A 72,089-nucleotide genomic window follows, 5' to 3' on the forward strand; every position below is an offset into this window, starting at 1 on the left:
AACATCGCCGCAGATGACCCCGGCAATTATCGCTAATGAGATGCAGAGTAGGCTTTACTGTGAAAAAAGCCGCAACAACACCACTCACCAACATTCACATTGACCAGCCAGTTCGGCGAAAAGATCCCAAAACATGCGATAAGGTGCATTAGCAGCAGGAAACTAACACCTGCTCTGACCTGGAGTAAAGTCGGACCACAGCCTGCACCACAAAAGGGAGGCCAGCCCAGAGTCACACTTGAAGAACAAAAGATACCATGGAGCCACTGAACATGCGGCCCAGACACCCAAGAGGGCCACAACACCCACCGCCACCACCCCCAGGACCACCCCCTCCCCAGACCCCTACCGCCCCCCCCTGGACCAACACAGAGGCAGCGCAGATAAAGACAGCGACCCTCTGAAAATGCACCAACCTCACAGACCCAACACCGGAGAATGTCATAGCCCACCACAGGCACAAGAGGACAACCATCCACCGCATCCTGACCACCAGTGTACACAGGCTGACGGTGCCAACACAGCGGACAACCAACATCCCACCTCAGACCAAGCTGCTAGCCGTGATGGACCTGATGGCCACTGGTACCCTCCAACCAACATCCGCATGAGTCGGAGGAGTCACACAGCCAGCCCAATCCAAGTCCCTCAAAACCATCATGGAAGACACCATCAGCTTGCTACCCCACTATCTATACTTCCCACACACTGCTCAGGAACAGCCGGAGACCAAGCAAGGCATCTACTCCACAGCTGTCTTCCCGCACAAGTCAGGGGGCAATTGACTGCACACATGTTCTACGTGTGCCCCCTGGCAACACTGCACACAATAAGCGCAACAGAAAGAGCACGTATCCCACCAAAGTCCAGGCAATATTGGAGCACCAAGGAATCACCGCCAACGTCTCCGCCAACCCCCCAGGCAGTCTGCATGAGCCCTACACTTTCCGACAGTCCATCATCAACCTGCGCTACCAGGATGGCACCCACGGAAATGCACTGCTCATTGGCAAATACAGAATTTACACACCCCATACCTCAACTCCACAATCATGCAACTCACAACAAAGGAAATGCACGAGTCACAAGCACACATACAACATGCATACCCACCAGACACGACAGAACAACTTACTGTGGGAACCGGGGCCAGCCATTTACATTAGCCATCAACGGCATGGTACCTCAGCCACACAATAGCAGGATATGGGAAGTGGTGGGGACTCGGCATGTGCGAAGGAGGCAAGTGACCCATGAATGAGAATGTACACAATGCCAAGTGTGGCGTGGATGTGCTGGACAGACTGCAGTACGCAGACCACACACATATCCATGTCGACACACACCACTGGTGTTTGGAGTGTAGTGGACAGTGGATGCAACCATGTCACCCCAGCCAGTGGGGAGGAACGCGGAAATGTAGCTTGTTACATCCCCTGTGAGAGGAGTGGGCTGGCCTGGCATATGCCAGGCCAGCGTAGGGGTGTGAATAAGAGGCACATAGCTCTGGATGTTGTTCTCTGCCAGGAGGGCACCTCTCACCCCGCACGAGGCCGACGCCGTTGCCGTGAACGGGATTGCCAGCGATCCTGTGCACCTGCTGCACCCTGGAACTCTTGTCCCTGAACCAGTCTTACCCACCCCTGAGCACCCAGGCCTCGATGCCCACCTGCCGACACCGGTGTATGTTGAAGAGGGCCCACCAAGTGCCGGTGCAAGCTCCAGGCCCGAGGCCCACGACCCTGGCAACCTGCTACGACCATCACGTCCTCCGCGAGCAAGGCCTGCAGTTCTCCTTTCTCGTTTACGTACTCTACCCGCCTACACAGAGTACTAGTAGGTCACACATTTGGAACTGAGTCTTGATCATGCAATGGCCGGGTACACATGGCAATGTAGACTTTAAATCAATATACTCCCTTCGATGTGGTGACACCAAGTCTATGTATAGTATCACAAGCACACGTTTCTGTGGCCCCTTGCTGGAAACGCCTACTGCTTACACTGTGGTCAAGTTGCTCGCACAATTCGAACTGAACATCGATTTTTCAATGGCAGAGTACATATTGCACGCATGGAGAGGTGTAAGAGGATGACGCGTTGGCGTCAGGAGCAAAAAAGGATCATTGTCACGGAGGTGATAAAACACTACCGACAATTGCCCTGGTGTCACTAACTCTGTGCATCACAAGCCAACGACACATGGCTTTGGGCCACTGCTGACCACTGCCTCCGGCCTACACTGCTGTCCAGTAGGTCACAGAGTCTTGATTTAGCAATGGCGGAGTTCATATCAAAGTACTGGCATCATCGCAGACTGCATCCCCTCTCAGCCCCGGTGCCACTAAGTCTGTTCCCCGACATTCATGGACACTCACTGGTCGTACATTGGTGGCGTCTGAGGGCCCAATTCACAGAACTAACTCCTAAACTGAGAAAAATCCTATGTTTACGACTTTAGGTATTCACAGAAGGCATTTAGGAGTCCTAAAGTTAGGAGTCCTAACTTTACTACTACTAAACTGAGAAAAATCCTAATTTTAAGACTTTCGGTATTCAAAGAAGGCATTTAGGAGTCCTAAAGTTAGGAGTCCTAACTTCTGTGAATATCGAAATGAGTAAGTGTCTTCTGTGAATACCAAAATGAGTAAGTGTCTTCTGTGAATACCAAAATGATAGTAAGTTAAGGATTTTGTCTTAAGTTAGTTCTGTGAATCGGGCCCCGAGTCTTTGGATTAGGGGGTAGTTTTCATCCTCATATAGGTGATACCGAATTGGTTCTCGCAACGAGGCTGTCGATTTTCACTCCAACATTTGCTGCTTCTGGATAACATCAGACCTTACACATCATGCCCTGGAGGACACCTTCCACTGTCCCCCGCAACCCTCCACCACATTCACCTCCTGCATCGATGAGGACCCACCCAGTCTGCGTGGCCCTACCTCAGTGCACCGCAAGTTCCGTCCCGTGGCAAGGTGCCTGTGCCGGCCGCTGTGCATCCGGGGCCACTAACTCTGTGCTGGTCAGGTCCGGCACCCCTTCTTCTGAGATATTGGATGGCCTCTGAGGCTATGGCCTTGGGGTCATCAAAACCATGTGTCTGTGGCCCTGTGCTGTTCACTGCCTCTGGCCTCAATTGGGGCCGACCAGGGCTCACACATCAAATCAATTCCTGACCAGCCTGGACGTCGCATCACCGCAGGAGACACATGACACCACCGCCTGGACCAAGTCCAACCGCCGACTGCCAGTGTCCAGACGGTTGTACTGGCAGACTGACGGAGTTGCTCACACCTGTCGTGGATGCCATCTTCTAACTGATCCCCTGCTCAGGACTCCAGGTGCTACTGACTCAGTGCACCCCAACCAATGGACACTTCTGTTTGCATGTTGGGTGACCTCAGTACTTGCTCCGGCTCCCTCAATGTTGCTCAGAAGTTGACTCTGTTATGCTGGTGTTTTCAGTTTCCGTTGCACTGGTGTCCACTGTTCAAGTTGTTTCCAGCACCAAGCACTCCATGTGGGCGGGCTTACACTCATCCCACACACATCTAGCACTGGCGTCACTGTACATGTGGCCCTGCCAATAAAGGGGCCGGTCGCACGTGCTCATAGTCAGTTCAACATAACATCTGCATGTGTCCCTGTGGTCTTGTTGTATGCATGAGGGCCCCACGGCCCGACAACATTACATTGTGCTGTATAAGGCGGGCGCAGACATGTCACCACTAGCAGCAGCTTGGAGCTTCGACATGTAGCTTTGTCGTCACCCACTCAATTTGTAAGGGGAGTGGCCTATGCAGAGCCAACGTGTGTGTGTGTCTGCTATTTGTGTGCCCCAGGGCATGGTTTTATACTGTGAATGTGCATCTGCATGTGTCTCAATGGCAGTGTGGGTCTCCATTGTGGGGTGTAGGTGGTCCCTGAAGGATAATAGACACCAATGTATGTGATCTAGTTCACCTTCCATGGGTTCAGACCCCACCCACACCTGTTCAGCCTTTTGGCGTGCTGACACCTGGCATTAGGGTGCCATGTGTGGGTGGGTGAAGTGTTGTGAGCCAGCTGTGCTTGCTGGTGCTTCCTGCTGTGTGGTCTGTTGCAGGATCTGTGGTCTCCTCTAAGTAGCTTGGCTGCCCGGGTCCTGGTGGTGGGTTGCGTGTGATGTCCATGGGCTGTTGTAGGGAGTCGGCGTTGAAGGTGTGGTGGTCTTCTACAGCATCACAGATGTTTTGTCTTCTGTGCTCTGCTAAAGGTGTTGTGTGCCCCTCTGCAATGTGAAGGGGAGATGCATGTTGACATTGTTTTGACATGTATGTTGGCGCATTGTTCTTGTTTACATGCAAACTGTATGACAATTTACATTGTGACTGTTCGGGAGGTGCTGAATATTGCTGCGGGGCAGTGTATATTTGGACTACAGGACGGATGTGAGGTCGTACGCGTACATTTTTATTTCACAGTTTCCAGCTCTGTCAGATGTGGTAGGCATGTTTCTGTGCATGTTCTGAGCCAGTTGTGTCCTCTGTTGTGCAATGTCGGCTTTGCACATTGTACCACGTTTCCGTCAATGTGGGTGTGCTATTCTGGCTATGTGTGTGTGCTGCACTGTGCCACGGGGAACAGGGACATGATCCAGGGTAATTGTGGGTGTGCTGTGTGCTACACCTCATTGTGCATGGGTGCCATTGTGCCCATCTCCCCCCATCCCCCCAGTCCCTGGTCGTTACTCACCCTGTTGATGTTGTACCAGGTCCTCTCGAGCTGTGTCTGTACTCTCTACTCCTTGCACCGTCTACACACTGATGACTGTGGCCTCGATTTCTTCCAGCTCATCCTGTGGTGCAGGACTCCCACCTCCGGTCGCTGTTGCAGCCTTCCTGTTGGCAGCAGGTTTGTGCCTAGTTTAGGTTGTCACATCATGCCAGCACCTCGTGGCCTCCTCAATTGGCCTCCTCAGCACTCCGACTGCATTGCATGTGGTCTACTTCTGGGTCAGTTGATGGTAGAGTTCTGGCATCTCCGTGACGCTGATCTGGTTTTGCTGCGGACTCCACCCCGACTTCCTCCCCGTCTTCTTCTTGGCCATCCCCATCCCCGTTGTTCCTTGCTGGTGGTCTGTGGGGGTTATGGGTTCGTGTTGGCCTCTGTGCTCGGTCAGGGTGCATCCATGTTGCTACGCGCTTTGGATTGTTTCTAGTGTGTTGTTTCTGTCGTTTTTATGGTGCATTTTCCCACCAGACGAGTGGGATTTCCAGACCTGTCGCTGTTTTTTGCTTGTTTTTGTACCACGATTGGCCTCATTTCAAGATTTTTTGCGTTTGCGTTTCGCATTTTTGCGGCATGGTGTTGATTTTAACGCATTATCTGGAGACTATTGCATTGTACCGCCGTGTTGAGAATGCTTGGTTAACACAGCGTAATTTTCCCACGATAGACTGCGATGTTGGAAGTTGCATTAAGTTACTTTTGCGATGGTTATCTCACGTTCTTGAGAATATGCCCCTAAGTGTTGGGCTCTGTATGAGATGAATGCTAATACACATTACACAACGTTACCTAGCACATGAAGGTCACTGACGGGGGCATGTGAGTGTGCTAAGGGAGTATCGACATCTATCAATAGACAGCTTGGTGTGCTACCAGGGGCGTTGCCTGGGCGGGGTCACTGCAGGCCTCAGACCCAGCAGGAATTAAAATAGAACATTGAAACGGGTCCCTTACGGGCATTGTATTCATATACTTAACTTTACGGACAAAAACATGGATCCCTTTCAGCACAATAGGTGTAAAAAACGTTAAAATAAACCACGTCCTTCCTGATTATATTGTACATGTTTTACTTAATCCTGCATTCCTAAAGAGTGTTTGCTTTTCTAGCCTGTTATATGATGGTATTTTTTTTCAGGCAGCACATTAATCTTCTACAGTGCATAATTTAAACTGAGTCTCATTGAGCGGTTTACAATCGGCCAAGACAGAGGTGTGGGTGAAGGCAGTGCGAGTTGCTCTCAACGTCTGTCAGTTGGTCTAAAAGGTATTCAGAATACATGCTCGTGTAACCCTTGGCCTCTTTGCAATGAACCAACACCAGGGTCACCTATGCCAGTTGCTGTTGTAATTCTATGCAATGTCTAGGCAGGGTGGCACTACGTGTAGTTTACGTGTAGAAACGACGCCCTTAATTATACAGACAACGCCCGTTTTACAGACCCCACATCCCACAAGCACTTTTTTCATCCCACACAGTAAGCACTGGTGCTGACCAAGAAACAGCAGCTGTTTTGCATCTTGCATCACTGGAAAATAACTATGAGGTGTCACTGGGACTTTACAACATATCTCTTGTGCCCGCTCCACCTGAGGATTAGCTAATCGCAGAAAGACATTAATGTTGTTCTGTACAGCAATATATTCCAGATTTGCACCATGGCAACACAATGAAACACTGCCATTTGAAACGCCTCTTAAAGCAAAAGCTACAGTGGCTAGAACATGTATCCGAGCATCTGAATTCCGCAATTCAAACACACATCTTGTATACATTACTAAAACATCTTCTCTAAATCATTCCGTATTTTAGACATAAGGGCTTCGGTTACATTTATATAATGTTGATAGTACAGCCAACGTTCTGTAAACCTTGTCCTTCAAATAAACCCTATTCGCAGGCTGCCACAATCTTTGCCGTCATCACTGCAGTCTCTCATGAATGTGTACATGTGGCATGTAATGTTTGTCATTTTGAGCGCGGCAGAGGTAAACAGAGCACCTTCAATTTACCCAGTTGGTTGATCCCTCGGAGCAGGGACAACACATTGCATTGCATGCAGCGCTCTTGTTCCCTTGGCTTTTAGAAACAGACTATACCTGGCTGTCTTTCCATCTGGCAAGCATCACTTTCCTGGTCAGCCATCCGCGAGCGCTGTGACACCCCGATGTTATGGCAGCTATGTGCTATACAAGCACTTTTAACATAACATAACATTGCTCCTGGCTGTTTACTTCTAACATACCTCTGGAGCTCAGGATCCAGATATGAGAGAGACAGATAGGGGGAGAAAGAGAAAGAGCGAGAGAGGAAAGAGATGGGGAAGAGGTAGGGTCAGGACAGTATGGCCTGGTCATTGGCAGTGGCTTCCTGGACTGAAAACGTAACATCCTAAATGAGTCTGAGTGCGTTCAATCTCTTTTTCTTTCAGTTTACCTTGCTTTTTCCTGCTCCTGTTGTTTCTTACTCTCTCACTCTGATTCTCTAACTTTAATTCTCTCTTTCTCTGATCTTTTTTTTCTCTCTCTCTCTCTATGTCCAACATGTCTCTCTCCAGAACCTTCTCTCCCTCTTTGACTGTACATGCATATCTCTTCCCCTCTCCCTGTCTCTATCACTCTTTCTGTTCTTATGCCTCTCAATGATTTCACTTTTTTCTTTGAGTGCCTTTTTCCCACTTTCTGTTAGACCATCTACGTGTTCTCTCCTTGTACCCTGTCATCCTCTCAACTATACCTCTCTGCCTGTGATTATGTCTTGATTTCTGTGCCCTTCTCTCTCTCTGACTCTTTCTGTTCCCCTGCTTCTCCCTCCATCTCTGCCCCTTGCCATTCTCTTGAAGTAGAATCATGTTGGCTCCATCCTTTTATGTTTTTTAAGCCATATATATATATTCCTTTGGCCTTATGTACTCGTGTGATACAATAATACTAATGACATATAGTGCACTAAAGGTATAGAGGTGTATTTATTGTGTGAGACATGTGTGTTTCCTTTTCAGAAACATCTGGATTGCAGATATACATTTTTAATGTGTTCAGATTGTAAGGTGGTGCTCTGAAACGCATTTAAAGCAGTGCCTGCACCAGGGATTAGTGAGAATGAATCATATATGTGTTCAAAGCTTTCTTTATAGATTGTGACTAGCTATCGTTTTTGGTTAATAATGCAGGTATTAGTTTATTGTGCAACATAGACGTGCATAGTACAATATAGTGTGATTCCTTCATTACAGATTTCATTTATGGGATTATATGTCGGTTGAAGAATTAACAGCATGGGGATTGGTCTTCTGCTTACAGTCTAGACATTTAATACTAACTGGAAGTTGTTTTTCTGCTTGGAAGGTGCAGACCAAAGGCATTCATTAGTTAGTAAAATGTCAACTTTATTTCAGAGAAAGTGATGCGAGGAAGAACTGGCAAGGTCAAATATTTTTAATGAAGAACAAAGGGAGGGTTACCAGTTGCTAATATTAGATGAAGGGAGGAATCCAAGGATGCTTTGGAATCGGAGACTGGAATATGGGAGTAACGTTCAAGGCATTTGGGCCCACATGCATCAAACAGAATTGCATTCGCAAACGGTGCAAATCGTAAAATTCAGCCGTTTGCGAATGCAATTCTTTGTTTTGGGATGCATTGGGATGCATTAACCTTTTTTGTTTTTTCGCAATTTAAGAAATCACAAATTTTGCGATTTCTTAAATGCAATGCATCATCTGAAAAAGTTTGCGAATTCGCAAATTAGAAGTGTTAAATTAGCAAGAAGTCAACCTTCATGCTAATTTAAGAAAAGTTTCAAAAATGCACAAAAGTGCATTTTTGACACTTTAATTTTACACTCGCACATGCCCTTGGGCATGTATGTGTGAAAAATGGACTGTAAGTTACATTTATGGGGTGCAGGAGGGGGTCCTTTGGACCCCCCTGCACCCTAGAAATTGCATTCTCATTTTGCGATTCCTTAATTGCGAATCGCAAAATGAGAATGCCTTCCCATTGATTCCTATGGGCCTAGAGGCCCACAGGAATCAATGGGAAGGCATTCCTTATTTGCGATTCGCAAAATTGGGAATCGCAAATAAGGAAAAATTAGAAATGGCTAAAAAAATTGCGAATTTTTAATGCATAGGTATTTGCGATTTCTAAATTGCGATTCCTTAATTTTCGCAATTTAGGAATCGCAAATACCAACAATGATGCATGTGGCTGTAAGTTCTTTCTTTGGAACTGGAAAAGTACTATGATGCGTATGAGGTCATGTTTCTCTAATGTTCTTTGTGCATTTTAATTTGTGAACCCACCTTGGTTTTTGTCATATTCCCTTTAGATTTAGAGAGCTGCAAACCTCTTTTGTCATCTCTGACTGCGTGGCTTCATGCTAAAGATGATTCCTTACCTATAGAATTTCGACAGAGGTTCTGATGCTGACGCCTTTTGTGCTTCCTTGATTCTATAGGGTTTCCCCTATTCTTAGTGTAGTGTAGGGTTCAGTGGATGTTGTGAATCTTTTCCATTTATATGGAGCAGGGTCAAAACCATTCATCTAGTCATCAAATCCTATTTCTTATCTTCTGCATAGATGCACTAGAAATTCTCATCAGCTCTTTGCTGTTGAAGACCAATATTGTACGCTGCTTTGGTCTTCCTTTGAGAATCCGATATTTTTATAGTATGTTTTTGATATTGATTTATATTAAACTGGCATTTCTAATAAATATTTTTACTTCCAGTTACTGACTCAGACTTTCATTGTGTGATCGTAAAGGTCACAATGTACCTTAAGATTTAAATTGTTACAAACCCCTTTTCCTCTAAGGCTACTAAAATGTTCTATTGACCAGATTTGAATTCAAAGGAACGGCCCAGAGTGTCTTACTCTCACTATCTGCCCTCTTTCGGTTTCTTAATACAGCTCTCAATGGTTCACTATCACAGTTGAGTAAGTTTGAGTAGGTAGAGAGCTGAATGGCCATGCACTGCCCAGTGACATATAAATGCGCAGCACAAGGGAAATATGTACACTATTTGGGCATTGGCGGACACTGTCAATGAAATGGACAGGTACACCATGAGGGCGTGGCCAACCAAACAACAAGAGCTTTAGCAGTCAACTCATAGGAGACATTGACAGGTGTTGCACCAGGCTAAACTATGCAGTTTGTTATGCTTGGATTGGTAATGCACAGAGTCATGGATGGACAATGCGCAGCAGCACAGGCCACACTTTGCTCCTGATGGACAGACACATCACATGGGCAAGGACAGACACTTCACAGAGAAATGGAGAAGCACTGCACCAAAACAGGGGTTGCACTGTGCTCTGAATGGGCAGGTCCCCGTGCAGGGACTGGACCGTGAGGTCACACTCAATAGGACATTGCACAACACTCTCTTGAACTCTTCACTGCTGCTCCCCATCACCAGTCTTCCCACCTTCTCCCTGCACCAGATAGGCTTAAATCCTGCTCTACATCTTACATCCACAATCATGCACTGATCTCAATCACTGAATATTTGCAATTATTTTATCAATTTGTGTAAACAGCTCTGCCAATGCAATCCACATAGAGCATTGGCAGAAGGAATGCCTGTTTAGTTGTATGTGAATAATAAGCGCCAGCTACTGTTACCTCTTCTCTGGGTTACGTGGAACCATCATTTAATACAAAAAAGACAAAATTATCAGCTTTATCATTACTTGCATAGTAGACAGATTGGTCCTGTGGGAGCATAAATTGTATCCCAATATATTAAGTTACCCCAAAATTTAGAAACCCCAGAATCTGACCTCGTAACCTTGTATGTGAATAATAAGCGCCAGCTACTGTTACCTCTTCTCTGGGTTACTTGGAACCATCACTTAATACAAAAAAGATAACATTATTAGCTTTATCATTACTTGCATAGTAGACAGATTGGTCCTGTGGGAGCATAAATTGTATCCCAATATATTAAGTTACCCCAAAATTTAGAAACCCCAGAATCTGACCTCGTAATCTGAAAATAAATGTGTAAAAAGTCACCATACCCAACATCAGTTTTGCTAACTATTGAAAAAAGTAACTGGGACCAATCAAACACTGAGTTATAGATCAGGGAAATATTAAAGAGTTTTATTACAGAAATCTCAAAATCAAGTGGTACAGAACAAATGCAATGAAGGTTCAAAGTGCAATGCTAATACAGGCTAGTAACAACTATAAAAATCATTCTAAGCCTCAAATGAGCAGAAGCGTCAAGAAAAGGTCGGACAGCATCCCTATTAGCATGGGAACGTCTGCAAGGAAAATCTGGCTCATCACAAGAACAAAAGGGTTCTTATGCACAATTCTTGCAAACAAAATTTGCCGAAACTACATTTTAGTTACCACCAACAGGGCCAGCCCTAAGACCTGAACCTGGGGCAAAGTAAAGACTGGAACCCTAACAAAGGTTCAAGCTAAATATCCAACATAAAATGCAAAATAACAATAACAAAAGATCAAACAAAAATTAATAAAAAAGGGAGAATAAAGACAATAATAAGAACAATTTTGTTAAAGCAAAATTGCAAGTAACTTTCTAACATTTGATACCTGTACTCAGATTCACAAAAATCTACACATGTTTTAATGACAATAAATATGAGAAAAACAATAATGGCACTCAATAAGTTATACAAACAATCACACAGACAAAACACTGTGTAAACAAAAGACGTGGCTGAGGAAAAATACAGATATGCAGTTTTTACAAAACAAAAACAAAACATAGCAAAGAGTGCATCCTCTATGTTCAAGGTCACATGAAGGTGTCAATGGCATTTTGCCCACAATAAAATTTGGTGGTCATCATCAGGACAGACAATAATCGATACCAGAGTGTCCAATAAACAATTCCAATAATTCTTAGGAAACTACATTTTAAGCATCACATGATCCCATGTAACAATTCTTTGGTGAATCAGAATAATTCACAGCAATGGCAGTCTACAACAGCACTATCTCATTTTCTAAGAGAGCATCCTGCTTTCTGTGTCACTGTCATTCAGAGATGTTTTAAACAAAATATGCAACGTTACAGAAAGGCAATTCATGAAAGTGCAAAACTGAAATGAGCTATAGAAAAGCACTGGAAGAAACCTTGGATGTTGCAACCAATCTAGAACACTAAAAGTTTCATTAGTAAGCCTTTACAATCAAAACTATTAGAAAAAGCATTACGTAAGCTGTCTTTCTTTTTTTCAGGGTCTGTGGGCAGAGAAAGCGTGCTAGGGGGTCCTATGGGGGGGGATAAATGCAGGAGTGGGAGAGTGAGGCAGAAACGCATCCATTTTATCCAACGTGGAGTTTTCACTAAAATTGCAGCAGAACTGAATCATGTTAATATACACATTTGTAAACCTCATATAAAACAAATTTTAACTGCATACAGAATAATTCATTACTTCTTAATACCTTATATTCTTCATCCCATAAATTATAAACTTTAAAATACTCTCACCCTATTCTCTCTCTGATTATTTGATAACCACTAAAAAACCCTAATTCATAACTTTGTTTGTCAGAAAATCAATAAGTCAACATCATTCTTTGCTTCTTTCAGTAGCCACCCTCCATCATCTTTCAGTGGTTGTCAACATATTCCTTGAGGTTCTTCATCTCCTGTTCTTCCCATCTTTTCTTATGCATACTCTTCCCTATTTTTCTACACTTTTTAAACAAACATCCAGAACATCTTAGAAAAAGAAACAGGACAATTGCACAAATCATCATGATTATTGGAGGGGTTAAGTTCAGAAGTAAAGTATTTGCTCCTACACTATCTATCCATTCACCAACTTTACTAAAACCCTTCCCTATCTCACTTCAGTTTCCCATAAACCATGCTGTTTAAACTATGGACCTTCATGCAAAAGTTTAGTTAAATTAGTAAAGAAAGAATCAATACCCTACTGTTATCAGATGAGCATGTGAAACACCTCTTTGCCTTTATTACCTTACAGACTCTACCCTCCTTTGGCAAGGAAATATTTAATGCTAAATGATTTTGCATTACCATAGCTCTAATAGCCACCATTTCTACCTTTACTTGCTTCAATGATTCTGCTGTACATACTGCAAGTTTATCTGCAAGTGTAGACAGCCGTTACATTTCCACATCATTCACTGCCATACCTACGAAGGCATTATCACACCTAGTGTATCTAAAACTACTTGTCCAAAGTTTGGCTCCACCTTTCTCATATCAATTTCACTTGTGTTGAAAACTATGAAACACTAAAGCTAACTACCGAGACCCAACCCAGTTTTGTGGCAAACTGAAGGAAGCAGTTTTTCACAAACACTATAAGTTCCTCTCAAAACTGCCTCTCTACCCTGAAAGTAGTTTCCACCTATTTCATAGGTATTGTTACACTCCTACAAATACTGTGTTTCCTCCATTCAAAGGACTATCCCTTACCATACAGAACTCATCCCTTTGTTCCTCCTCTATCGTTAAACTAGAATGCAAACTTGACAACCTAAATTCATCCTATTCCTTTTCTGATCTGCCACAGCTTGTCTTTTTTCAGAATCCCTCACAATATTTACTCCCAAAATGATGTTCTTCACTACTCAAAATGCATACATGACCTTGAATATTAATGTTATTTTCTTACCTTGATAAATGTGTTTTATTTAATTTCCCTGTTATCTTCTTTTATTGGCAGATCTTCTAAAGACACATTAAAAGCAGCCAATTAGGGAGAAAGAAATTCATCATTATAAAATATAGCAATATGTACATTACTACCAAGAGCATATGAACCTGAAATGTGTAAACCCCTCCCAAGCAGGGGTGAGAGGAAAGCGCACACAAAGCACCCTCTAATATTTATTATATCTATATACTCATTTTTTATTTTTTTGTCCTCATACCACCATTATATGCAAATAATAGCCTGCCAGACGGTCTATTCCTCCCCAGGCTTTTGCGATATTCCAATAGCTCCAGCGCTCGTGCCCTTCCAGCGTCCTGGCTACACAGACCATGCAGGTGTAATCATTGGACAGAAGGGGTTAAACACTTATGTCTCCATCCCAATTCTGGAAGGCCTTCCTTATCTTAGATTGTGTATTAGACTCCAAAACACTATCTATTTATGCCGTTCTTATTGCTGCACGTATCCAGTCCATTCCTTGAGGTGGGGAAGGTTCGATCCATTTCTTGCAAATTTGTCACCTAGCAAGAAGGATTAAGTAGAATAGTAAGGCCTGTTTATCTCAGGTAATACTGTTACATGACTGATCTACTATCCCCAGCATTACTAATAGGAGGTTAACTTTAATGTTTGTGTCAAAAATGTCAATGATTATCTTTTCGACCTCAGACCAGTACTCCTCTAACTGAGGACATTCAAAAAACATATGCTTATCATTAGCATTAGTCTCTCCACACCTACGGCATTTGGGGGGGGAGGTGTTGGTTACAAACGTTGCTAGTTTTTGTGGGGTCTGGTACAACCTATTTGCCATAAAAAAATGGTTCCTTTTCAAGTTTGATGGTTTGACTACTTTGTACAGTATCTTGAAGGAGAGCTGCCATACTTTTTGTGGATCAGAGGTCTGCATCACCTCGTTCCATATTTCATGGGGGGCTTTAATTTTTTCCTCCTCGGAAGTCAGTAATATGCGATATCAAAGCTCTACTATGGTGCCATAGGATAATCCACCAAAAAGCGCCGGCCTATATGTCGGATCTGGCATCCCTGTATGAACCGAACAGATCCCTCAGATCTAAAGGAATGGGCTTGCTCAGAACAGCTCGCCCCAAAAAAGCCAGAATGGGAGGCAGATCCTTCCGTTCCCTTGCAGCCAAGCACTGGAACCTCCTTCCTACGGACATCAGGCTAGAGACTAATGAGGCCTCTTTTAGAAAGCTGCTGAAGACCTTTCTATTCACTGCATAATGGTACTCCTTTTCTCTCCTCATAATATGCTCTCTCCACAGCGCGGGGACACGCCGGGAGGCGTCACCAGGCGCTTTATAAACCCCTTTAAACTTAAACTTAAACTATCATCCACTTGTTTCCTTCTTTATTACTGTTTTGCTCTTCACTTTTTTTCAAACTCCCAAAGGCTCTTGATCTCACGTCTATTTGCTTCCACCCAAGACTTTAACTGGAGAAATTTAAATCTAGACAGATATCCCCCTGTTTTACTCCATAATACCTCCCATGGGACCACTTCACCCATCACTATCAGATCCCCCCCAGACTTCTATGTCTGCCCTCCTAAGTGGGACACTCAGTTGATCCAACAGTCAGTCAGGCATACCTGGCGAGTCCCATATTGGAGCCTCTCCTGAATAATATCCAATTCCTAACATATTCCTGATCTTGACCCACAAAATCAGAGCTGCCTTCAATATTTGTTATTTTACTTTTTTGAAAAATTTCTTAGCACCAAACTTAAACAAAAATCCTTCCCCCACTCCTTGATCATCTCCTCGCAAAGCCCTCCCCACACCCTGTGCCCTGTTGTGTTAAACAAAAGCCTAAATTTTTTAACTGAAATGCCATGCAATTCTGCAGTGGGCTCAGCAGCCATGGACGGCTGGGATATGCATAGGGGTGGGCGGAATTTGCGTAATGGCGTTACGCAAATCTTTGTGAAATGGTACATAATCTACTCGAACACGCAGAAATTCCGCGAACATGCGGAATTGCTTGTTCGCGATGCTTTTTTTCCTGTACGTAATTGCTGTTTGCGTGCTCAGGGGGAAATATCTTGTGAACACGCATTTTGAGAACGTGAACAAGCAAAAAATTTCGCGAAGTCGCGGAATGCAGAATTTTGGTCAATTTTGTGTTCTCCGCGGAACGTGAAATTACCCAAATTCCGCAAACAAACGGAATTTACCGCCCAGGCCTAGATATGCAGAGTCACCTAGGAATGCCAAATACACATTGCAATGTTGCACAGGCAGAGGGCAGCAGGTCACACACTCAGCACTATAAACAAGAAGGGTGTGTGGGGGTCAAGGGGAAAGTTTTATGACCTGACTGCTCACTCCCCAATTACAAGATACAAAACACAAAAAGAGCAGAACAAGTCTAAAAAAGAGTGTGTGCCTACAACAGTAGCCGTGTGGTACTGGTGATGCATGCGTGAGACAAGGGTTGCCAGAACCATTGGTTGGAAGTCGAGGGAGGCTGACACGATTCCCATCAGACCACCCATGCGGTGGAGTTTGCGTCATGTGGGAAAGGTTTTGTCATGCCGTCCCACAACCGACCATATAGTGCCAGTGCAGGGATGGATGTAAAAGATATCATCACAGGCATGCATCCTAAAGTGATTAAAAATTCAACCCAGCGTGTCTTTTAATCTTTGACACCCGCACTTCTGTCGCAATGCCTCCAGGAGTCCGGACTGTTGAATTTTTAATTTTATCTTCACTATTATTTGAGCACTGCACTCTTCTCATTCTTCCATCACTTTAGGATGCATGCCTGTGATGATATCTTTTACATCCATCCCTGCACCGGCACTATATGGTCGGTTGTGGGACGGCATGACAAAACCTTTCCCACATGACGCAAACTCCACCGCATGGGTGGTCTGATGGGAATCGTGTCAGCCTCCCTTGACTTCCAACCAATGGTTCTGGCAACCCTTGTCTCACGCATGCATCACCAGTACCACACGGCTACTGTTGTAGGCACACACTCTTTTTTAGACTTGTTCTGCTCTTTTTGTGTTTTGTATCACACACTCAGCACACCATACGACTCGGCATACTTACCCACAATCCATGCACCCTCGGGAAGCAGATTAGCCATCAACCGGGGTACAATGCTGTTCCTCAGGAAGTAGGAGTCATGGGCTGAGCCAGGGAATCTGGAACACACATGCGAGATGAACATATCTGCCAGGCACACCACCTGCACATTGATGGAGTGGTAATGTTTTCGATTATGAAAAATTTGCTCACTTGCCTGTGGTAGCACAAGATTGACATGTGTGCAATCTATGGCACCAACAACATGGGGATGTGCCCAAGGAGATAGAAGTTTCCCTTCACAGCTAGCAATTCAGCACCCCTGGAGAAATGTAAATATCTGTCCTTGTAGATCATCATGGCGGACAGAACTTCATGCAGCACCATGCTGAGCATTGGTTGAGACTTCCCACCAGCACTGGCCGCGGTCTCCAGGAACGATCCAGTGGCAAAAAAATGGAGGGCTTCCATCACTTTATAAGTTGGGGTGAAAGCTGTTGGATATGTCCGGCGAGGCTGCAGGTGGGGATCCAACATATCACATAGGGACTTCATAGTGGCTCTATCTAGACGGAATATGCGAATGATCGCCACATCCTCCATGTCCTCCAGCAGTGTCAAGTGACAAATCAAATTTGGCCTCCTCCTAGTTGAGATGAAAGTGGGCACATGTCAATGATATCCATCATGAGATGGCCACAGCATATCCCGTACAGGATGACACAGAATAATCAAAGACTGACTTGACAAATGAGTGACACACTAGGTCACATGGGCGGACGTTTGAGCCACACAGATTGCACATCTCTCTATTTTCAATACACAAGTGCCTCAAACACCACATTGGTCAATGTGAATGCACATAGTTTCAGGGCCACATTTCACATGTGCACACCTGGGAGCGTGGCATCCAGCCAATGTGCGACAAATCAACACCACTGCCCCATACTTATCTGCTTTGCCTGTCACACCTCAATGCATCTTTCAAACTTGTCTCACATCCACAACACAATGAGCACAGCTGGGGGTGAACTGACAATTGCGTGTATGAGCAGACAGAAAAGCACAAGTAAGTAACTATATCATACAGTGAGACAAGCCTTGCCGAGGTTATCACTGCCCCACAAAACATTGATATGTGTACACATTGTAAAGTCCACTACAACACTGTCCTGCCTCATCAACCATCTAATGCCTTTGTGACATGTTAGGGACTACAGACCAATGTACGTCACACATACACAACCACGGCACATTTAGGCACCTGTGGAGTCAATGAAACATTGGCATTGTGTGCACGAGGATGTGCCCTTCACCGTGTGGCCACTGTGCACTGTTGAAGTGTTCCTGATGGACTTTGCCATTGTATGTGCCCCAAATTGCAGTAGTTACCGCCTGGCCACAGCAGTGTCTCACCAGCACCCCCCAGACACAGGTGCGGTAGTCATTGGCATAGAGACATGCCCAAATGGTGGTTGTCATGCTCCGCCACCGGAATCACTGTGCCTCATTCCATTGTATGTACCCCAAATTGTGGTAGCTACCGCCTGGCCATGGCGGTGTCTCACCGGCACCCCCGACACAGGTGCGGTAGTCATTGGCATGGGAACATGCCCAAATGGTGGTTGGCATGCTCCGCCACCCAAATCGCGGTGCCTCATACCATTGTATGTGCCCCAAATCACGGTAGCTACTGCCTGGCCATGGCGGTGTCTCACCGGCACCCCCCTGACACAGGTGCGGTAGTCATTGGTACGGAGACATGCCCAAATGGCGGTTGGCATGCTCCACCACCCAAATCGCGGTGCCTCATGCCACTTGTATGTGACACAAATTGCGGTACCTACCACCTGGCCACGGCCGTGTCTCTCCGCCATGAAGCATGCCCTAGAGCCAATGAGAACAATGTTTGCGGTGGCATGATGCAATTTTGAAAATCGCGGTAGGCATGCTCCACTATCGCGGAGGCAAACATCGGATGCTTTTGAAAGATGCACCATCGCGGTAGCGCACCTCGAGCCCATGCGGTGCATCACCCTTATGGAGCATGCCCTAGTGCCAATGGGAACGATGTTTGGGGTGGCATGATGCAATTTTGAAAATCGTGGTAGGCGTGCTCCACCATCGCGGAGGCAAACATCGGATGCTTTTGAAAGATGCACCATCGCGGTAGCGCACCCGGGCCCCTGCGGTGCATCACCGCCATGGAGCATGCCCTAGAGTCAATGGGAACGATGTTTGGGGTAGCATGATGCAATTTTGAAAATTGCGGTAGGCGTGCTCCGCCACCGCGGAGGTGGATATTGGATGCTTTTGAAAGATGCACCATCGAGGTAGCGCACCCCGGGCCCCTGCGGTGCATCTCTACCATGGAGCATGCCCTAGAGCCAATGGGAACGATGATTGCGGTGGCATGATGCACTTTTGAAAATCACAGAGGTGGTCATTGGATGCTTTTGAATGAGGCAGACCTGGATAACCAATTGTTGCAGCTTGGCACCTTTGAAATGACCCCGGGGGGCTATATATGTGTGGGAGTGAGCCTCACATTCCCACTGCTCCCAGAGCCTGCTGCCAGAGACCCCTCATCTGTTGCTGCCTCCATGGCCTGCTGCCTGAGACCACGCATCTGCTGCTTCCTCCAGGGACTGCTGCCAGAGGCCCCTCATCTGCTGCTGCCTCCAGGGACTGCTACCAGAGGCCCCTCATCTGCTGCTGGCTCCAGGGATTGCTGCCAGAGACCCCTCATCTGCTGCTGCTTCCACAGACTGCTGCCAGAGACCCCTCATCTGCTGCTGCCTCCAGGGACTGCTGCCAGAGACCCCTCATCTGCTGCTGCCTCCAGGGACAGCTGCAGAGACCCCTCACCACCCAATTCCACCACAAGTGTTCCATGTCCACAGGGATGGCAAGGACAGAGAAGATCTGTGCCAGTCCATTCACAAGCGAGGAGCTGGAGGGCCTGGTGGACGAGATGCTCGCACAGTACCCAAGACTGTATGGTGCCCAAATGTCGTGGTAAGTAATCAAAAACTGAGGTGTAGGGCGGTGGGCCGACGTGTAGTTGGACTGCTACCGTATATGCCTGACGGTGTGGGTTTGTGTCATGCACTGACAAACAAGCTGTCTTCAGGGGGAAGGAGTGTGTGTCCCAATGTCACAGGTTTCCCTGCCTGCAGTTGTAGGTCTGAGTGAAGTGTGTTGCATTGTCAGCCAGACAATGACACAGTATGTTGGCCATGCAGGTGCCAGGACAGTGATTGCTTGGCTGAATGGCTATGTGTGCCCCTGTTATCCAACTCAGTGGGAGCCCAGATGCTCTGCACAGTGCCCACCCAACAAGACGAGATCACATCACTGCACTTACTTTGTCCTTACTCTTGTTTTTTCACAGTGAAATCCAACTATGCACCATCTCAGCCCTGTATAATTGCACACAACCACACTTGTGTAGTTCTATATTGTGTTTGTGAGTCCATGTCCCCCAATGCCACACACATGACATACTGATATATTCACAGGGCATGCACATTGAGTGCTGCACAGTCTTGCACACAGTGAGTCTACCCACAGACACAGCTCCATATGTGATGTATGTTGGGCCCAGACATGCATAGGACTGGAGATGTGTGCTTGCCAAATAGGGGGTTCAGTGCTGTCCTGCATGTGTGTGAGATGTGCAAGGACGCTGTACGCCCTCATAAATGCATGCAATCACATCAGCTTAGCCCAGGCAGAGTGCCCATGTGTGATGCACCCCAGGTGGGATGGACAGAGATTAGATTTGGTAATGAGTCTGTGTCTTGCAACTGTAGTGATAGATGTTTGTACATGACACTGTGCCACTGATCATTTCCTCCTCTTGTCTCCCATGCCTGCAGCTCAAGGTACACTAGCGTAAGGCTGTGTGGAGGGCCATTGCAGCAAAGGTGCGAGCTTTGGGTGTATCTAACCGATGGCGCACCAACTGCCACAAGAGGTGGGGCGACATCAGCCGGCTGCAAAGAACGTGGCAGAGATGACCTTGGGGCTACGGCGCAGCATGACACCAGTGATGAGCCGCATCTTGGCAGTGACTCATCCTGAGCTGGATGCACGTCTAAAGGAGCATCAGCAGCAAGGCAGGGGTGAGTATTTGGGGAAGGTGAGTTTGGCTGGGAGCGGATGCATGTGTACAGGGCCTGTACCAGCAATGGCCTATGTGATGTTTGTGGTGTGCTGCAGTGCATTGTCATGTAAGTGGCTGATGGGATGTGTGCCAGTGTCATGCATTTTCCCAAACTGTTTTTACAAAGGTGATCCTCCCTGCTGTGAATTCCCATTGCCGTATGTGTTATGCTCTTCATGGTAATTCATCATTGGGGTAGTCTGGGGAATCGCTTCGGGAGAGAACAGCAGTGTTCCCAATCTGAGTGTGAGTACATCTATACGTACATTGCATGCACAGTGAATGTTGAGGCCTACACATCTGACAACAATGTGCACTAGTCTTTGGGCCCCAGAGTACAACATGGTGTTTGGCATGGGCTATTTGCCTTTGTGAACTGTCATGTCGTAATAGGTGTATGTGTTGCCCCCTCCTGTTCCCTCAAGGTCTGTCAGTGGCAACAAGTGGTGTGCCCAAATCATGTCGGTAGGTGTGGGCATAGCAAGTTGTGCGTCTGGCAGACTTCAGCCATGGGCAGGGTGTTGTGCTGTGTGGCCTTAACATGGCTCAGTCATGATAGATGATGAGGGTTACATGCACTGTTGTGGTCTATGTAGTGAGTTGCTGCAATGTGATTGCAGAATGTGGTGTGTAACAGGTAGATTTGGGCATGTTTTGTACAGCATTGATTGCATTGCTTTGTCCTGTTTATGTCACTAACATGACCCTGCATCTTTCTCTCATGCAGATTCACCAGTGGTCACAGAGGGACAGGAGCCGGACACCAGTGGGGGTGAGACTAGCACTACAGCTACACAGGAGCCCTGTGACACAAAGGTCACCAGCGCCTCAGAGGGGACCGGGATCGCCTGCCTGAGACACAAAGTACCACATCATCTGATGCCAGCGGGGATGCATCCATGTTGGCAGGCACAGAATATGGAGAATCTGCATCATCTTCTACCACACAGCGGCCAGTGCCCACCCTCCCATTAACTTCCTCTGGTGCTGCCCATGACCGTGTCCGTACGAGTTACATTCACACCTGGCACTGCTGCCCCTGCACCTGTCCCCCCTGCTGCCCTCAGTGCTGAGTCTGTTGAGCTTCTGCACCAGCTTTGTGTGGGCCAAACAGCCCTCCTCAATGTCTTTAGTGACTATGACAAAAAATTAGCCCAGGTGGTTGCCTACATGGAGGGCATACACTCTGACGTGGGTGGGCTGCACTGTACTCTCCAGGCTTTGTCGTCCACAGTGATGCCTACCCTTCAACAGGCATATACTCCCATTCCTGCTCCAGGGCCTTTGTCCACACCCCCAGTTAGTGGCCACATCTGATGATAGTGACCACGGTTCCCATGCGTCACTATCACAATACAGCATACAAAGCAGCCAGCAGAAACAACCCAAGCGTGCCTGCCCGCAGACACCATCCCCACAGATGAGCAAAGTCACCCCAGAATGCAAAGACAAGAGCCCATCAGGGAAAAGCAAGTCCCAAAAAGCAAAGAAGCAGACCTCAGGCTCACATGCCTCAGAGGCATCCCCCGCTAAGTCCTTTTCTGTCCTTAAGACTTCACGCAAAGAAAGGCATGCAGTTTCTGTGCCCACTGAGGAGGAGTTGTGTGGCAAGGGTACATCTAAGAAGGGCTCAGAGCCACATTCCCCCACCCAAGCCCTGTGAAGTAGGTGAAGGAGGGCACTGTAGGGGGTACCCTGGCAAACAGGGGAAGGAGGGGACTGTAGGGGGTACACCTGGCAAACAGGGGAAGGAGGGCACCGTTGGAGGTACACCTGGCAAACAGGGGAAGGAGGGCACTGTTGGGGGTACACCTGGAATACAGGGGAAGGAGGGCCAGAGGCGTAGGCAGACAAAGCGTTCCGCAGAATCCAGCAGATCACCAGCACATCACCAGTGTCTGCACCTGATGCAGCTCTGTTGGTGTGTGTGCTTGTTGTGTCAACACCAGTTCCCATTAACCCGAGTACAGGGAAGCCATTCTGAATTCCCAAGAAGTAGAAAGGCACCCCTCAAATCTCTCCCACCCACACAGTGTCTCAGGTCTGCATGACTCCACCTCCACGTGCCAGTACCCCACCTGGTCCAAGCAGCCCTCCGGCTTGCCAAGCCACTGATAGCCCTACCTCACCTGGGCCGCTCTCTTCCCAAGCATGTGCTCCCGCTGTCCCGACATACAGCCAGCTCCACCTGACAGCCAAGTGTGAGTGCTAGTCCCCCTCACACACCTGTCTCTCTCACAGGTAGGCCTGTTCTGCCCATTGTTAGCCCCCCCTGACTGTGTTGCTGCCCATGGAAGGGCACAGTCACACACACTCCCTGTGCAGATTCTCATGTACTCGCTCTGCACTTTGCCACACCCACTGTGCTTCCTGTCCTGCCCTTGCCTGTGCAGATTCTCATGGATATGCTCAGCACTTTGCCATGCCCACTGGCCTTCTTGTCCTGCCCTTACCTGTGCAGATACTCATGTACTCACTCTGCACTTTGCCATGCCCACTGGCATTCCTGTCCTGCCCTTGCCTGTGTAGATTCTCATGGATATGCTCTGAACTTTGCCATGCCCACTCGCCTTCCTGTCCTGCACTCGACTGTGCAGATTCTCATGTACTCACTCTGCACTTTGCCATGCCCACTGGCCTTCCTGTCCTGCCCTCGCCTGTGCAGATTCTCATGTACTCACTCTGCACTTTGCCATGCCCACTGGGCCTGTTGCTCTGCTGTGTTGGTCTATTCCCTGGGTAGCCTCACATGTGCTTGCTGTGAATTTTGCCCTGGACACTGACCCTGTTGCTGTGCTGTATTGGACTAGTCCCTGTGCAGCCTCTCATGTACTTGGTGTGAATTTTGCCCTGGCCACTGGCCCTGTTGCTCTGCTGTGTTGGACTATTCCCTGTGCAGGCTCTCATGTACTTACTCTGCACCCTGATCTGGCCACTGGCCCTGTTGCTCTGCTGTGTTGGACTATTCCCTGTGCAGCCTCTCATGTACTTGCTGTGCACCCTGAACTGGCCACTGGCCCTGTTGCTCTGCTGTGTTGGACTATTCCATGTGCAGCCTCTCTTGTACTTGCTTTGAATTTTGCCCTGGACACTGGCCCTGTTGCTCTGCTGTGTTGGACTATTCCCTGTGCAGCCTCTCATGTACTCACTCTGCACCCTGGACTGGCAACTGGCCCTGTTGCTCTGCTGTGTTGGACTATTCCCTGTGCAGCCTCTCATGTACTTGCAGTGAACCCTGAACTGGCCATTGGCTCTGTTGCTCTGCTGTGTTGGACTATTCCCTGTGCATCCTCTCATGTACTCACTTTGCACCCTGGACTGGCCTTGCTGTTTTGTCCTTGCCTGTGCAGCTTCTCATGGTTATGCTGTGCATTTTGTGCCTTGCTCTTCTCTACTGTTGGTGCCTATCTATGCAACATGTGAATAAAGACAGTTACTCCTGTTGTCTATTTTGTCAGTGTCCTTACTGGATAAAGTTATTTTGGTGTGTGCATATGTTTGGCTGTGCCCCATGCTCTATGTGGCACTTCAACATTATCAAGGTCTTTGCTCGCCTACTCTTTTTTCACAGGGGTGACAGGGACTTCAGTTCTTTCTGACACTGATACTTGTGGCATCTGTGGTGTCAATGTAACCTGTGTTGCAGTTCTTATTTTCCAAGGCTTTCAATTGTTGGCTACATTGTTCACATGCCAGTTTGGGGGACACTGCCAGCACACAGTGTGACTCTTTGCACAGGTTTGCATGCAGGCTGGGCAATGATATCATGTATGTGTCTTATTCCCTTATGTGTGCCCAGCTGTGTATGTCAATGGTCATCTTGTGAGGGCCTGTCATCCTGGTGTCCTGGACAACGTGATATGTGTGCTCTTGGGTTGTCAAGAGGTGTGCAGTGTGTTGGTATGTCCATGCTGTTCTGTCTGACTCCTACTTGTTGGTTTAGTCACTTGTGAGCGTGCAGAGTGTGTGACTGGCACATCAGTGTCGTGTTTGTTTGATCATCCATGTGTCTTGATTCTGTATGTGTAGACTGTGTAGACCTGCTGCTACACACTGCCATTGTGGGTGTGTTTCTCAGGCATTGCAGGCACACGCTGCCTTTTATCCTCCTGTAGGGCATGGTGTGTGTGGTGTAATGCCATCCCCTATGTGTGCTTATTGTATGTACTCTTTGTGGGCCTGGAATCCCTCTGATTGTGTTTTGTGCCTTCCTGCCATGTCCAATGATGACGTGCAGTACACATCACTTGGATGTCAGCTGTCCCCTTGCTTTGTGTGTGTGTATGTGCCCCCTCATCACTTCATTTGTGACAGTGTGATATGTGGTTACATTTGTTTGGCCCGGGGCTATGTACCACTCAGGTTATTTCCCTGATCGTTCCTTTGTGGTGTTCTTGTGCTGTTTGGCAGTCATGGTTGCTCATCTGCTGTTCAGCTGTGTGTGCTGGCCAGTGGTATGTTCAATTCCACCATTGTGTCCCAGATCTGTGCATCTGGTGTGGTTGTGTTGGATGTATGTATGTAGGCTGTGTTGTTGCTTCACTTCCAGGGTGTGCTGTTGTATTTGTGCTATGCTGATTTGTGTTGTATGGGTTGGTGTTGTGTCACTCATGTCTGTGTGTGACTGGTATGCTTGGGGTGCACACACTGCTTGTTGTGCGTACAGTGCTGTGTGTATGTAGCCTTGACATTGACTGATGTGTATTCCCTGATGTCCTGCAGTGTTTGTTCAGTTTGCTTGGCCTGTGCATCTGTAGTTGGTTTGATGTGGCTGTGTTGTTCTATGATGGTGCACTTCTTGTGTTATTTGTGGTATGTTGTGTGTGCTTTGTTACTGAGTGATGAGGTTGTGCACTCCTGTTGTGAGAGGGGTATGTGTGTTCATTCCTCCTGGTGTTTGTCAGTAATGGAGTATGTATATGAGCCCTGTGTTTTTGCAGGTGGTGTACTCCTGTGAGATGGTTGCATGCACATGTGCCTGTTCCCAGTTTGACTTCTAGGTCTTCCTTTGTTCCTTGTGCCTTTACCTGGTATGCCTTGTTGTCTCCCTGTGTTGTTGCACTGGGGTGCTTGTGGTTTGACTTCACTGACTGTACCAGCCATGTGTGGTTTAATGGTCTGAGGGTGGTGTTCTGTGTTCCTTGTCTTGCATGTGATGGGCACATGCTTGTTGTGTGTCTCAATGTCTCAATGGCCTTCCATTTGTATACATCCCACTTTGGCTTGCTGATTTGTTGTGCTTCATTGCTGTTGTCATTTTGTGTGTCTGTTTGTCAGTGTCTGGTATATATGTGTGCCTGCGCAGGCTGTGTGTCCATGTGTATGTTTGTTCCTTGTAGGTGTTCATTTAGTGCTTGTACTCATGTTTGTTTCCATGTGTGTGGTGGTGTTGTGTTGTGTGTGTGCCCCTGGCATAGTGCTGTGTGTTGTTTGTTCCTGTGCAGCCACTCCTTCAGTGTCTGTCTCCCTGGTTGTTTGTTGTGTTGTGCAGGGTGTGGATTCAGCTGGCTTGTTGTTGTGCGCAGGATGGACACATGGTCTGTGCCTTCATGGTGTGTGCTGATGTGTGGTGGGAGGAGGTGTGGCCCTGAGGTCTTGGTGCCCTGCCTATGCCTTGGACTGGCTCTGCCTTCTGCATTGTGCGCATGTATTCACCACTGCGGTGACATGACCGGGACATTGGTGCATGATCGCCGAAGATGTGTGTCCAGGATGCAGAGGGGTGACTTGGTGGCAGGTGGGTCATGTGTGGGTGCCCTTGTGGATGTGTTACTGCCCCAGCAGGGTGTCTGCTGTGGATTTGGACCCTGTGTCAGCCTGTGTGTTGTATTTGTGTAGTTGCGTACCTGCAAGGGCGTCCGCAGCGGGCCATGAGTTCAGAGTGATGTAGCAGGTACAGCACCGGGAGCACATGTAGAGTGGGGTCCATGGCGGTCATGGAGGGGACTGGGACTCTGGTTTCGTGCTACACTGTCGAGCTTCCGCCATCTCTGATTGAGCGGCGTCTCCACTGCGGTGCTTCTGATTGTTTGGGGCATCCTAATTTGTGGAGCGGGGCGGACATCATTCCGCACGGCGGTGAGTCTCCATTGGCTCACTCCGCCGCAGTGGCAGGCGCACTTTGATGGCGGTGCACGTCGCACTGCTGCGGATGGGAATTGATCTATGTTTGGCAATGCTAATATGGCGTATGTTTTTACAGGTGCTCACGGGTGGAAACATTTTTTTTAAGCACCGCCAGCACCGCGGTGGTGCCACCGCTCGACATCCAAATTGACCCCTTAATACATATATTTAAAATGAATGAAAAAAATGCAGAAAAAAGTCAAACATACATATAAAATACATACTAAAATACATAAGACTAAAAAAAGGATAATAATTACAACAATATTTTGCTTTCAATATTATTTACCTCGATATTACTTACTTAGATATTTAAAAAATCTATATTACTTACCTTGCAGTCGATATTCTTGTCAACGATATTCTTGACTTCGATATTCTGTCCCTACTATATTAAAAACTTGATATTAGGGTAGGTCGATATTAAAATGACTGCTCACCCTCTAGTTGGCAGAGGTAGGTACCTTTGTCCAAATAGGTATCCTTGCTTCTACTCAGGATAAGGGGGATACACATTCTAGATAACCCCTGCTCATCCCCTTGGTAGCTTGGCATGAGCAGACAGGCTTATCCCAAAGGCAATGTGTAAAGTATTTGTATCAACACTCACAGTAACACAGTGCAAACACCACAAAAGGACACCACACCAGTTTAGAAAAATAAAATATCTTTATCTAATTTAAACAAGACCAAAACAACAAAAATCCAACATACACAGTTAAAAAAAGGACTTTCAAAAAGTTTTAAGAACTTGTACTATAGAAAACCATGGATGCGTGACTTTTCACCAAAGTACCTGTAAATGCGTCAACGTTCACAAGCCAAATAGCAGCAGCGTCTGAAAACAAAGAGATGCAACACTTCTGAGACCTTGGGGAGGAGTTGCGACAGTCCTGCTCCATACACAGAAAGGGTTACGTCGAATCCGGTCGGTACGGGGAGTGATGCCTTGATTCTTCGTGACGGTTCCGGTCCGTAGGTGATGCTTCAAAAGAATTAGCCACACAGGTACGATGCGTGGAAATCTGGGATGCGTTGGCGATCGATGTGGTGGCGTCGAGCGGCGATACGTCTGTCCTCTTCAGCCGCAATCCTTCAATGCGTCAATTCATGCAGCGGCGATAGGCGCTGCGGCGGTTTCCGCAGCGGTGCATAGGTGTGTTGGGAAAACAGCTGCGAGAAGAGACATGCGTCGATTTCTGTAGTTCTTTTAGTTCCTTCTTTCTTTCAGCTCCCAAACACCAGTAACAACCTCCAGAGGCCCAAAACTGAGGCACCTCTTGGTAGGTCAGAACTCACAGCAACAGAGTACAGGGGAGCTGAGGGTCAAGTCTTTTTGTCCCTGAGACTTCAGGACAGGAGGCCAGCATACTTCAGGCCCTTGGAGATCTCATTCAAGCAGGGGACACAGCACACAGCAAAGTTATGTTACTCCATGGAGTGTCCGGGCACTAGGCAGAACATAAACTACGTAACATCAGGCCAAGCGCAACCACAACTCTGAAGTTCACAACTGGAAGAGCCACGTTTTCAGACTCTTCCTAAAAGTGAGGAGGCCTGGGCTATATCTGATAGAGAAAGGTAGGCTATTCCACAGCCGAGAGGCCACAGCATGAAAAGATCTGCCCCCTACCCAGGAGAATTGAACCTAAGGGACAGTGATCAAAAGTTGGGAAGAAGATCTCAGAGTACGCTGAGGAAGATAAGGTTGGAATTTATCCCTAAGGTAGGGGGCTCCAATCTTGTGGAAAGCTTTAAAGACCAGGACCAGGGCCTTAAAATGTATTCTTTTCCGCACCTGGAGCCAGTGCAGTATAGACAAAAGCTGGGTGGTGTGGGTTCTGGGCCCTATCAAAACGATGGCCCTAGCCGCCGCTTTCTGAATCACTTGTAGTCGGCCCAAGAAGTAGTCCAGGAGGCCGAGATACAAGGAGTTAACATCGTCCGGTCTAGAGACTGCCAAGGCTTGAACCACAGTTTTCCTGTAGGGGATGGAAAGCGAGGGGAGGAAATTACGCAGCATTCTCAGCAGTCCGAAACAGACCCCAGCCACAGTATGGACTTGGGCCTTCATAGAAAGGGCTGAATCCAAATTGACTCCAAGGTTTTTCATGGTGGAGACGGAAGACACAGGGGGGACATGTTCTGTGGTCACCATATAAGCCAGACTACATATGACCGTGGACCGACAAAAAAATGATCTTGAACTTATCAGAGTTTTATTTTGCATGGCTATGACTTAGCCAAGAGAAGACTTTAGAGAAACAGGTATTAATTAAGTTGCCATTAAAATCAACACACTTCTCGCATGTGAACAGCAGTTGGGTGTAATCAGCATAAGACACTATTTTAGCCCCAAATATCTCGGTGAGAAGGGCGAGAGGGGCCATATACAAATTAAATAATGTTGAGCTCAATATAGAGCCCTGGGAGACGCCCACAGTCATAGGAGGGATCTCTGCAGCAAAAGGAGGAGACCAAATGGTTTGGGAACGGTCAACAAGGAAAGACGCGAACCACCTCAATACCGTGCCGTCAATACCGCTCAACCTGAGTCTTTGCAGTAATCTATTATGGGGCATGGTATTGAAGGCTGCAGAGAGGTCTAATAAAACCAAGTCCGCATTACCACTTTTATCCAGCGTAGCTTTAGTAGTTTCCGCCACTTCTAGCAGAGCTGTTTCAGTGCTAAAGTTAGCTCTTAAACCTGACTGGCTAGAGTGCAACAGATGATTGGTTTCCACATAGTTCGTTAAAACCCCATTAGCATATTTCTCTACAACCTTAGAGGAGAAAAGCAGGAGTGATATAGGCCTATAGTTACCGGTGATCTTGGGGTCTGCCGTAGGTTTCTTTAGTAACAAAAGGATTTTAGCATGTTTCCACGCTTGTGGCATGGACACTTCCCACAAAGCGGTGTTCAGAATTGGGTTAACTATAGGGTTGATCACTTCCGCTATAGCAGACAGGACTTTAACTGGGCAAGGATCAGAGGGGGAGCCCGATTTCAGGGATTTCATAAGCACCAAAGAATGCTCCAGGGAGATCACAGGGTACTCCGAAATTGAGGTGATGGAACAGGGAGACACGTCTAAAAGAGGTCCCCCAACATCCTCCTGGTCCAGCGGCGGGACAGTAAAGGAATCCTGGATGATTTAAATGTTTTCGTAAAAGAAACGGGCCATACAATCAGTCCAGTCACTTGTGTGAGCAAACGGATGGCAGGTAGTCGTAGGGGAGGAGAAACTTTTTACAATATTGAAGAGGGATTTACTTTTGTTGGCTGCAAAGTCAATTTTTGTTACAAGAAAGAGTTTCTTTTCCTCATGTACTTTTTTATAATGTTTTTTCAAAGCAAGTTTATAGAGTGATTTATCAGAGGAGCTATAATTTCTCCGCCACTCTCTTTCAAGATGTTTGCAGGCCCTCTTACTGTCCCTTAGAGCTTCCATGAACAAAGGAGCTGAATCACGGCCAAAGTCCTTCTCCTTTTCTTGGCAGAAACAGTAACTGCAGGCCAACCCCAGACACTCAGCAAGGGCAGTACTTATCCTCAGTCTCTCCAGCCCGTCTCCTTGGCAAAGGTTCCTCTTGAATTCCAGGATTCATCTAAAGTCTGGAGTTTTGGGCCTGATACTTATATGCAACAACAACTGAAGAGTGACTCAAAGGGGCTATAGTAATATAGATATCCAAAGCAACCAGAAAAGCTCAACCCATAAGTGGAGAGACGTTATATATGAACCAAAAAGTGCTGCACACACAGTGACAAATATATCGTGCTTTTAAAAAGAGCCCTCACTCATCCTAGTGGTGACATGCTTCATCATAGGGCTCTCACTGGAAGAACCGAGTGTGCTACAACGCCTGATACAGCGGAGCTGGTTGTTGTAAACAAGAATTTTCTGTGTGTGTTTGTGTAAGGTGATAGTGAGGTTAAAAGAAAATAACTGTACCCTAAGCAATTTTATTCAAAGGTCAGTTAGTATCAATAAAAACTGTGAATAGGATACCTCAGAGGTTATATTTTAAGCCCCTGTATCCTACAAAGGTGTAGGTCAACATGTTTCAGCTGTCAGTGGATTCGCGCAGCTTTCTTCAGGTCCAAAAAAGTGAGTATCCCCGGTGGGCCACACTCGCTAAGGCGTGTCCTCTCCGTGAGGATATGATGTGTGAAAAATATCAAAAATTAAGAATTCCCAGGGGCCACAACCTATGGAATAAGAAATCACAACATTAAGGGCATACATATAGTTCTGGCCTTACTCGTGTTATCTTTGTGATGACTTAGTTTCCAAAGAAAACAGGCACACTAAGTTACAGCCCCTAGGTTCACCATTAAGTGGTATATCATATGGGATCTGGTTACTGATCCCCCCGTCCATTATTAAGGACAGTGTTTCTTAGTATCATTCGATAATGATTATGCCCGCTCGTTTCTTGCCAACAAAATACTAATTACAGTCAATGCGGCAAAGATCCCCTTTCGAGCGTCAGCAGAGTGGTCAATTCCTGACCCTTTAGTGCAAATACCCACACTTTAAGATAAACAACATAAAACGTAAACTTCTCCGACAAGAGAAGGATTAAAAATCCGCTTAAGTTTAAAATCGGAAACGGAAAGTGTATTGGCTTACTTACAACACGTATTTACCGTGCTTTCGTCATGGGCTGGCGGAGGGGGTAATTTTCACATTACTTGTCCTCTAAGGAGTGATTAAAGAGATAACGTTAGGAAAACTCCCACCTCAAAGCCACAATATTCCCTTATATCCCCCCAATTTTTTTTCTATATGTGCAAGGGGCTCTGAGTCCAGTTCAAACCAGTTCTCGGGCCACTCTGCAAGTGCACAACAACATCCATTGTCAGTGTGAGCCTTGGCTCCAGACGCACCATGGAGGGGCGGATCCAGCATTGTGAAAGGCAGGCACAGCCCTATTCAGGTACAGATATTACTCCTTCCACCACTCCAAATGCATATCAGGCCTATTCAGCCTAGTGCTGACTCATCCAGTCTCCTGGAGCCACTGCACCTCCCCAGCCCCTGTCACTCAAATGCCAGACGGTCAATCTAAAACCATGCAGAGGCACACAGGATGGGTGAACAAGAAAATAGCCACTTTCTAAAATGTGGTATTTTCAAACACACAATTTAAAAAGCATTTTTACTAAAAGATGTGTTATTAAATCCTGACTTCAGAGATTCTAAACTCCATTTTTCTTTCTTGTCCCTCTGGGAAGATATGCTTGTAAAATGTTACAAAGCCTTCCCCATTCTGTCCTATGAGGCAAGATAGCCTTTCAATAGTCCAAAAATGAAATTGGGGCGTGGAAATGGCCGCAGCTCTGGTGAGCTCCACGGAGACGTAGCCGCGACGTGAGTCTTCCGAGTGCTCCCAACTGCTATATGGTCACCAAAACCGCAGTATTGTATTGCGGAAAGTCTGCTGCCTTCGCCGTTATCGTCATGAACCGAGCAGGATGAGCTACATGCTTTTTTCCGCTTTTTCGACTTCGGCAAATCGTGCCTGAAAGACGCGACCGCCATCTTGTAGATTCTGCCTTTCCCGGTAAGCGCTCCACAGCCTTCGACTCGCGCTACCCTTTGGCATGCTGTGAATACAGATAACTATTTTTAAAATGAATTGTCCGCCCTCGTGGAGGATTTGAATTAAAGGAAGATTACAGGAAGCTTCACTTTTGAACACACCTTCTTAATGTTTTCAGTATACAGCTGCACAAAGCTATCATTTTACATATGCTTTCTTCACAAGCTTGTGTATTATTTTTCTCCTTTTACCGCCATGTAATCACTGTGTTTTCCTTTTGGCAAACAATTTTCGCACTCTCTTTTCTGCACTTAAGCTGAAGAAGGAGACCTTTCTAATTTTAAGGAGAGAGCACTTGCTTTGTTCTTTCGATCATATTTATCTCCTCAAGGACACAGTATATTTTGGAACTGTATAATACTGCCACTACAGTTTTGGGTCAGTGTTTCCTCAACTTTAATACTGTTGGTTTTCTTTTAAGTGGATTGGAACTATATTCACAAGAATTTTATTGATGCGTCCCCAATTCACAGTTTTTTGGCTTCATTTTTATATTTTGTTTTATTTTTGGACTTATCTCTCACGTTCTTAATGGCAGCGTCACGCTATAATCCTCACTCTCCTCAGCAAATCATTACCGCCAGCGTGTTCTTGGAGGACGTTAACCCCTTCAGTGTGTTGCAAGAAAATTTGGATGATGCAGCTAATGACTCTCCTTCGACAAAGTCCTCTTCTCATGTTTCTCGTTCAAACTCGAAAATATACTCTAATACGCCTTCTTCTTCTTCTTCTGCCTCAGGGAAACGAGTAAAAACAAATCCTCCATCTCCTACCAATATAGCCTCTTCTATCTCAATGGAGCTTATATTAGAGGAAATTCGTTCACTCAAACTATACATGGCGGAGACAAATGCTCGCCTTCAGAGTCTAGAGGATGATTGGTTGCATACTGAGCCAAAGGTTGAAAATCTTGAGAAAACCATTGCCTCAGTTCAAGTTCTGACTGACCAAGTTCCTAGTATGTACAGAGAAATTCAACATCTCAAACAACAAGTGGAAAACGTAGAAAATCGAAATAGGCGTAACAACCTACGCATCTATGGTCTTGTAGAAAATCTTGAAGGATCAAATCCCATATCCTTTCTTCAATCTTTTTTACCTATTCTTCTCAATCTCCCAAGTTCTCCACCTTTAAACATCCAACGAGCATATCGTCTTGGACCGATCTCTCGTTCCTCTACCTCTTCTTCTTCTGCTGCAAAGCCCAGAGGTGTTATTTTGTACTTTTTGGAGTATACTGACCTGCTCAAGGTTCTTCAGGCTGCCAAGCAGAAAGGAAAAATTACTTGGAACGGTTCTAACCTTTTCTTTGCACAGGATTACGCCCAAATACTGCAGATCGTCGCAAGAAGTTTCTGGAGATGAGGCCTGCGCTTCGCTCCTTAAATGCTCGTTATGGCCTATTTCAACCGTGCCTATTTAAAGTGACTTACAACAATAAGACGACAAACTATGAAGACCCGGCTCTGCTTCAGCAATTTCTAGACTCTCGTACTAATGAATCGATGGATATCCCTCGAGCATAGTTACTGAACATGCATTTTCAGTGTATTGGTGTGAGGATTCGTCATGATGTCTGATAGAACTGGCTATTTCTGGTAGGCTAAGGCTGATGCCAAGGCCAGGCAGAAACCACCATTCTAGTCAGGGCGAGAGAGTCACACGCCAAGATAACCCCTGCTCACCCCCTTGGTAGCTTGGCACGAGCAGTGAGGCTAAACTCGGAGGTAATGTGTAAAGCATTTGCGCCAGCGCACAACAGCAACAACATCCTAGGCACACCACAAAAGGAACTCCACACAAGGTTATAGAAAAATAACTTCTGTATTGTCAAAATCACATCAGGTAGAAATCACACATGTACATTGTGCCAACTGGCACGGGCAATATTCATAAGGTATTATTTACAGGACAGGGCCACATGGGCCACTGTCAGAATCAACACTTTAGAAATAGAAATACTGTCAGAAATTAGAATAAGTATAGCACAAAATAACAGTTATAAATCACATCCAGTAACTACTGGGAACAGGTAAGTACCACCTACGCAAGCCTAACCATCTTAGGAGAATGTCACGCAGGGGACCAGGACCTCACTAGGACCACCTGTATTAGAAAGAACAACCACCTAAGAATAAAATACATTTAGGTGTATAAACAAGAACACATTACCCATGATGCATGAAACACATTCAGAGGAGTAGTAAAGGAAAACACATGATGCCTAAAAACATTCAGAGGTGTAAGACAAGGGAAACACATGATGCATAATCCTACACATTCAGCGGTGTTCAGAGCAAAGCACATGATGCAATAAAACACATTCAGAGGTGCAGCGCAAGAAGACACATGATGCCTAAAACATTCAGAGGTGCAGCGCAGGGAAAAGGAAGACACATGATGCCTAAAAACATTTAGAGGAGCCAGAACAATACAATAGCGCAAAAATCACATGATGGCTAAAAACATTCAGAGGTGCAGGAATAATCACACAAATGCGCAAAACCTACATAAGCCACCACCTGTGGCAGTCCCTAGGCCAACTGGCCTAGTTGGGGCTAGGACGCCCTGTGTCTCAATGTCAGGGGCCTAAACGTGGCAGGTGCCCACTACTTGCTGGGCACCTGGGAACACTCAAAACCTAAATGGTACAGCTGCCCACTAATTGCTGGGCAGCTGGGAATCATCAAAAACTGTGACAGGGCCCTCACTGACCCTTAGGCGCAAACTGCGCCCACTGCTGGAGCCACACAGGCTCTGGGACTACCCATAGTCAAATGCTGGAGCCACACAGGCTCTAAAACAAAATAGGCTCCATGGAGCCCTCAGGCTCTCAAAACAACTGTGCCCCCTAGAGCCTCCGTGGCTCTAAACACAAAATGGCCCTCGAGCCTCGCTGGGCTCGTAACACTAAGTAATGGCAGCCATGAGCCTCTCTGGGCCCTCCGTAACTCAGTCACGAATGCCCCCGAGACCCTCGCGGGTCAAACAAGAATGCGGCCTCGCTGGGGCGGGATCGGCTCTTCAACAAAAGAGCCTACACGAGCCTCGCACTCGAGGGGAGGGGCGGGCACCGGCATTGTGCCCCGACGCCCCACTCCCCTTCTCAGCCACTCACCGGGTCAGCGCGCCGGTCTTCTCTCTCTCCCTGGGGCTCCCTCAGCACACGGGAGCCCCAGCAGCAGGCCACGCTTCCTCCTCTCTTTCCGGGGCTCCCTCCAGATCACGGGAGCTCCGAGCGGCCATTACCACTCTTCGCCTCTTCTCCTCGGCCGCACGCCCTCTCTCTCCTCAGCCGGCCGGACTGGCCAATCAGAGCGCGGCAGCGGGCGGGACTTCCTCTGGGAACCGGAAGTCCCGCCCCACATCAGGCACTCCGGTGCCTGACTTCCTGGTCGCGGCGCGAGGGCCGCGGCAGTGATGAAAAGTGGCAAAACGAGGGGTGGGCACCCTCGGTTGGCAAAATAAGAATAGAAACGGGGTGAGCACCCGTTAGGCAATCACATAAATGGGGTGGCACCCATGAATAAAAATAATGCGATATCGGGCACCAAGCAGGGTGGCACCTGCAATTCCCCACGCAAAATGCTGGGCGGGGAAACGCTCCTCTAAAGCAAAAAGCGCTCCCAAAAGCTAGGAAAGCAGGCAGAGCGCTCCCAGGCGCTCAGGGGGAAGCACAGCGCTTCCAGGCGCTAGAAATACAAATCAAGCGCTCTCTGCTGGAAAATGCAGCTTCTCCATGCTGCAAAGGTCCCTGAGATTCCCAGGGGGCAAAGCCAAGTCCCCCCATCAGCCCAAGCAAGGCAGAGGGGTCCCCCAGGAGTCCAGGAAAGTCCATCAGGTGTCCAGGGGCTGGGCAGGACCCAGGGATTCCCCTGGGCCCAAGCAGCAGCACGCCCCTGGCAGATTCAAGTCCAAAAACAAGAACATTTTGGAAGGGGACACAGCCCCTTCTTATACACAGAAAAGTCTTTGAAGTCTTTGTGCAGGCAGTGTGAGAACCAGCTAGAACTGGTTATAGGGAAGTCCTTTCAGTATCAGGGACAGAGGTGACAGTCGCCCAGCGGGGAGGTGGAGCCAGCATTGTGGCAGGCAGGCACAGCCTCATTCACTCTCAGGTGCTATCTCCACCCACTTCCTTGGCAGCAGATGCTGCCTTTCATCCACGGGCTGACTCAGACAACCTCCTGGGGCTCTGCAGCCCCTGTCACCCTCAAACCAGACAGTCAATCCACAAGCAGGCCCAGGCACTCTGGGCCAGGCTCACCAGCCAATCACACGCCAGGCACAAATTACACAAATATGCCAACTTCTCAAAGTGGCACTTCTAGACTAGACACAACTATGCCGCATACACCATTACGCAGCATTCAATCTGACGAGTTCGCACATATCAAACTCGACCCTGCACTCCCCACGCATCAGGAACTACCATAGGCATACATATTCCCCATTCATTCCTATGGGAGGGCAGGTCACTCACCACACATACACAGAGAGCACACGCACTTTACACTGTACCACAGTGAAAAAGTGCGCTAAGGCCTAAAATCACCAACAGCAGGTTCCAGAAACAGGCTAGGAAAAAGCAAAAAGTTTCGGGGGTGAACCTGCCAAAAGGGCCAGGTCCAACAATGTCTTTTCTATACTCCTCCCATTTTGTATTTTGTATTTTATATTGTGTACTCTGTATTCTGTATTCTATTTCTTATTTTACTCCTGTTGTTGTTTTTAATTGTTAAATGTCAAGCGTGACCCTTAATTGAGTGACGTCCCCTAGTCACAGCAAAGTCCCAAATCTTTGGTTAACAAATTCAAAAAGTTCCAAAGAAAACGGTTCAAATTAGGTGAAGATTCAAAATGCGTTTATTCGCATTATAACGTTTGTGGAATTAATTCACAACAGCATTCAAAATAATCCAGTCTTTGAATTTGCATTCTCAAATACATTCTCAAATGAATCTCAAATTATCAGGTAAAGTTGCATTTATCAATTGAATGAATGAAATGTACATGTAGCCAAAACTAAAAAAACGAAAACACGATGATTTTAACCCTCCACCAGGTGGATATAATCGCAAGTCTGTGAGAAATCTATGTTAAACCTCCTGAAGTTAATGAAAACAGACTAAAATGACTCACTGTTTTCACTTTTCATTAACTTCAGGAGGTTTAACATAGATTTCTCACAGACTTGCGATTATATCCACCTCCTCTAAGCTTACATAATTACCTTTGCATATTACCAAGTGTTACACACAATACACCACGTTTAGGTATATTCCTTGCCATAAGTTATCTAGGATCTGTTTTTTCGTTTTGAAACCATTTCAATATGGCCGCTATAACACGATAAGCATAAGTCCACTTTCACTGTTTACCAAACAGAGGACTAACTGTTTCCGACATGCCGGTTGAATATACCGTGTTTGCCCGTGAGCGGGGATTCTAACTAAGAGATCACACATTGCTTCACGAAGTGAGTATTAAAATCCTTTCGGGTTCAATGAGAAGAGGGCGCACGCATTTCGAAAGTTCACTGTGGTGGAGGGTTAAAATCATCGTTTTTTCGTTTTTTTAGTTTTGGCTACATGTACATTTCATTCATTCAATTGATAAATGCAACTTTACCTGATAATTTGAGATTCATTTGAGAATGTATTTTAGAATGCACTTGAGAATTGGTCCCTGATGTACACTGATTGTGATCATTTAATTTGTAGAATCCGGTCCCCGATGAAGGCTACCCTAGCCGAAATGCATTGGACAACAAAATATTGATTTGGAAAATGAAGTACTATTTCAAAGACTGGATTATTTTGAATGCTGTTGTGAATTAATTCCACAAACGTTATAATGCGAATAAACGCATTTTGAATCTTCACCTAATTTGAACCGTTTTCTTTGGAACTTTTTGAATTTGTTAACCCAAGATTTGGGACTTTGCTGTGACTAGGGGACGTCACTCAATTAAGGGTCACGCTTGACATTTGATTTACTAGTACCTTGAAGGAGGGTACACCCTAGAGCACGCCACAACTGGTTTAATAAGCACAAAACAGTGTGCAAGCGAAAAAAACCATTTTGTTTTTAATTGTTAACCATATCTCTTTTTAGATTCTTATAGATGCGGTTTTATGTCCCCCTGATTTATATGTTCTTCATGTTCACTTGGAAGTCGTTCTCCCCTCACGCGTTTCTTTGGACTCTCCAGTTCGGTGTGCTGCCTCCCTCATGTGGTTCGACCATTCCCAGTCTTATTGTTTTCTTGTGGTGTGTATAGTTCATGTTTTCTTTTTTTCATTGCCAAATGTTATTATTTCATTTCCTTCCTGTTTATTGCTCTCTTCTCTCTTAACTGTTTTCGCCCTTATTTTATCCCTTTCCCCTTTCCCCTTTACTGTCTTTCTTTCTTTACTTTTTACAATATTTTTTCTATCAGTACTCTTCTCATTCTTATTTCATTTTTCTTCTTTATCGTGAGTCTATTTCCAAATTTTTCTTCTCTATGTCCTTTCTCCGAAGAAATAACCATCTGAAATTTTTATACAGTTCTCTTACTAGTTGTTTATGCTTTATTTGATAAGATGCTACTCGAATGTTTCTTCCTAACGGCTTATCTTTAGAGTTGTAACGTGGAACGTTAAAGGAGTAATAATCCCATAAAACGACAACGTGTGTTAACCCTTTTAGCCAGATTAAATACTGACATTGCTTTAATTCAAGAATCTCACATATCAGATGTTGAAGCAGCTAATCTAAAAAGAGGATGGGTTGGACATGTTTTTTCCTCCCCAGCTTTAGGAAAGAAAAATGGTTCATTGATTTTATGTCATGAAAAACACCAGTTCTCGATTGTTCATCAGGAAAATGATTGTGATGGCCGCTGGGTAATTGTTAAACTGCTTATTGATCATATTCCCTTAGTATTATTTAATGTTTATGCACCTGTTGGTATTGATAATATGTTTTGGTCTCAGATATCTGATAAGCTTCTTATGTTAACTGATGATTATGTTATTTTTGGATGTGGCTGTAATCTGGTTCTAGATCCCATCCTAGATAGACACTCATATGTGAAATTCTCAAATACCAGAATACATTCACAATTCACCTCTGCCATCAGCCGTAATGCTTTAGTAGATATTTGGAGACTTTGTAATCCAGATTTGCAGGAATACACTTTCAATTCTCTCCCCCATAATTCACAATCCAGAATAGAGTGTCTCTTTTTTAGTAAACCCGTATCTCAGCTTGTCTCTCATGCTGAAGTTGGTTCTATCTTCATATCAGACCATGCTCCAATTTTCGTAGATTTCGATTTTTTACCCTTTTCTCCTCATGCTCGTAGATGGCGCTTTAATAACGCATTATTATTAGATCCTAATTTCACAAGCCAATTCACATCCTTTGCTTCTGAATTCGTTTCCATCAACTCCACTCCAGATTATTCTCCTGTAATGATTTGGGACTCTTTTAAGGCTGCAGCTAGAGGTTTTATCATAAATTTTGTCTCACGGAGGAAAAAGTCGTTTGAAGCCAAAAATATTGAATTATTGACCAACATTAAACAACTTGAACATAGTTATCATTGCTCTAATTCTGAACAATCTTTAAAAAACCTTATCGATGTAAAAATGTATTTTAACAAATCTACTACAGCGGCCGCATCCTCTTATCTTTTAAAAAGCAGTTCCAGATACTATGGCGGCCAGAATAAAATGGGCGAATTACTTGCAAATAACTTAAAAATCCATTGTGAACGAACTAAAATAGAATCTATACGTAACAATATGGGCGACTTACTTTTTAAAGATAATGATATACTAACTGAATTTGTTTCTTTTTACAAGAATTTGTATACACCAGAGAACCAGCCAACTTCAGCTGCACTTTCCTCTTTCTTCCAATCAATAAATTCTCCTCTCTCATGTGATACCGACTTCAACCCTTTAGAATCGGACATCACTTTATCTGAAATTCAACATGCCGTATTCGTATTGAAAAGAGGAAAAGCACCTGGTCCAGATGGATTTACTATTGCGTCTTTATAACTTCCTCACCATTTACAACTTTATAAGTTTTTTGTTAAGGAGTGTTCCTCTTCCGGATCTTTTCAAGAAGCGGTGATTTGTTTAATTCCCAAGGAGAACAAAGATCCCACTTTTTGTAAATGATCGCCCAATTTCCCTAGTTAATTTAGACTATAAAATGTTTGCAAAGATTCTTGCTCTCCGTATTGATCCCATTTTGCCTGCCCTTATTGGTCCAGAACAATCAGGTTTTTGTTAAAGGCCGTTTATCCTCAGAAAATTCCAGAGTTTTCCTTAACATTTTAAGTAAGGCCTCTTCTCTTGATTATCCCATTGCTGCGATTGCTTTGGATGCTGAAAAAGCATTTGACCGGATTGGTTGGGATTTTATGTTCCACGCACTTAAATGGATTGGGTTACCTACTAAATTGATCTCTCTTATTTCTTTACTTTATTCCGGTTCTAAAGCCTCTATTTTTGTTAATGGGAAAATGTCTGAATATTTTTCTCTTTTCAGAGTGTTCATCCTTTATCTCCTCTTCTTTTTATAATTGCATTAGAACCCTTCTTGACAAAGCTTAGGTTAAATGATGGAATTACTGGTTTCAATCTTGATACTACTCATGTTAAAATGTCTGTTTATGCCGATGACATCCTTCTCTATTGCTCTAATCCCTCTACTTCTCTTCCAGCCTTTCTTTCTCAGGTTGATACCTTTTCTCAATTATCTGGGTATCACCTTAACTCCGATAAATGTGCGATCCTTCCATTAAACGTTCTCTGTCTAAAACAAGATTTTACCTCCACTGGCTTTTTTGGGAAATCCTCCAAAATAAAATACTTAGGTTCATGGTTCTCTCCAACTATCCCAGAAACCTTAAAAGAAAACTTTGCTAATCTTATTAAAACCTTATCAAAGTCTATTGACCGATGGCATCCTCTTTTTCTTTTCCGGTGGGGTCGCCTAGACTCTATTAAGATGATGCTTTCTCCGTTCATTCTCTATCTTCCGTCTATGATCCCAGTTCACATTCCTAATTTTTACTTTAAAAAAATCAATTCTCTCATAACTAAATTTCTTTGGAAAAATAAATTACCTCGAATAGCACTCAGTGCTCTGAAAGCAGACAAACTTTCTGGTGGTCTTAAATTCCCCGATTTTAAATCTTATCATTATGCTCTCTCTCTGAGACAATCCTCTTGCTGGCTTTCTCCTGATCAATGTGTTCATCCCCCTCTTTGGTTGAATATTGAAAAGCATTTTATGGCTCCTTTTCATTTTATTGAATCTCATACCTTTACTAACACTATTGCCTTATTCCGCTCCCAAGTTATCTCCCATACGCGCAAAATATTAACCCCACTTCTTGCTTTTACATACCCCTCCCTTTCCTCATTTTTTTTTTTTTTTGCAGTTTTATATAGCGCGAACTAGACCCAAACTGAATCAGGTATCAGAGCGCTTTACATAGCACCAGTTACGTTACATGAGGACACACTTTCATTTTAGGCACGGGGAGATTAAGTGATTTGCCCAGAATCACAGGGGGTTTTTGGCGTCGTTACCGAGACTCGAACCCAGATCCCCAGGTCCGAGGTCGAGCGCCTTAGCCGTTAGGCCAACCCCTCTCCCTCCTCATTAGATCAACAACCTATTTGGCACAATCACCTACTACGGATCGAAGGCCATACTTTTTATTGGAAGTCTTGGAGAACTAGAGGTTTACTCTGGATTTCACAATTAGTTTTTAATAATACTCCTCTATCCTTCTCAGATCTTCAATTAAAATTTTCCTTACCTACTTCTTGTAAATCTCAATATGACTCACTCCTTCCATCACTCTTACGATACCTTCTTTCCTTACCATCTAGTCCCAATGTCACTGCCAGATGCTCCAATCTCTTTCCTTTACTTTCTACCGATACATCAGCTTCCTCTTTATATAGAAATGTGTTCTTTTCATCTGATAGGGCCAAGGGGAAGGCTGAGTTGGCTTGGGAAAAGGATCTTGCAGAATATTGGTATATCCCATTTTGGGATAAATTATGGTTAAAGATTTATAAGACATCACGAGCAGCCAATACTTCTCAAACTCTTTACTTTATTTATAAGCGCCTACTTTTTACACCTTTGAAACTAGCCTCTTTTTCTACAGAATTCTCTTCATCCTGTTGGTCCTGCAAAGAAACTTCAGCTGATTTAAAACATATGCTCTTTGAATGCCCTTCCCTCTTACGTTTTTGGTTTCTAGTTTGGTCTCAAATTAATAACATTTTCTATACCCAAATTTCCTTTTCCCCATCTAATGTTTTTTTAGGCTCCTTATCGCCATCCTGGACACACTCATCCTCTAGTCCCTCATTAGTGTATTTATTATTGGCAATAGCTCTTCATTTAATAACCTCTAATTGGAAACAAGCTGACAAAGTTACTTTCAGAGCCTGGTGGAACGCTGTTTGTTTTCACCATAGATTAGATACAAGCAATGTCTCTCCTATATCCTTTATCCACTTACCTAACTGATATTGCCTCAACTTCCGCCAATGTAGTCAATGCTCCAGGTGAAGTCAGGAAACCTCCATACATTTCTTGTTGTCCCTTTAATCAGGTGTGTGTTTTTTTTATTTTTTTTATATTGCTCCTTTTTCTTTGTAATTACTGTATGTGTTTATAAATTTATAGATATAGCATTCATACTACTGTTATTGTTTATATATTAGAGACTTATGTGTTGATAGTACATTTACACTTATTGTGTTTTACAAATAATTACTGTAATAGATCTCTTGCTCTTCTTCCCCTCTCCCCTCCCTCCCTCTCTCCCCCCTTTCCTTTTTTCGTTAGTAATTTCTTCTTTGTTTAAAATTTATGGTATTTCTATATTATGATTTTCTCATTAATGATGTTATTCCCTTTGTATGTTACCATTTTTCTTCAATAAACTTTACCTTAAACTTAAAAATGAAATTGGCAGTATTTCATTCTCAGGACACCAGTACATGTCCTACCTTTCACATACACTGCACCCTGCCCAGGGGGGTTCCTTGGGCCTACCATAGGGGTGCCCCATATGTAAGAAAAGTGAAGGTTAGGGCCTGGCAAGTGGGTGTACTTGCCAAGTCGACATGGCAGTTAAGAAACTGCACACAGGCACAGCTGTGGCAGGCCAGAGACATATTTTCAGGGCTACTCATGTGGGTGGCACAATAGTAGCATTTGATTTACCAGCCCTGGCACACTCAGTGCACTTTTTCAGGGGTCTACTGGTAAATCAAATATGCCAATCATGGATAACCAATCACAATAACAATTTACACAGAGAGCAGATGCACTTTAGCACTGATTAGCAGTGGAGGAAGAAGCAAAAAGTTTGGGCATAACCCTGCAAAAAGGGCAATTTCCAACACATATCCAAACATCTTGCAAGAACATAACAATGCATCTAACAAACTCATACTACAACATATCTCACAAATACATATCATACATCAGTCAATGTGCCCTATTCGTACCTACACTCCAAATCACTCAAGAGCACACTGCAAATCAGCTCCCCTTGGAAACTCCAGTCTCCAGGACCATCAGTGCAGATTCAGAAAAGTTCATTATTCTCTCTGGTTGGGTGGTTTTAAGAGCCAGGAAAACTTTTGTTGACCCCTCACAAAGAGGAGTTTCTCTTATTCCGCAGCCATCTTCTGCTACCAATTTGTGGGAGCAAACCACGTGTTCCAATATTTTAGGACAATCCAGAATTTTGGAATCTCTAAATGTTGCCTCATACACTTTTCCCTTTGAAAATAAATGTGCAAAAAGGCACAACCACCCAACTTCAACTTAGCAAAGCACTGTAATATGCAACTGGGACTACTGAATAACTGGGTTTTCAAATTAAACGGTTTTATTACAGAAATCTGAAAATCATGTGGTGCAGAATAAATGTAATGATGGCTCAAAGTGCAATGTTAATACAGTATAGTCAAAAAATCTGAAATCGTTCTAAATATCAACTGAGCAACACAATCAAGAAAAGTTTGTACAGCATTGCTATAGGCATGTGAAAATTCGCAAGGAAAATCTGGTTCACCCTCAGAATCAGGTTCTTATTTACAATTTGTGCATATGAAATTAGCCAATGCCGCAGTTTCAGCATTGCATGGTCCCATGTAAGAATTATTTTCTAAATCAGAGTATTTCATGTTAATATACGTATGCAGTTTCGTTTTTTAAGAGCAGGCAGTAGTCTGTGGGACCATTGCATGCTCATGAAAATATTTTTATTTACATTCTCAAACCCCTTCCACTTTGCGAAAGGGTTGCCTTCAGTTTTAAACTGATGGTAAAGTATTCCTGTTTTTTTACCGGAATTCAGCCGCAAGACAGCACATACCATATTGATTTGGTATTTGAAAGGGACGCCCTAAACACACCCCTTCCAAATACCGAATCGCAAATGCAAAATAAGATTAAGTAACTAGTACTGAATTTTATTTTGCATTTGTGCATTTGAAAAGGCATTTTTCCAATCGGAAATGGCCCTATTCTGCAAATAGGACCGTTGTCGGACAGAATAATGCTTTGTACATCTGGGGCCACATGTACGACCATTTTTAGCAGTCGAAAACAGAGAATCAGGCTGTGTGCCGCTGCTAAAACTGCTTCTGGCATGTATTAACCCTATTGTGCGAGTCAGTTACCTATGCTTGACTCGCAAAATAGGGTTTGCGAGCCGCTATTAGAAAGGGGCGTGCCAAGGGAGTCCCTTCCTAATAGCGACTTACAGGGGCATGCATGAATGTTTGGCAACTGCAAAACATTCATACTTTGCTGACTTTGTGACGGAGGTAGCAACCTATTCGCATTTGGGAAGGGGTTCACAAAGGCTCCCTTCCCCTCTGTGAATGTGGGCTCCAAATGTTTTTAAGAGCAGGCAGTAGCCCCATGGACCACTGCCTACTCTTAAAAAATGAAAAGGAAACTTTTCATTTTTCTTTTATAAATCCATCCCATTTTCGGAAAACAGGCTGTATTTAAAAAAAAAATGCTTTATATAAAAAGCAATCACAGACATGGTGATCTCTTGTCCCCAGCAGGCCACCAGCCCTGTGTTAAGAGGCCATTCCAAATGGTTCGCCAATTTTGACCTACCGCATGAATACGGATGAGGTAGGTTATTTGCGACCCCATTGGGAATCGCTAAATGTGTTTGATACACATTAGTACATTTCATTTTGTGAGCCTCTAAAAACGAGTCGCAAAACATCGCAATTAGAGACTCGTAAATGAAATGGCCGTACATGTGGCCCCTGGTTTTAGTTCTTCGACTAACTATCCTCCTCCACATTTCATTGTTTGCCTACAACAGCCTACATTTATGCTTATTCCTTGTCTGCCCAAGCGTTATTTTCGCTAATCAAAGGGAATGAGACGTTTGTGAAAAGTATACCTTAGGCTTTGTACATGAATCCGTTATAAAGGGATTTGCAGTCAATGTATTTGCTTGACCTTATTTTAACCTTCCCAAGCAGCAGGCTTTGTGCTCAAAGAAGGAGACAGTTGTCTACCTGTTTAAAGGCACCAGGCATGGAGGCATTGTCCCGGCCTGGTACATGATAATGCTCAAGTTCAAAAGTGTGCATTGCCTGGTAGTTCTGTACAACTCAATTAATCTACATTACATTGTGACTGTTTTTTGAGGCAGAAATATGTTCTTAATGTAAAAAGTGACAGTCAAAATGAATGCAGTTATTCAGTAGAGAGCAAAAAAAAACTCAGATTGTTTTCTGATCCAAACGCAAAAGAAATATCTTGTAACGCGATATTTTGGGATGGAAACCGTTACATGCGCGTCCTTGCAAGTTTACTACAGGCATTTCATGAAGATGTGCATTTGACGGCATAAATCATCAACCAAATTTTCTGTTAACTATGAAATTCCATTTCTGCCCTTCCATAGATTGACCATGAACGTGGTATGACAAAGTATAGCAAGCACCACAGAGAATGCTAAGAAATAACATAGAGTGAAATATTGATGAGGTATATACACTCCACCGAAGGAACATATTGCTTTAACCTGCATGGGTACCAATCCCACGAGCATAGTCATGGTCATAATTTATTTATTGTTAATAAAAATTGTTACAAAAAACAAATTACACCAATAATGTACACGAAATAACCATAATCTCAAAAACAGTTTGTAGAACATTTACATGCCCAGAAAGTACCATTGATTTTTCATCCCTCCAATGGATACATGCATGTAGAGTAAATGTCTGGATCCATCTGTGAATGAGAATTAGAAACAGAGAACATGCATTGGCAAAAGCAAATTATCACTATGCTTGGTTGACAATAACAAGGAAATATTGAAGTTATAATCAGATGTACATATGCTGGTACTATCATTTGTTTTTTGTGCATGTTAAGCTAGCTCTTTTTATTCTGTAGATGCTATAGAGCATGATCTTTAATTAACTGTAGTGGAATATCCTACATGTTATTGATAATTCCTAAATACTTTCGTTCTGGAGATGGCACTTTTCTCAAAGCTTGGACACATTGCTGTCCATGATTATGGACGTATTTTGTTCCTATGTAGTAGACAAGGATGCTAGTATAGAGAGTGGGAAAACAAGGTGAAGGTTAAAGTCAGTAGTAACCAATTCATAATGTGGTCAGCATTTGCATAGAGTTTATCCTGGAGAACATGTTGCAATTCAGCACAATGTGGGCTTCATTATGATGTCCCTAGATTTTGGTGTGGTGACTCTGTTCCCTGTGAGATATGAATACTCAAGTGTCCCCTCAAAAATGAGTAATGTCCGGCAATACTATAAAAGATAAGACCTGATATGGCTGGTTATTTCTTATTGCCCCCAGAGTTTCACACGGAGGTATCTGAATTGCCAGGACACTCATAATGGAGGCCTGTTTCACCTGACATGCTTGATATTCCCCCATACCTTTTGCCTTCACCCATTAGTTTTGTTGAACTCGTTTGTATTGTCATTAGGAATCTGTGCACTTTATCCTTGCTAACCTGTAATAATGTGCTTCTGCTCTCCCCAAAACATGGTAAAATCCACCTTTAATTTACTACAAACCCTTAGTAAACTGTACTACATGTACCCAGGGGCTGTAATTTAAAGGCTACTAGTGGACTGCAGTACTTATTGTGCCACCTCCTAAAGTAGCTCTGTAAAACAAATCTCTGCCACTGCAGCCTGCACTACAGTTTTTAGCTGCCATTTTCGATTTGGCAAATTAAACCTTTTGCTAGCCTTAAACCTTCCCTTTATTTACTTATAAGCCACCCCTAAGGTAGATCCTTGAGCATCATAGGGCGGGGTGCATGGCATTCAAAAAGTAGGGCATGTATTTAAGTTTTGAGTGTCCAAGCAGTGAAAAACTCCTAAAGTTGTTTTTCACTGGTGTGAGGCTATCTCGCCCATAAACTAAGACTGCAATTCCTTATTACACTTAATGAGTGATAACTTAAGTTTAGAAAAAGGTTGAAAAAACTGCTTTTTCCGCTCACATAAATTGTAATTTAAAATCCTCTTCAACGGTAAAGTCAGATTTTAAATTACTATTCTGAACATGCCACTTTTAGAAAGTTCGCATTTTTCTGCCTAAACCCAATGTGCCTTTCTACCAGTTTTCAGGGTCACATGACTTTGAATGGCTTTCTGGTTGTAGTTTGTAGACATGGGAATAAAAGAGTCTAGGTGGGAGAGGATTGAGTCTTCCTGACAAAATGACTGGGTGGGAGCTGTATCCTGCCCTGACTGTACTTCAGAGGGCCCTTTCTGTAGCACACACAAAGGACCCCAGGCCTGCCCTTACCTTTGTCACCATAGACACTTTGGAGCCAGGACTTCAGGAAGGGATAGAATTGATCAGAACCAGTTTTGACACCAGGCAAAAAAATTCCCCCACACAAATCTTGGCACGAGATTTACAAGTGGTACCTTCAGATTTAAAAGTGGTACCTTCAGAATCGCTCATCAGAAAACTCATGGGCCTGTAGAAAATTCACAAGGACTGCCCTGCTGTCTGAATAAGAAAGACTGAACCTGCTTGTTTCAATCCAGACTCCCCATAAATGACTCCAAGAGTTAGTTGGCTGCGCTCCTGTTTGAGCTACATTGACACAACAAGCTTCTAGATATCTCCCTGCAGCTGCCTAGCTTACCCACACCAACTGGACCTATCCGAGCCCTTCTGCTGCCCTTTGCTGGAGTAAGTCCTGATCCCCAAGAGGTGTCTCTTTGGTCGCAGACCTTTTGCTGTCATGAGACTGCACTCTTCCTGAACTCAAGGTGGAGATACAGAAGATGTGGGCTTCTTGTGACTGTGAAGTCGCCCCTTCATGCAAAGGAATGACCACCTGCTATGACCTCCAAGGCAACTCAAGCAGCACCTGAATGTCTTACCCACAGCGACTGTCCACAAAGAATGCCAGGGCAAAGCTTCAATGAGATCTGCATTTTGCAGATCTCATTGTGGATCTGCATTTTGTGCCAACAGCAGCAATCTGCCCCGACCACCAATGAGAAGTTTCAGCAAATGACCAGCTCACCGTGCTACAATAATGAACATCCACAATGAGCAATCTGCTCCTTGCTCTCACAGCGACCTCCTCACAGCCCCTGAAAATGCAAACGGCAGCTCCTTGAGTGGACTTGAGAAGGTAACTCTTCAGCAGGATAAACCTGGTCTCTATATGCAACCCATGCTCCAGCTCGACTGACATTCTGCTTTTTTTGGTGATTTGCACACCTAAAATTTTGAAAGCACATTTCTCTGGTTTTACAGAATGTATATTTGTTGTTTTGTTGCATTTTATTCATAAACGTTTACTCTGTAGTTCGAAATTGATTTGGGATATTACTTCCATTTACTTGTGTGCTAAACACCAGGGGTTAAGCACTGGTATATTTAATGAGTTTTGTGGTTCATCCTTACAAGGATTGTGGTTGTTATTTGAGTTGGGCACCCACTCCTCTTAACTAATAACCCTATTTCTTACAAGGCCTATGAATCATGTATTTTCGATGGAATGTTTGCTGCACTGTCCTCAGTAACAATGGCATACACTATGGATGTGTTTTAGAGCAAAAATGGATTCTTGATTGAAACGTATTAGGATAATGCTTGGTTCAGTTCTACTTGACTTGCATTTTATAGTTTCCCTGTAAGAACTTACTGCTGGAACAAAGACAAGGTGAATAATTCTTACAAACACTTTCTCCAAACAAATCCACCAAGCGATTTTTAGACACACACATTAACTCCAACAGGCAAGTATCACACAAGCATTCTGCTCTAAAACTTGAAGAGTTAGGTTCACCAATGTTCTTTTCTTCCAAATGGTCTGGTCTAACAGCACCGCTGCTGAACGCTGTGTGGGCTTCCTAAAGAGGTTGCAAGGTGATATGCTGTCACTATACATCAGATAAAAAAAAATAGAAGACATGTTGAGACTGGTTGCTAGGCCTACTAAGCCAGAGATTGACAATCATGTTTACCCATAGCAATTCTGCTGTCTTTGGACCAGGGAATGATATCACTAGAAATTATTTAGTCAGGCAAAAGTGGCCCTTTTACAAGCAACATGCCATCATTACTTACACCTTATAGAGCAAGCTAGGAGTTGAGTGTACTTTGCACAGTCATATCTAGCTGCGAAAAAACGAATATTTATTAATAAGCGCATGCTCATGAATTTGCCCTCATACCCACTTGTAGCATGTAAACACATGCTCCAAAGATCACATGAGCTTCTGCTTAGAATATTCTCTGCCTGAATAAAGAAACGTAGGGAGGATGTTTGCACAAGTTAAACTTTAGAGGTCATCCGGCAAAAGAATAATAATGGGTGCTACTTTTTAACCTAGTTTATAACCATACAGAAACATTCTCTCCCTAATGTGTCAGCAAACATTATGGTCCCATCGGTTGGCCCCAAAAATAAAATGTGGTAAGAGTTTTCCTAAGCAATTTTATCTAATCACAGATGACTGACTGGGAACGTTTGGAAGGACTTAGAACTTATATTGTGTATTTCCTATACTCAAAACTGTCCCAAAAGGAAAACACAAGTACTCTTCTTTTTTTTTTAAAGTTCAAAATATTTTATTGAATTATCAGAATAAGTGATACAAACAGACAATACAGAAAAATTATACATGAATAAAATTACCTAATCAAAATATGAAGAATTATGAAGACATCAACTGAGTACATTAGATATATATGTATAACTAATCATTAAAAGGAAGGGAGAACAAAAAAAGGGGGACAAGGGGAGGGGAATTATGAGTAAAAACTATGTCATCTATTATAAAACAGAGTTACTTTTATCATTTAAGTAATGGAATATAATGATAATAAACAATATAACAAGTATAACAATACATTTATGAAGACAAATATGTATCTATAGGTAACCAAAAGGAATGAAAAAAGTTAGAGTTATAATTAATCCCAGTCAGAGATAATTGAGCTCCTCTTCTTGTAGAAAATGATCCATGACCACCAAGCATGAACTGAGAGAGTTGAAATATCTTTCCAGCAAGAAGTAATGGATTTTAAAGCAGCTAACATTAGAAAATTAAACAGTTTACCTTCTAAATCAGTTAGGTTATGCAAAAGAACAACCAATTTACATATTAAGAATGTATAAGAAATAACATCATGAATATGCAATATCTTTTGTATAATATCCCAAACATCAGACCCAAATATAAAAATTAAAGGGCATTGAAAAAGCATATGTTGTAAGGATCCTGGAAGCAATTTACAATGCCAACATATTTCAGATTGTAGCAGCTTAGCAGGAAATAAGCATACTGGGGTCCATAAACAATTAAATAAAATATATGAGTTGGTTTGCTAAAGCGATACAGGTAGCCATCTTGAAATACTATTAAGCCAAATAATTTTCCAAGTATCATTAGATGAAGAAAGGGAAAGTTCAGTATTCCAAAATATTGAAATTGTATTTAAATAGTTTCCTATAAAAGTAGTTTATTTTTTATACAGAATAGAAACAGCATGTGAGGAAGTAGAGAAATTATGAACATACATTTCTAAATCTGCTGTAACAATAGACGGAATACCATGAGGGAAAGAATCTAAAATTGAAGTACATAAAAACTCAAATTTAATAAAGTCAGATTTAGCTGAACTAAATTTTATTTGTAAAGCTTCAAAGGGAATGAAAGAATTGTTACAATATATATCTTTAAGAAAGAAGATACCCGCCTTAATCCAAGAATTGCAGAAATTAACATTTCTATTCAATTTAATAATATTACCATATTTTAATCTAAGTCATTAAAAATTAGTTTAGATGATTTAATAATAACCGATTTATGAAAAACTGTGGATTTGTTAGACATTGGTAATGTAAATGTAAATGTAAATGTCAAGGTATTTGTAGAGCGCACTGTCACCAAGCGGTTTCCTGGCGCTATTACTCATACCGCTGAGGAACCCATCCTGTTAGCAAGGTGGGCAGTGGAAAAGTGTTAACAAGAGATTGCACTATATCATGGGTACTCACAAACTTTCTCTTGGGGGCCAAATTTACAGTGTGGTTTGTGTCCGAGGGCCGCACCGGTGGGGGTGGGGTCAGTGGGGGACGGGCGAGGCTAGAGCAACAAAAAAAAACTGGTACCATGAGGTTGATCACTGGTCCCTGCAGCAGATGCCTTCGTCCACTGAGCCACCAGACCCAGCATACACACATCTCTCTCTCTCTCTCTCGTTCTTCTTCAGTCTCTCTCTCTGTCTCATCCCTCTCTCCCTCCCTCTGCCTCCCTCTCGCTACCTCTCTCTCCCTCTGTCTCTCTGTCTCCCTTTGTCTCACTCACTCTGACTATCTCACTCCCTCTCACTCCCTCTCTCCTTCTGTCTCACTCACTCTGACTGTCTCACTTCCTCTCTGTCTCCCTCTCTCTCTGTTTCCCTCTCCCTGTTACTCTCTCCCTCTCTGTTTCCCTGTCCCTCACTCTGTTTCCCTCTCCCTCTCTCTCCTTCCCTCTCTCTTTACTTCCCTCTCCCTCCTTCCCTCAGTCTCCCTCTATCTCCTTCCACCTCCCTCACTCCGAGGTCTTCCTCACTCTGAGGTCTCTCTCCCTCACTCTGTCTCCCTCCCTCGCTCTGTCTCCCTCCCCCGCTCTGTCTCCCTCCCTCCATCCCTCTGTCTCCCTCCCTCCATCGCTCTGTCTCCCTCCCTCGCTCTGTCTCCCTCCCTTGCTCGGTCTCCCTCGCTCTCCCTCTCTCTCCCTCTCTCTCCCTCGCTCCTGTCTCCTCTCCCTCCCTCTCCCTCGCTCCTCTCCCTCCCTCTCCCTCGCTCTCCCTCTGTCTCCCTCCCTCTCCCTCGCTCTCCCTCTGTCTGCCTCTGTCTCTCTCCCTCGCTCTGCCTTGCTCTCACTTGCTCTGCCTCTGTCTGCCTTCCTCGCTCTCCCTTACTCTCCCTTGATCTCCCTCGTTCTCCCTTGATCACCCTCACTGTCCCTCTGTATGACTCTGTCTCCCTCCCTCGCTCTCCCTTTGTCTCCCTCGCTCTCCCTCTGTCTGCCTCTGTCTCCCTCCCTCGCTCTCCCACTGTCTCCCTCCCTCGCTCTCCCTTCCTCTGCCTCTGTCTCCCTCCCTCGCTCTCCCTCGCTCTTCCGTTCTCTCCCTCGCTCTCCCTCTGTCTGCCTCTCCCTCACTCTCCCTCTGCTTCCCTCCCTCGCTCTCCCTCGCTCTCCCTCTGTCTCCCTCCCTCGCTCTCTCACGCTCTCCCTCTGTCTGCCTCTCCCTCGCTCTCCCTCTGTCTCCCTCCCTCGCTCGCCCTCCCTCGCTCTCCCTCTGTCTGCCTCTCCCTCGCTCTCTCTCTGTCTCCCTCCCTCGCTCTCCCTCTGTCTGCCTATGTCTCCCTCCCTCGCTCTTCCTCTGTCTGCCTCTGTCTCTCTCCCCTCTACCTCCTCCCTCTCCCTCTGTCACCCTCTTCATCTCACTCTGCCTGTGTGTGCCCTGGCTGAGACAGCTTCCAGGCACACACACATACAGCCGCACCCAAGCACTTCACAGGTCTTTAAAAGACTGTTCACATGTTAATGAGGCTTTGCTCACATCTTAGGCCCCATGCAGCTCCACTCTGACTATGTCGGGAATCACCGCCTCCACAGAGCAGCAGAGTCTCTTGAGTCTCGCTGCCGCAGGGGTGTTTGCTGACACACTTAAAAAAAATATATATATTAAAACACGGGTACGATGTTTGGACGGTCCGCGGGCCGCCAGGGAAGGCTTGCAGGGCCGCTGTTGGCCCGCGGGCCGGATTATGAGTACACGTGCACTATATAAACCCAAGTAGGAGGATTATTTAAAGAGGAAGAAATAAACCATATAGAACTGAGTTTCAAAATAAATGCTATATGATATAGAAAAAAGTCAGGGAGGCCAAAACCAGTGTTACACTTAGGTATTTTTAGTTTTTTATAACCAACTCAAGGTAATTTATTATTCCATAGAAATTTGGAGAGAAGTCTATCTGAAATTAAAATTGCCAATGCATTTCATCAAAGCCTTTCTCTGCATCTAAAGCCACAATTCCTGAGGGTGTAATTAAAGTGGAACTTTGTTCAATTACATGCAATAAGGTTCTTGTGTTGTTTGCAGAGTATCTATTCTTCATAAAACCTGAATGATCAGGGTGAATAATAGAATCTAGAACAGGGGCTAGTCTAGAGGCAAGTATTTTAGCATATAATTCACCGTCTTGATTAATTAAAGATATAGGACGATAATTTGAAACAAGAGTAGGGTCTTTATCCGGTTTGGGAAGTACAATAATTAAAGCATCAGTAAAAGAACCTGAGATAGTTCCTGAAGAACCAAAAAAAGTAAAACGTTTAAATAAATAAGGTAAAAGCTGGGATTGGAACTCTTTATAAAAATCAGCTGGTATACCGTCGGGCCAGGAGACTTATTTTTTTGAAGTGATTTTATCGCTGCTAAAATTTCATCTGTAGTAATAGGTAAATCTAGCTCAAGCCTATCTGATTGTGAGATTTTGGGCAGATCACAAGTATTTAAGAAAGAGTCAAGTAAGGAGGCGTCATGAAAATCTGGCTTGTTATATAGAGTAGAATAAAAATCTAAAAATTCTTTAACAATATCATTGTGAGATAGTTCAATTTTGCCATTAGGGCCATGAATTGAGGTAATCCGTGTCTTATCTTTTTTTATACACAAATAATTAGCTAGAAGTTTCCCAGATACATTGGCATTAAAACGAAAGTTAGCTTTAGAATCGGAGAGTTGGATGCCAGCTCTTTTACTGAGGATCAAGTTCAATTCATATCAAAGCTTTTGCAGTTTGGATCATTGGACATAATAAAAAGTCTTTCAAATTTCGCAATTTGTTTTTCCAAATTTCTGATACGTGCAATGAATGTTGTGTTCTCGTAGGCCTTAATAGAAATAGTTACACCCCTAATTTAGGCTTTAAAGGTTTACCATCTATTGACCATAGAAGTGGAATCTTCAGGGTTAAGTAAAAAAACATCTTGAATTGTATTTGTGATTTTTGGTTTATTACGTTCATTAGGAACAATTCCAGTATTCATATGCCATCTAGTTTGTTTTGAAACAGTGGAAGTTAAATTCAGAACGAAAGAAATCAAGGCATGATCTGATATATCAATATTACCAAACTTAGGATTAGTTACAGACTGGATTAGTTGTGTGGAAATTAAAAAATAATCAATCCTGGAATGGGAATTATGTGGATTGGAGAAAAATTTAAAACATTTATCAGTAAGGAAATATAAACGCCAAATGTCAGCTAACTTGGTGGTATGAATAAAGGATTTAAAAGCATGAAAATCCTTGGGAGGACGAAACTTAGTACTAGATAGTCTATCTAATAATGGGTCAGCTATAACATTAAAATCGTCTCCAACAATTAAAGGAACTTTTCCCAACTTTAGGAACTTGATGGTAATATTAGACCAAAAAACAGGGTCATCTGCAGTAGGACCATAAACATTAAGTAAAAATATGATTGAAACATGAACTTTAATTTTAACTATTATATATCTACCATCCGCATCTGAGGTTTTACTCAAAACCTGGCAATATAATAACCATGTTTCTTACCATTAGCAGGTGACGAAACAATAGTATCCACCACCTTTTTATTATTTAAGATTTTATCATCTATATGAGTCTCTTGAACAAAACAGATACCTGCCTTACAACTACCTAAATAATCTAACATTTTTGTGCGTTTAACAGGATGACGTAAACCTTTAACATTTAGTGAAACAACTTTAATGTTGTGAACATTAACCATAATTAAGAGATGGAAAAAGAAATAAAAATAAAAAATCAAGAAAAGGAGAAGAAGAAATAGATAAGTAATAAAAGAGAACAATAACTCCAGAATTAGTAAAAGGACAGGAAGAAATTAGAATAAAAAGAAAAGAACAAACAAAGTACATAAATATCAAGAATGAAATGCACATACGTTCAACAAGTACGACCGGAACCGTTGGAGCTCTATGTAATAATAAGTGATTTGTATGTCAGAACACATGTATTTAGTTGAAATCAAGTATTAGAGTCATGAGTATCCATGGAGTGCTGTAAATGTTTATACAGAGACTGACGTAAATCATCAGGTAGATGAAAAGATTTTGAAAAATTATCTTTCCAGATACGCATATTTGAAGGGTCGAAAAGACCATATTTGAACCCAAGACTTCGCAGTTGAGGACATAGAGCAGTGAACTCGATGCGAGTTGAAACTGTTTCTTTAGAAACATCCTGATGAATGGAAATGTTATTCCTATTGACCATCAATGAAGACATTTCTGACGCTGCTTTTTGAATCAAAACGAGATGGTGATGTCAGAGAACTTTGAATATCATTTGACGAGATTTAGTATGCTTAGGATTGCGATGTGAAGGAATCCTGTGGGCCTTATCAATCTCAAATTTTTCTGGAAATTTAATTTGTAGAAGGCCTGGAATCAAATTTTCTAAATACAATCTGCAGTTGCTACCCCCAACCTCTTCTAGCAAATTAAAAATGCGTAGGTTGTATTGTCTGTTGTGATTTTCCATATCTAGGAGCTGTGTAGACATTGGTGATATTTTTGCAACAAGTGGGTTAAAAGATTCAAGCTTGGCCTTATTATCCTGTATTTTAATTGCATTATCAGGAATTTTCATTGATAAACTCGCCATTTCTTTTCATACATTTTTTATTTCTGAAACAATAGAATCTGTGTTAATGCGAAGAGCTTGAATGTCCTCTAAAATGAAGGATAAGGTAGGTTCTGATGACTCTACCGCGTTTGATTTAATTGGTGGAGGTGAAACATGCCACCTTCTTTTAGTATGAATATAATTTTTTAATTTTTTTTTTATTGATTTTATTGCCACGCACTTCGGATACACAGCTCCAAGCCTACAACCTCAAGGGCTGGCCGCATTATACATATTTCAAGTAAACAATTGACATTTGCAGACACAGCCCATCAGCCGACAACCCGGGGGTCCGGCGGCGTATTCCACAAAGGTGCTAGCAGATTCACCAATTTCACTACCAAAAAAAACCATGGGTATAGTTATCATGCGTGTTTTCCTCTTTTTCTTATCCCCAACAGTTCGTCCCCACCCTCCCTCCCCCCAGTGATACATCTCGGATTAAAGACAAATGTGTTAGCATCATAACTTAACTAATACTAACTCCCTACTCAACTACTGGTCTTACCCTCCCCCCCCCTCCCTCCTTACTTTACGTTCACAGTGTATGCTAAAGGTGTAGGTGCCTTAATGATGCCTTGGCTAACTGTGCCAACACACGTCCTCCAAATGTGCTCCCGCACAATGTCTGCTTCCCATCTTAGCTGTCCTAGCCAGAATGTCTGTCCCGATTGCAATACCCCAGCCAGCTGGAGAGTAAACAGTATGTCTGTGTTACCACCCCGCCCATCTAACCAGAACCTGCTTCGCTCTACACCTCCATCAGGCTCCGAGTTGCCATTTCTGAATCATTTGGCTCCGGACTGTTAGATTCCTCTTGCTCCCTCCCATTGAGGTAAGTGCGGTATAATGCTCAAAAGTTCTTAGGGCGGCTCTTGGGGGGCAACAATTCACTATAGTTCTCCACTTGGGTACTACAGTACAACATGTCTTGCGCCCATCTAGCTTTGGTCGGGAGCAGACCTCTCAGCCAACAGCGTGCTACTACTCTCTTAGCCATTAGCATCCCCATATCCGCAAGTCTGCGAATTGCGACTGGGAGCCGCTTGGAATTGCCAATGAGAGCCAAGCCCGGTTCCGGGGTCATGTCCACCTCCAAGATTTTGCTCATTTCCGAGAAGATGTCACACCAGTAATACTGGATGCCCAGGCAGTACCATGTCAAGTGCATGAAGTCAGCGTTTGCCGCGGGACATAGTTCGCAGTCTGCAGTTTGCCGTAGACCGTATCTGTGGAGTCTTTCCGGAGTGTAGTACACCCTTTGCAGTAACTTAAAGTGGATCAACCTGTGCCGACCATTGAGCGATATCCGCTTCGTACTCTCACAGCAGTATCGCCATATAGCGTCGTCTAACGTAGTGTCCAGGTCTTTTTGCCATGCGAGTCTTGCTTTCATAAGCTGATGTTCTCCTTGCGATCTAGCAACCCTATACAAATTCATGAGAAGCTTCCGGGGCTCCTTGGCCTTGATAACATATGTCAATTCAAGAACGTCTGGAGGCTCCGCCATGTCCGGACCAAGCAGCTCCAAGAGTGAACTTCGCATCCTGTGAAATTGGAATCGCTGCAACATGGGGGTCTCCCTGTGGTTACCCCGCACTTGATCCCACGTTTTGGCAACGCCATCATGAAACAGGTCACCCGCTCGATGAAGACCTAGTTTCGCCAATTCTCTAGTGACTCCCTTCTCCCCATAGTTGGAAGCCAGAGCATCCACTCCAGTGGCATATCTTGTGAATATATCAACGCTTCTCCCTGTCGCTGCAAGAGCGAGTGCCATGCGTGGTTGGTAGCCGTTATGGAGTCTAACCCTCCGTTCTGCGATCTAGAGGCATGCATATCGTAGCCGGTAGCGGTTCCGGGTGTGCAAAGAGTCGCTCCATGCGGACATGTGGGATTATCTTGTCTCCATGTATCCACGTGTGTAGGTGCGATGCCTGTGCCACTCTGTAATAAAGTTCAAGGTCTGGGGCTGCCAGACCTCCCATGCTGTGAGGCAGAGGAGGGGTCGACCACTTGACACTGGGCTGCTTTCCCGCCCACACTAGGATAATCATTAGACTCGTCAGCTGTTGAAAAAAGGCTGTAGACAGGACTATTGGAAGGGCATTAAAAAGGAATAGGAACCGCGGCAATACCACCATTTTCATAGACATAGTGGCTATGCGGCTCATCAGAGTGAGAGGCAGTTTGCTCCAGAGCGCTATATCATCTTCCAGCTTGCTAATCGCCCTCCCATAGTTTTGGCTAATGAGCAGGTCCGGGTCCGTGTGGAGTTGTTTCCCAAGATACCTAATCGGGTCTTTGGACCACTGTAGGGGGTATTCCATTTCTACCTGCCCAGTCACAGGTGTGGGAGGAAAGATGATGGATTTAGCCCAATTGACTTTAAGGCCGGAGAGCGCGCCGATATGGACCACCTCTGTCAGCAGCAGGGGAAGGTTCGTCGCGGGGTCATGCACATAGAGTAGCGTGTCATTAGCATACTTGGACACTAATATTTTGTAGGTCGGAAATCGTATGCCCTTGTGGCCATGGTATTCTCTCAGTGCGCAGGCCAAGGGTTCTACAGCTAGTGCATATAGCAATGGGGATAAGGGGTACCCTTGTCGAGTCCCCCTGCCAATGTAGAGAGGTTGCGAGACTGCGTTACCAACTCGCACTCTGGCCAAGGGCCCTTTGTAAAGTGCGCCAAGCATTTGCAGGAAGGGCTCTCCAATTCCCATCCGTCTCAGTACCTGGAGTAGAAACGGCCATTCCACCGAGTCAAACGCCTTTTCCATGTCGAGGAATATAGCCACTGCCGCCACATTCTGCCTAACATGTTGGATGGTGCCTAACACCGTCCTTATATTGTAGGTTAGGTTTCTGCTAGGGATAAACCCTGCCTGTTCTGGGGCTACTAATTCGGGGGCCAGAAGTGCTAATCTAGTCGCTAGTACTTTTGCATATAACTTAGTGTCTACGTTCAGTAATTACAACGGCCGGTATGAGCCGCACTCGTCATGTGTCTTATCCGGTTTAAGAATAGTGACTATCATCGCCTCTCTCATGGAGCTCGGCATGCTTCCCTGTATACAGATGTCGCTTATCAGTGTGGAAATGTGCGGGAGCAGTTGTTCCTGAAATATTTTGTAAAAGTCTACCGTTAGGCCATCGATGCCGGGCGCGCTCCCCGAATGCTTTGAGGCCAGTGCTTCCTTGATTTCGTCATGTTGTATGGGACACATGAGGAATTCCCTTTGTGAGTCAGAGAGGAACGGCAGCTGTATGTGCTCCAGGTAATCCAGGATTTAAGCCGACATCTCCCCGCTCTTCGAGAAGTATAAATCCGAGTAATAATCTCTAAAGATGGCTGCTATGTCCGCCTCCTCCGTGGCGCTATGTCCATCTGCAGTCTTCATTTCCAAGACCAGTGGTTTCCCTCTCCTGCCTTTAATGATATTTGCCAGCACTGATCCCGGCCTTTCCCCCTCTCCATATGTGCGGGCAGTGGCATATTTGCCCAGGTGTTTTACCTCCCTGTCTGCCTCGTCATGGTACTCCACTAGGAGTTGTTTAATCCTCTCCTCCGTGGCATCATCTGTTCGGTTCTGCTGCTGTACCTCAAGGGCTCGCAACTGGCTTTCTAGCTCCGCCAAACGGCGTCTTATCGCCTTCAGGACACTATAGTGTTTTGTCATTGCAATGCCCCGTATGTAAACCTTAAATGCTTCCAACACTATCTGGAAGTCGTCCACCGATCCCACATTCTTTTAAAAAAATAGATCAATCGACTCTGCCAGTTCTCCGCGAAAGACTGGGTCCAGAAGCGAGTATGGTGGGAAGCGCAATGTGAATGGGGGAATTTTTCTAACCTGGGCTTCCATCATCAGCAGTATGGGGGAGTGGTCTGACAACGTGCGCGGCAGCACCTTGCATTGTCTAGTACTGCGGTGCGCACCAGAGGTGGCTAACCAATAGTCTATTCTAGTGTGCACTCCATGGTAGGCCGAGTAGTGTGTATACCCACCCGAACCGGCATTTCTGCTCCTCCATACGTCTACCATATCCAACACAAGAAGCCTAGCCGCAAGCGTCTGTGCCGCTGCCGATGGCTTGCGAGGTGGGCAAGTTGACCTGTCCAAGTCTGGGTTAAGTGTCAGGTTAAAATCCTCACCCCAGATTATGTGGGGTGTGTCATAAGTGCTGATCTTCGCAGCTAGCGAGTCATAGAATTCTGGGTCGTCATAATTTTGACCGTAAGCATTTACAACCAGCAAATCCATCCCCATACCCTTACAGGATGCTATGACATATCTGCCCTCTGGGTCGGTACTCAGTGTCTGTAACAGGATTTTCGATCCCGGGTTAACCCATGTAATCACCCCCCCTGGCATGTGTAGTAAACCCAGCTGCTGCAATGTTCCCTTCCAGGCCTCTGCTACGTAACATCCTGCTGGTGGGTGGCAAGTGTGTTTCCTGTAGCAGCACTATGTCTATATTGTGTCTTTTCAGATAACCCAACACTTTCCTTAGCTTCCTGAAATCATTCAATCCCCTGATGTTCCACGTGAGAGCGCATATAGTGGCTGGCTGTGCATTATCCTGCTCTCCCGCTATGTTAGACATCATGATATGACGCGCTTAGTATGAGATGCGCAAGGTCTCAAGAGGAGATCCAGACTAGTGTGCCAATCTCTGGAGCCGTGCGCGTTGCTGACGTGGGCCATCATGTAGTGAGCGAATCATGAACGTGTGTAAAAGGAGCACAGTACATACATTCTTGAACAATAAGACATTCCCTTTCTCATAGATTCACCCCCACTCCCACAGCAGACCATCCCTAACTCGGCCTAGCATGAAAATACTTCCCCCCCCCCCCGAAACTTCCCAATTGACCCATGCTGGTCCCCGCAGGAACCAGTAGTGCATACAGCGCTAGGGCAGAGGTCGCCAGAATAAGAACAGGTAACAATTGCAGTCCAACAGTTATCTCAATAGCGCTCCTAGCACTATCACACCATTGATGTCCTTCAACGGAAGCCAATATCAATGTACCATTGGTCCAGTTGAGTAGACCCCCGCTACCGTGCCCCCATCTACCCCAATTCTCGATGAGGCACATCACGTGCCAACAATGTATAATAGGAAACGTGCGTCCACACAGAGTTTACTAAGTTCAGTCACCAGTGTTCAAATAGGAAAGGATAACATGGAAAAGTCTCACCATGTCTCTGAACGCCGCAGCACTCACAGGCGCCCTGAGTTCACTCCGCTCCCTACGGTCTGGCAAGCAGAGAGCTCAGCAAGTCGAGGCTTACCACCCAGACCTTGCTCCGGCCTCGCCACAGCTCATCTCACAGCCAGGTTTCAGAAATGGGACAGCACTACTATTCTTGCTCATCCAAGCGACTGGCGGTTTCCTGCTCACCCGTCTGGCTTCTGGGGCTGCTCCTTTGCTCCTTAGTCCACGTCTTTAGGGCCTTTTGAAGGTCTTTTGGGTTGTGAAGAAATGAGAGTGCCCCTGTCGGTTGATTCTTAGCTTCGCAGGATACAGCATGGCATAATCCAAACTAAGGTCTCGGAGTTGTTGTTTATATGGAGCAAAGTGCAGACGCTCCTCCTGCACCTTCGCTGTAAAGTCTGGGTATAAGGAGATGGCCGCCCCTTCGAACTGTAGCTGTCCCTTCTCTCCGGCCACCCGACGCGCAGTATCTCTGTCTCTGTACTTTAGGAGTTTTGCGATAATTGGCCTCGGGGTAGCCCCCGGGCGCGGGCAGGGACCCAGCGTGCGATGTGCCCTCTCAACTATAAACATGGGTGAGAAGACATCATCTCCCAGTAAAGTAGTCAGCAGCTTCTCTACAAATAACTCCATTTTCCCAGTGTGTGTAGTCTCCGAGATTCCTGTGATGCGTATATTAGAGCGCCTAGAGCGGGCTTCCAAATCCTCCGACCGGTCCTGAACTACCTGGAGGAGCTTGCCAATTTGTTTAGGGTCTTTGTCTAGTTCCATTTGCGCTTCCTCCACTTCAGTCAGGCGTCTTTCGGACATGTCCAATCGCTCCGCTTGCTTGTCCACTCTTTCTGACATCCGGTCCATACGATAAGTGAGGGCGTCAATCTTTGTCCCTATAGATGCCATACTGTCCTGCAAGCCCTTCTCCATAGTGATCAGCAGCTCCTTGATGTCCGAGTATATCGAGCTCTCCGGGCTCCTGGTTTGTTGCGTCGTTTCCGGCTCCTGTGGATCCGGGGCCTTTGCTCGGCGCTGTTCGAAAGGGAGTTTAGTTTGCGTCTTGTCCCCTTTACCCATGGTGTCGGGGTAGACCGCGGGGTCCCCACTCCACCTAGATCGCCGCAAGGAGCTCAGCTCAGCGCAATGTTCCCACCACCAGAGTTCCATCCGGTCTCTCCAGCAGGCCTATCAGGGGCACCCCTTAATCTGCAAGCGAGTTCACGCTGGCCAAGAAGGGGTGGAGGGCAGCAAGACTTGTCCGGCTGCCCAGCAGGGTTTCCACACCAACAGTCAGGGTCTGTTTCTTCGCTCCGCCGTCAAGGGGGGGGGGGGTTGAGAGCAGTCAGAAGTGTTCTCCTCAGCAAAGTCTTAAATTGCCAGCTCTTTGATCACAGGGCCACGTCAGGTGTCTGGAGGTGACCCGCTCGCCCCCTCCACAGGGTGCCTCTCAACACTTACCAGAGCGAGTGACAAGCCATCTAGGGCCAGGGCCTCCTCAATGTTCACCTCTGTTGCGCAAGGCCCAGTGCGCGCGTTGCCGCCACTTCGTTATGGCAGAGCTAGGAGGTGGAGGGGGGTGGATGTCCAGTTCAGGCTGGTCTCCTCGAGCTCCCCCGGGCAGACTTTTGCACTGTTGACATTCGCCACAGGCGTGCGCGCCCCGATTGTTGCTGTGCTCGTCTGTTGCCCGCAAGAGGTGGGCCTCTCCCGGCCTTGCCCGAGCACCGGGTGGAGGACGTGTAGGCAGAAGCTAGTACCGGACCGCTCCTCAGTGTACAGAGAGCGCAGACTGCTCCCAGGGCCTAGTTGTTCCCTCAGTGCCCCCCCCCCCGGCGCTCCAGCGCCCCCGAGCCGGTCATCGCTGCCCGGGCCACGCGTCCAGCGGCTCCCTCCAGGCAGCGCTCAAAGTGAGCCAGTGGCCCTGGGGCCCAGCACGACAATATGGCCGTCAGCACTCCTCTGTGTATCGGGGCTTCAGGAAGGTCTCCCCCGATGTTGTTGGCAGCCTTAAGGGGTCGCGCTCCTCCGCCGCAGTCACTTACGCTCTGGCGAGCCAGGGTTTCAGGGCATTAGCAATGTCGCAGTGTCTCCGGGACAAATGACGCAACTCCTGCGGCACGTCGGGTGACGCAAGCCGGGCAGCGCACTACGCTAGTTCGAGGCTTTGCGGCCTAGTCGGCCGAGACTTCAATCCCCCCGGAGCTCCGTCCCAGGTCGGCTGCGCTCCTCCGCGCTCACCTCCGTTGGTGCCTGCAGTGTCCGGGGGTCGTGCTTCGTCAACTAGAGTTTTAGGGCTCCGTTTTTACAAGAATAAAAGCAGGATTATGTGGGTGATGGCGCGGAGCTCCGCTCTCAAGCGTCCACCATCGACGCTGGCAAGCTCAGCCCCGCTAGTGATGGAGCGAGATAGAAAACAAAATTTTGTTTAAACTCGCGAAGTCACATTTCCATAACATGAATAATAATATTAATGATTTGTGATATGTTGTGCTAATACAACTTAGATTAAACTTTACACATGGGGGGAACTAACATGTGTGCTCATAAACGTGCATATTTGTTGCATCTTTTTGTTCGTGCAAAATAATAAAATAATTTATTGTTTTCGTTTTTGTCATTACTAACTGCTGCAAAATTAAAAGAAGCATGTGCTTATTTTGCTTTTCCTTGTCTACGTGATGTCATTTCTACTATTCTAGGTGCACATAAGTCTCATGGATTATTGAAGACTGGTAGATATAAACGCTGCTTTATTTGTTTGCATTTGCTAGGTAACATTTGAACTAATCGGGTGGGTTAATTAATTAGTGAATCTTGGGGTGGATACAGAATCTACATTATTTCTTACATTAATACTTTTCTTGTGTTTGTTTTATACTAGAAAGCTTAAGTTGCCTGCTTTTGGGCCTAGTTTACTCGAGTTGATTCTGCAAAAATGCTGAGACGCCCATTCTGAAATAAACTGTTCGTCAAAAGCTGCATTCACAAAGCAAAAACTGATGTGCTGTCATCATTCTGTCGGACGTGGCCAAGGTCGAAAGTGAACATTTTGTCGGTCTTAACTTGGCATCCGCGGAAGTCAATGGACGCAGCGAGAACAATCTTATACAAATGTTGCAATCCTAGGAAGCTCCTGGTTGCACTCGGAAGAGACAATGGTCTCTAAGAAAAGTGACTTAATGGAAGTTTTGAAATGTGGGTGACATGTCACTTGTCACTCTCAGCCAATGGGACGTCGAAGATTTCTGAAAACTTTCCTTTGCGTAGTTTAGTTAGCGTAGAAAGGTATAAAAAGTCATGCCCCTAGGGATGGGCTGGCTGCTGCTTTCTGACTTTCCGATGAGGGTGAAGTGCTGTCGGACATTGCGTGGAGCACGTAAGAATCCTCAAAGAACTTTATTCTATTTTCCATTTATTTAGCTTAGTTAGGGACTTAGGTTTTAGAAATGCTAAACTTTTAATATTTCTTTTAAACTTTGATTCAATTGCTTAAACTGCTTTTCATGATTCTTTACAAATATGCTTACTTTAATGCTAATAAAATTCATTTATAAAACTATCAATTTATATACCATAATTTAGTAATAAAAATCTTACTTTTGACAAACAAGCTGGTCTTGATTATTCAGAAGTGTGGGTTACTATTAGCTAGATCACGTCGCCAATGGTGGTCGTTTAAATAGTTAGAATTTGTTATAATGACAATATTCTTTCCGCTAATGTATAATTCTGTATATAGTTTGTAGATTTAGGTGTATATAGATTTATTCTGACCACCTGATTCAGTAGGCCCAAAATATGTCAGGTTTATAAATGGGTCCATGAGTTAGTGTAAATTTTGTTAATAGGTTATGAAGTTGGGTAGCGTTGTTTATGACATATTTTCTATAGCCCGCTGGATCAATTCTCTGGTAGCAGAAATTGATGGTTGCTAAGGGTAACCAAGGTAATATGTTGGTTGCTAAGAGTTACTAAAGTGTTATGGTATGGAAATAGGATCGATGTTTTAACACATGTTGAGTCCGTTATTCGTGCTATCTGTAAGCTATACCGGTATAGATTGTGTGACGAGAAATTAGTCACGCAAATCATCTGTTCTGTTTGTAGTGATATCGCCGAGTATCACAAGTGGTATCGCCGTGTACCAAAAGTATTGTCGCCGTGCAATACAGTGTTGTCGCCGTGCAGCACAGTGTTAGGGCTAGGTGTGAATCTTGTATAGTGAGGGTTTTCTAAGAAATTAGAGCAGCATGAGAATAGGGACAAAGCGCCTTCCATAAAACTCACTGTGATAAGAGTATTAGTTATATCCGAGCTTGAGTGAAGGGTAAAGTAGCGTCGGTGCATGATTATCTATAAACAGGTTAGAGTCCTGTACGGGTACATGTTTCATATCTATAAACAGGTGAGAGCCCTGTACGGATAACGTCGTTATTTTGCTAACGGTGCATGATTTTTATAAACAGGTGAGAGTCCTGTACGGATTTCATGTGTGCTCGAAATTAGGGAATTTTCCGTGTAAAAGTGCGAGTTTGAATTGTATTTTATGTTCAAGTGGAACTCTTAGAACTGTCACTTCGCGGTGCGTTCAGAGCAAAGCGAGTTCATAATTATACGTGTTAGAAGGGTGGGGTAAGGGTTACTCTACCGACAATTGAAAATTATCCTTAGTGTGAATAGCGCCGTCTATTCCGAAGTGTGGATACTTGAATGTATGTAAACTATCCTAAATAGTGAAACAAACAGATGAGTCCTTATTGTCATTGTTAAGAATTAATTTACACTGAAAAGTGTTCTTAAAATGGCGCTGTGAAAAGATTTTGTGAAGGAGGGGTAAGCGCCGGAGTGAGAAACGAGAAACCGCAGCTGCTGTGTACGTCACAGAGCCGCGCTGGGATTGGGTGACCTACGTCACAAACTGTACTCTGATTGGCTCTCGAGTCTTTGACGATCGGTAAGCTGATTGGTTATTCAGGAAAACTCCATTTTTATTGGTCGAGCTGAAAAGTGACGTAGCTCAACTGTCATTGGCTTGTTGGTGTGTTTCGCGCACGGATTGGTTGCTTTGCGGAACATCCCGGAAATATTTTACGAACGATTTTGTGAATTATTTTAACTCTTAAAAATGAGTTATCATTTTAAACATGTTGATAAAAAGCCAACATTATTTCAGAAATTTAAGAATTTATTTTCGCCTGACAAGAAAATCGAAACGCGAGGTGGTAAATTACTTCATAAGTATAAAACACCTGCAGCGTACATGGAAGGTGAATATGGATATCATACTGTCTTATGGTTTGATAGTTGGAAACGCTATACTAAGAACGACGGTGTTTTAACTTGGCCTGATGATGGTTCATTTAATGTAAAAGTCTTGAGAAATTTACGAGAGAAAATGAATGCTCTTGTCCCAAAACCGAGACCAACTCAATTTGAAGCTTTAGTTGAGTGGGAAGATGAGATGTATCAGTTACAAAGAGAAGCTAGTGGAATTAAAAGACCTTCTAAAAATCCACCTTGGAGAAGAGATACTCATGAAGATAGATTGCGAATGTGGAGACAGGGAAACATGAGTGAAGGATTGTATTTAATTCAGGAAATGGTAATGGGTACTCCTACAGGGAAATCTATGGAAAGTGAATCCGAAGATGCAGTTATGGAAGAAATTTATACTACAGCTAGAAAAAATCAGCCTTTGAGACCTCCTAGATCATGGTCTACTCCGGTGGTTTCTACTGAAACTTCACCGAGTGCACCTCCAATTAATGAAGCTCCTAAACTCTATCCAAACAATTGTGAAATCATTGAAACTCCTAGAAGACCAGAATTTGATAATGCTCGAAATGAAGGTAGACATTTTTCAATGGCTCCTAGGGCAAGAGAAGCCCCAAAAGATTATAACAGAGAAGTAAGAATTGTTGAAGATGTTGATTCTAATGAATATTTGAGATCTAAAGAAGAATTAATTAGAAGAATGACAAAAGGCATGGAAGCTGTGACAGTTCCAGTAACGATTGGTCCTGTTCAGCCTGTGTTTGACCAAAAAGAATCAAGCAAAACTGGTTTAAATATTCCTTTAAATGCAGAAATTCAAAGGGTTGCTGAAAAATTTTATTCAGATTTGTCTGAAATAAACTCTTCTAGATCGAGAATGCCTGATTTAACCTTTAATGAGGATTTATCTCCAAAAACACCAATGGGTGCTATGTCAGATGTAGGGAGTCCTGAAGTCAGGGTAACCACACCAAAACTTGATGTGGCTAAATTAAAAGCTAATATCGAAGAATTAATAATTGGAACAATTGGTCCAGATAGTTTAAATTACTATCGAGATGATGAACTACTGTTCATTTGCAAAAGTATTCAGTGGAAAACAAAAAACAAATATGATCAACTAGAGGATCTAGCAGCAGAACTTGAAATCGATGTGAGTAAACAAAAGAATTTTGCAAAACATTACAGATTAGATTTTTCAGAAGATGACATTGAGAGTTTGAACTCAATGGGAAGAATAGTACACATAAAGGATTTGATTGTTTATATCAAAAAGCTAGGAGAACTGAATAAGTGGAGAGTGAAATGGACGAAAAAGAAGGAAGATGAAAGATTGGAAAAATTGTCAAAACAATTTCCAATGAGAGAGATTGCAGGTGGAGGATATGTTCATGTCCCTTGGTCGAGACAGGACATTTTGTTATTTACAAATGATTTTCCGAAATTGAGGGAGAAACCAGTTGAATGGTACAGGCAAGTTGATAGATTTATCAAAGTGTCAAAAGTTCTGTGGATTGATTTAGATGGATTTTTTGACATTGTCGTTCCATCAGATCTTTGGACAGAATGTAAAATATCAATTAGTTGGCCAAAAACAGAACCTGAGCGAGTCAAGGAAACAGGTGCTCCAAATCCACTTGTAATGGATTTTTATGAGAAAGTAATCGTTTGGATGAAAAACAAAATTCCACCCAAAGAAGTTGATTGGGTTAAAATAGAAAGGACAGAACAGGAAACAAAAGAATCAGTTCATTCTTTTTATGAAAGACTACTGTTAATTTTTAAACAATATAGTGGTTATGAGAAACTAGATGAGAAAGACATGAGTCATTTTGTCTATAGATTTGTTTATGGACTAAAACCTGAAATTGGAGACATGATCAGAAATAGTATTGTAGGATGGCAATCACTTTCTGTGGATGATATTCTGAGAAAAGCCAAATATTGCAGTGATGAATTAGAAGTGAGACAGAAGAAGCTCAAGGAAAAAGCAATGTGGGCTCAGGTAAAAGTGGCTGAGCAACAGATTGCCAGCATGGGTAATAAGAACACTAATTTTGTTCAAACTGGAAATACAAACCAGATACAAGGAAAGTTTAAAGGTAATAATTTCCCAAAGAAATTTAGCCCAAAGATTGAGGAGTTGAAACAAAGATTACCTTGTTTTAATTGTGGCGAAATTGGACATTGGAGAGACGAGTGTCCTCATCCTCCTAAAAACTTAAAGAGTCCCTTATTGAATCCACAGATGCAGAATGGTGTTGACCTGCAGCAACAGCTACAGATGCAACAGGGGTTAAACGAATTTAACATTCAACGACAGTTGCAGCAACAGCAACAGCAACAGGTGAATAATCGTCAGGAACAATTGCCACAACCACCTTTTCCGAATTGTGGGGGAGTTCAAAAATATAATCCAAATGTGGGATTTCAGGGGAGTGAACAGGTAATAAAGCCACAGAAACAGCAAAAACAGCAAAGAGTTCAGATGCAAAATGCTTCACAACAGTTTCTTTTAGCAGAAAGTCAAGAAAGTGATTCTGATGATTATTGCTGACGGTGCCCGAGAGAGGAGGAAGAGTGTGTTGTTGGAGCCACTCTTGAGGTTGACCAGTCTGGTCCTTTTGTAAACGGGAAAGTTAATGATGTAGACATCACTTTTCTAGTGGACACTGGTGCTACCCGTTCTACTGTTAGATCAGTGGAAATTGAAAACCTACCTCTCTCTGGGGATACCATCCAAGTTGTCGGAGTAAGTAATCAGCAAATTAAAACTGACTTAACTGATCCAGTTCCAGTTGAAATTGGGAGTTATAGAGACAAACACAGATTCGTGGTTTGTAATAGTAGTCCAGTGAATTTATTGGGCAGAGACATTCTATGTAAGATGAATTGTAGGATATATTGTTCTCCTGATGGAATTGAGTTACAAACAATGGAGGAAGATGGTTTGTACAGAATGACAATGATGATGATGGAAGCAGAAGAAACAAAATTGTTTCCTGCAATGGAAAAGAAAGATTTACCAGAAGAACTCAGAGAAACAGTGAAATCTGAGATTTGGGATTATAATGGAAAAGAAATGGGTCTAATGAGAAACATAGATCCAGTAAAAAATACTTTAAAACAGGGAATAGAATTTCCAAACATTCCACAGTATAAAATGAAAGCAGAAACAATTGAAGGGATTACACCAATTATTGAAAATTTCATTAAACAGGGTGTATTAAAGGAAATGGAGAGTAGTCCTTGTAATTCACCAATTATGGGAGTTAAAAAGGCAAATGGAACATTTAGAATCGTACAGGATTTGAGAAAGATTAATCAAATTGTCGTTCCATGTTGTCCTGTGGTTCCAAATCCAGCAGTAATACTGTACCAAATCCCACATGATGCTGAATGGTACATAGTCATTGATCTTTGCAATGCTTTCTTTACGGTTCCTTTACATCCAGACAGTTATGAAATCTTTGCTTTCAGATTCCAAGGTAAGACCCTTGGTTGGTGCAGAATCCCTCAGGGCTATACAGAGAGTCCTTCAATCTTTAATGAACTGTTAAAAAGATCATTGGAAAACCTAGACTTACCTGGTAGGTCTACGTTAGTGCAGTATATTGATGATTTGTTGATAGCTGCAAAGACAAGAGAAAATTGTGTGACAGACACAATAATTCTGTTAAATCGCCTTGCAGAAGAAGGACATAAAGTGTCCCCTGCTAAACTACAGTTTTGCAAACAAGAAGTAAAATATCTTGGTCACAGAATTGCAAAGGGAAAAAGACAAGTAACAATTGAGAGAATAAAAATGATTCAAGCAATGTTACCTCCAAGAACACAGAGACAGGTCAGAATGTTCTTGGGAATGGTTGGTTACTGTCGACAATGGATAAGTGGATTTTCAGTAATTGCAAAACCACTACAAAGACTGACAAAGTCAGATGTAAAAGATCCAATTATTCTCAATGATGCTGAGATGGAATCTTTTGAGAACCTGAAAAAGAGCTTATGCCAAGCTCCTGCTTTAGGTATGCCAAATTATGAGAAAGATTTTGAACTGTATTGCAGTGAAAGAGAAGGATGTGCATTATCTGTGTTGATTCAGAGACATGGAAATCTAAAGAAACCTATTGCATACTTCTCTGCAGTTCTTGATCCCATTGCAAAAGCATTACCAGGTTGTTTAAAAGCAGTTGCAGCTACACGTATTAGTCTTGAACAAAGTGAGGGGATCATTATGGGATTTCCTGTGAAAGTTTTTGTGCCTCATTCTGTAGAAATATTGCTGACAAGAGGTAAGACACAACATTTAACAAGTAGCAGATTGACAAAGTATGAGAAAATCATACTAGGGGCAGATAATGTTTCGATTTCAAGATGTTTGAATCTGAATCCTTCTACATTACTGCCTGATTCTGAAATTGTTGATGACATTGAAACTGAACATGAATGTTTAGATGTCATGGAGTTCTGTACAAAACCAAGAAAAGACATCAAAGACAGACCTTTGTCTGAATCGGATTTTGTCTACTTTGTAGATGGCTCATGCTTAAGATCCGAAGGAGGTGTCTTGAAAGCTTCATATTCAGTTTGTACAGTTAAAGATGTCGAAGAAGCATCATGTCTTGAAGGAGTTCGTTCAGCACAAGTGGCTGAATTGATTGCTTTAATTCGTGCATGTGAAATATCAAAAGATATAAGAGTTACCATCATTACTGATAGTCAGTATGGGTATGGAGTTGTGCATGATTATGGACAACTCTGGTCACAGAGAGGATACATGACATCAGCAGGATCTCCGATTAAAAATGCAGTTTTCATAAGGAGATTAATTGAAGCAATACAATTGCCGAAAGAAATCGCCATTG

Source organism: Lissotriton helveticus, chromosome 8 (genome assembly GCF_964261635.1).
Source record: "Lissotriton helveticus chromosome 8, aLisHel1.1, whole genome shotgun sequence".
Taxonomy (NCBI): domain Eukaryota; kingdom Metazoa; phylum Chordata; class Amphibia; order Caudata; family Salamandridae; genus Lissotriton; species Lissotriton helveticus.